This window comes from Rhinolophus ferrumequinum, chromosome 15, assembly GCF_004115265.2.
Source record: "Rhinolophus ferrumequinum isolate MPI-CBG mRhiFer1 chromosome 15, mRhiFer1_v1.p, whole genome shotgun sequence".
Lineage (NCBI taxonomy): Eukaryota > Metazoa > Chordata > Mammalia > Chiroptera > Rhinolophidae > Rhinolophus > Rhinolophus ferrumequinum.
The window spans coordinates 43,882,732-43,937,624 of NC_046298.1; the positions used below are offsets into that span (position 1 = coordinate 43,882,732).

General features: G+C 49.5%; 3 protein-coding genes across 11 annotated transcripts; 1 reads left to right on the top strand and 2 right to left on the bottom strand.

The window, feature by feature from the left end:
• Nucleotides 1-3,215: 3,215 nt before the first annotated feature.
• ODAD1 (outer dynein arm docking complex subunit 1) lies at nt 3,216-30,367 on the bottom strand. Of its 7 annotated transcripts, none has more exons than XM_033129212.1 (16): nt 29,633-30,367; nt 29,205-29,261; nt 28,771-28,863; nt 27,465-27,564; nt 27,117-27,306; nt 15,119-15,241; nt 14,658-14,771; nt 11,396-11,463; nt 8,141-8,328; nt 7,729-7,863; nt 6,929-7,011; nt 6,657-6,825; nt 4,435-4,598; nt 4,237-4,340; nt 3,875-3,953; nt 3,216-3,791 (listed from the first exon to the last, which is right to left on the bottom strand). In XM_033129212.1, the coding sequence occupies exons 3-16, from the start codon at nt 28,838-28,840 to the stop codon at nt 3,264-3,266; spliced, it is 2,115 nt and encodes a 704-aa protein (XP_032985103.1). In that variant the 5' UTR covers nt 28,841-28,863; nt 29,205-29,261; nt 29,633-30,367; the 3' UTR covers nt 3,216-3,263. The 7 variants fall into 7 exon arrangements, with proteins under 7 accessions (XP_032985103.1, XP_032985105.1, XP_032985104.1 ...); XM_033129214.1 differs by having other exon boundaries at nt 28,771-28,885; XM_033129213.1 differs by having other exon boundaries at nt 29,584-30,367.
• A 2,489-nt stretch (nt 30,368-32,856) lies between these two features.
• Nucleotides 32,857-36,456, top strand: EMP3 (epithelial membrane protein 3). Of its 2 annotated transcripts, none has more exons than XM_033128865.1 (5): nt 32,857-33,006; nt 33,891-33,983; nt 34,225-34,327; nt 35,247-35,387; nt 36,203-36,456. In XM_033128865.1, the coding sequence occupies exons 2-5, from the start codon at nt 33,906-33,908 to the stop codon at nt 36,370-36,372; spliced, it is 492 nt and encodes a 163-aa protein (XP_032984756.1). In that variant the 5' UTR covers nt 32,857-33,006; nt 33,891-33,905; the 3' UTR covers nt 36,373-36,456. The 2 variants fall into 2 exon arrangements, with proteins under 2 accessions (XP_032984756.1, XP_032984757.1); XM_033128866.1 differs by having other exon boundaries at nt 32,925-33,006; nt 33,790-33,983.
• An 850-nt stretch (nt 36,457-37,306) lies between these two features.
• Nucleotides 37,307-54,656, bottom strand: TMEM143 (transmembrane protein 143). 2 transcript variants are annotated; one of them, XM_033128863.1, is made up of 8 exons: nt 54,397-54,653; nt 53,850-54,057; nt 52,829-52,933; nt 46,123-46,317; nt 45,262-45,389; nt 44,033-44,312; nt 39,033-39,222; nt 37,307-38,385 (listed from the first exon to the last, which is right to left on the bottom strand). In XM_033128863.1, exons 1-8 carry the CDS (start codon nt 54,417-54,419, stop codon nt 38,177-38,179), a joined length of 1,338 nt encoding a protein of 445 aa, XP_032984754.1. In that variant the 5' UTR covers nt 54,420-54,653; the 3' UTR covers nt 37,307-38,176. The 2 variants fall into 2 exon arrangements, with proteins under 2 accessions (XP_032984754.1, XP_032984755.1); XM_033128864.1 differs by lacking the exon at nt 53,850-54,057 and having other exon boundaries at nt 54,397-54,656.
• Between the last annotated feature and the right edge of the window lie 237 nt (nt 54,657-54,893).

The following is a 54,893-nucleotide window of genomic DNA, read 5'->3' on the forward strand; positions in this document are numbered from 1 at the left end:
GGTGGGTGCCCACAGCTGCGTGGTGCCCAAAAGCTCTGCTAAGTTCAGCTTTTGGTGTTTGGGGAAGACCTGGGACGAGGTACCCCCCACTCCCATAGATGAGAGGGCTCTCCAGGTTGGCCCTGTCTCCCTCACCCCCACCGCCTTATTTTCCCCAAATCATTGATTTATCCTAGAATCTGGGTGCATCCGGGCCCTGCCCATCAGCCCCAGACCGTGCAAAGGGAGCTGGACCCATGTCTACCCCAGGGAACGCTAGGTTGTGGAAGAGGGCCCTGCCTGGGAGTCAGAATCCCTGGGCTCAACTCCAAGAGGGGCAGGGAAATATGGCTTTGAGGATCCCCACCCCCATGTCCTTGGTCCTCAGTTCCTACAGTTGTAAAATGAGAAATTTTAACAATTGGTTTAACAAACATATGCCAGGCCCCTTTGAAGTGCTTTACAAATATTAATGCTCACGACAACCCTTTGAAGTAGGTGCTATCTTTCCCATTTTATAGCAGAGGAAACCGAGGCACAGAGGCTTAGCAGGCTGCCCAAGCTTGCACAGCCGGCTGGGGGCTGGGCGGGATTTCACCCGGGGCTGCCCCGCACCCGTCTGGGCGGGAAGGCCTCCCTGTACTGGCAGGGTCCTGAATTTGGCATCTTGTCCTCCCCACCCGGACGCGAGCTCTGGGAGCGGGAGGCACTTAATGAGCATCGTGGAAAGAAGAAGGGATGAATGGATCTCAGGATGGCCACATCCCCTTGACCCGAGCCCTCCTGCCGCGCTCGGCTTGGGGGCTGTATTCACCGTCAGGCCTTCTATTCCCAGTGAACCGGACCCCGGCGAGGAGGGACCAGAAGGGAATCGCAGCCTCGCACTGTCTGAATGGAGGACGCAGCACCCACTCGCGGAGCGGCACGGGCGCCACCTAGCGGCGGCGTCCTGTAAGTGCCAACGCGAGACCCGAAATGTTCGTTTTGGAGAAAGTGGAATTGGCGTTGACAAGGGTGTCGCAATCCAGTCAGTGGTCTGCAAATCAGTGGACGAAGCTGGGGAGCGTCTACCAGTGGCTTCCAAACTTCTCTGATCGTGACGCACGGTACGAAGTCATTTCACATTAACAGTTTCGTAAAATACCATCCTGACGTGCATAATGCTTTTTATTCCACTCTATTCCTGTCTTTAAATGCTGGTTAGATCCTCATAAATTGATTTCCTGACCTCTGAGTCTCCACTGAGAAAGTAGGATAGTGTTTCCCACTGTCCTAGATTATCCCTTTTTTTTTTTTCAGCTGACAAAGAGTGTGATGGAGAAAGGGTTGGCACCCAGACCACACCCCGCAGTGATATTTCTCTACAACGTTGTGCCGCCCCCAGGGATTCACTGCCAGTTCTGATTTCAAGAGGAACTGGGCTCAGAATAGTGAAAACACTTGACCAAGGCCACACAGCTTGTATGCAGCAGTGCGTTTCTGCCTCGCTCCTAGAGAAATCAGTAAATGCTCCAAATTTCACTGCTATTGAGTATAATTTAATTCAGTGTTTTCTCCATTTTCGCCAGTAAGATTGAACTCCACGGATCAATTGGTTTTTTTATCCTGCATGTGTAAATGAATGACACTCCACAGTTCAGGTTTAAAAATGCAAGTCTTCATATGGAACAAAATGAATCTGAGATGGCAAAATTTACACCACAGAAATGGGTACACTACAACTCAGGATTTTTTTCTTTTCCTGAAGAGCCACTTGCTCTGCCATTTACCAGCAGAGCACTGGGTGGGCCTCATCAGATGATAGGGTCAGGTGAGGGGAGAGCAAGACTGGATTATCCAAACAGGTGAAAAAACACTATTAATTTTCACGTTCATTGTCATACTCATAATCACAGACACTTTTGAGCATTTACTACGTACCAGATACTGTTCTAAGGCTTTGCATGTACCAATTCATTTTATTCTCACACGAAAACAACCTCTCTGAGGTATGAACTATTGTCAGCCCATTTTAGGGGAAGGAGACCCAGAGTACGACCTTCCTGGATCAGGAAGGTAGATGATGGATTATCTGTCTGGATTTGGTTGCATTACATTTTGACAGGGCACCTAGCATGACTCAAAGACAAGAAAGAATTATCCATGGCATTTGAATCCCTCTCGCTCCCAAAACCACTCCACAGCAGGAAAGGGACAGAGTCCGCTTCATTTCTGTGACCCTGTGGCAGGCATTAGAGCCAAGCACAAATATTCCTTTTCTTCTCTCACAGACATACAGAAAGATTGCACTTCCCACCCCCCTCTGAAGTTCGACATGGTCATATGACCTATTTAGGTCAATGAATATGAGCGGACGTGATGTATTGTATCCAGGTAGGAGCTTTAAGAGTCATGCAACTTTGCCGTTTTCTCTTTCCCAGTGCCAGAGATTGGCAACACTCCCATAGATGCTCTTCCATCTGCCTGGGACACAAGGATAAGGGGGGCAGAGCCCTTAGCTGACCCACAATAGACCAATAACACTGGCGAGTAAGAAACCTTTGTTGCATTAGGCCACCGAAATCCTGGAGTTGTTTGTTACTGCAGCATAACCCAGCCTATCCTGACTGATACAGTGCCCAAGTTGTCAGCAGAGCCTGAAATGTGGAGGTCTCAATAAAGTGAATGAACAGGGCTATAAATTTTCCCCTGGTCCAGAGGTAGAGGAAACAGCCATATCTCTAGATTGCTTTCTCATATACACTTGTAACCAGGCTGCGGTAAAAAAGTCAGGCTCTGACCTTTATTTCCTATGGTCACAGGTCATGCTGACCCTGACCTCTCTGCCCCACTGATCAGTACTGGGGGCTTTGGGGGAGGGCAAAGAATGAGGAGCTACAGAGACAGGGACATGAGATGCAGGGAGAGCTTGGAAGATGGAGACGAGGAGCGAGAATTAGAAACGGGAGCGGAAACAGGAGGTGGGGGAAGAACCAGAGAGGTCAGAGCAGAGATGGGAGACAGATGTGGAGACAAGAGATACACTGAATGGGAAACCAAGATAATGGGAGACTGGGAGGCAGAATGGGGAGGCAGGGTGGGAACCAGAGAAAGAAACCAGGAGACAGAGGAGATGATGAAGAGCTGAGGCAAACAAATACAGGGACAATGATGGAGAGGTAAGAATGTGGGGCAGAGGTCCAGAACTGGGAGAGAAAGATAGAGGGTCACAGGGAAAATCGGATGCAGCTAGGCCCTCCAAGGAGCCAGAGACAGGGTGGGCACTGAGGCCCCTAGTTGAAGTTCTAGGAGTCTTTGCTAGTGGTGGAGCCCGGAACAGTGTTGGAGGCTGGGCCAGCACTCGAGGCTTGGCCTCTGCTGGACCACGGGCCTCTGCTCGATTCTGACTCGGTGCCTCTGCTGTGCACACCTCCTAGGCTTCCAAGGCCTCCACTGGACCCCAAGTACCCAGTGGACCCCAGGTAGCTACTAGAGCTGAGGGATCTGAAGGTCACACGGCCCCCAGCTGAGCTCTGGCTGGCACTGATGGAGCCCTGGGTCCTATGACCTGCACTGGAGGTGGGGTCACCAAAGGCGATGTGGCCAACACTGGAGATGGGGGCATGACCTCCGCCAGACATCAGGATGCCACTAGTCCTGTAGCTCAGGATAGACGCGGGAATATTACTAGGGCTCCTGGCGATCACCAGAGGTGTGCCTGAGCCGGTCTTCTGGGTACTGGAGATGGTTATGTTTGAGCTGCTGTCGACCTTCCTCACGACCTCGACCAGCTCCTTCAGATGCTGCTCCCGAGCTTGCTCCCGAGCTTCTAGCTGCAGGGGAAGGCGGCTTAGGGCCCTAGAGGAGGGCTAACATCCTTGCCCAGCCCCCACAGGCTCCCTTTCCCAATTCTCACCGACTTCATCACTTGGCTCAGCAGCTCCTCCTTACTCAGCGGATAGTCCTCCTTGGCCTCAAAGCCGAGGGGGTCCTCCCTAAAGTGGGGGAAAGACAAGGGGGCTATATTCTTGGCCCACGAAAGGCTGATGGCTCTTCATTGCTGTCCCCAGAGACCCTTAGCCATGCTCTGGCCAGCCGTGAAGACCCTTTCCCCTCTGATCTACTCAGGGTCCATTGTCCTAGAGAGACCCTACTCCTCTGGTTCCCCCACTTCATCTCCTACTCCCCCTGAGACACACCTGCCCTCAGGTCTCCAAGAAAGCCCAACACCTCCGTCCCATTTGTCCCCTCCCTCCTCCCTCTTGCCCTGTGCCTCACAGATTGTCAGGGAGCTGAGGTGGGGCCATCTTCTTAGGAAGATCCTCGGGGCTCTGGCCCAGCACCAGGAGGGCAGCATTGGCCAAGCTGGAGGAGGTGTAGCTCTGGAAGGGGATAAGCCAGGGGTCAGCTCAGGCCCATCCCCGTGGCCTGGCCGCCAAGGCTCGGGCTCCTTCCCTCTACTCCCCGCATCCCCACCTGGACGGCTAGGAAGGCCTGCACGGTTAGGAGCTCCACCAGCCGCTTCTCAATGAGGCCCAGAAAGAGGCTGATGTCTCTGTCCCGCATACAGGTCTTGACTCCCAGGAGGTCATTGATGATGGTGCTGTCACACTGGGCCTTGGTGAAGAGCTTCTGGATATCTGGGTGGCGGGGAGCGGGGGGCCACAAGCTGTCATGGATCCAGTGACCTCTGGGTGCCAGCCATCTCCTTCCCTCAAGTCCCCACTGCCCCATTTTATGGAGACAGCAAGCAAGGCTCCAAGATGGAGAGGGACTTGTGCCAGCGCAGACAGCCAGGCAGTGGGCAGGCATTGCTGTACACCTGGCACGGGCTCGGAACCGCGGAAAGCAAACGGTGAGGGCATCGAAGGAAAACCCTAAAGGCACCTCCCCCCAAAGACTCCTTCACACAGCTCAGTAAGAAGCACCTGACTTCCAGCCGAGTCCACAGCTCAGCATCTCAGAGAAACACGGGAGCTCCATGGGAGAGGGCGGACATTCATGGAAGCAACGAGGCTGCTTTGTTGTTGTTGTTGTTGTTGTGTTTTGTTTTGAATATCGGACCCCAGGTACACACGACTAGATTAATCACTGTCTTTGGTTGAGCCACAGGTCATGGTCATAAGCCACTGTCACACCTGGCTGGCTTGTATGTATTTAGTTAACTGGTTATTTTGAAGGAAATGAGGCACCCATGATCTTGCTGAAAACCTGCACCCAACAGCACGGCATTCCCACCGGCCATCCTACGCCTCCTCCACCCGCTCTCCAGACTCCTGTATACACAACTTCCTCCCGGTGTCTCTCCCTGAACATCCCCCAGACCGCTCACTCTCATCCCCCAAACCCACTCCTCCCAGGTTCCCCATCTCCTCCTCAAGGAGGGGGCCTCACCCTCACCAGGCCACATGTGGGTGCCCCTCGTTCCTCCTAGTCCCACGCCCATGCTCCAGCCTTCCTCTCCATCCTCCTCCCCCTAATGTCCCTGTCCACCACCATGCCCTGCTCACAACCCTCCCGAGGCTCCCCAGCATCTCCGGGAAGAGGCCCGACCCAGTGCCTCCGCCGGCATCTGGCATCTGGCCGTCTTCACCTCCCACCCTTAGCCTTGCATCTCGCCCCTGCACAAGAAACCCCCAGTCCATGAATGTCCCTCCAGGCCTTGGCCCCACCCCCAGGAACATCCCCCCTCCCAGTTTTTCACTTCAATAGTCATCCTTCAAAAGCAGCATCAAGCATCACTGCTTCCAGAAAGCCTTCCCTGTTACTCCAGCAGAGCCAGTGGCTGGTGTGCCACCTGTGCAGTGGTACAGGGCCCGGTGCTCAGGAGGGCCCTGCATTTGGTTTGATGCTCTGCTGTTGCCACTTTGAAATTCTGACATTTTTTTTTTCTTAACAAGGGGCCCCACGTATTTATCCTGCACTGGGCCCTATGAATTCTGGTCACACACTCCACAATGAGTTAGGGCCCCTCCTGCATCGTGGGGCCCTGGGGTTGCAAGTCCCCAGTGTCCATATCAGTCTCCTCCCAGCCCTCGTCCCACCACGTCCTGATCACGTAGCACAGCGGCCACAAATGACAGAGGGAAGGTGAATCTGCCAATATTTGAGCTCCTACTGTGCTCCCCGAGGTGGCTCTCCTGCTTCCTCCCCACCCCTTTCTCTCCACAGCCACCTTCCTTTCTCTCTTCACCTTTAGCTTTCCATTCGTCATCCCATTTAATTCTCATGACCACCCTACCAAGTATGCACTGCCATCCCGTGTCCAGGAAAGAACACGCCAAGGTTCACAAATGGTGGAGCTGGGATTCAAACCCAGGGCAGCCTGACTCTTGAGTTCTGCACTGGAAGGATGATGGATGCAGGATGGATGGGTGATGGATATGGGACGGTTGGATTAATGGATGGTAGATGGATAACAGATGATGGATGATGGACGATGGATGGATGGATGGGTGAATAGATCATGGATATGGGATGGTTGGATTAAAGGATGGATGGATGGATATGGGAAAGTTGGATTAATGGATGGTGGGTGGATGATGGATGGATGGATGGGTGGGTGGATGATGGTTATGGGAAGGACTGATAAGCAAGTACACAAAGTCATCAGTGAAATGCCTCCAAGTGGCTGGCCTGGGTCTGGGCCCTCTGCGTGCTCATTGCATCCTCCCAGATGAAGTGGGTCTGGTGCTCACCGGCCTTGAGCTTCTCCAGCTGCCCTTGTAATTCCTGGGAGAGGGTCTGGAGGTTGTCGGCCTCTGTGCGCACCTCATCCATGCGTTGCTGCAACACCTCCCGCTGCTGCTTTTGCAGCGACCGCCGGGTAGCCTCGCTGCTGCGCGTGCTCTCTATGGCCTCCTGCATCTGCCGGGCAGGGGCGGAAGGCTGGGCCCAGCTCCCGCAGAGGAGATGGGTGCGGAGGGAGGAGCGCGGGCAGGGCTGGGAGGATGGGGCAGGTCTCACTCACCTCTTTGATCTCCTCCTGCAGATGCTCCAGCTCCGAGTTCTGCTCATTGATGAAGTTAAACTCGGCGAAGTTGCGCTCCTCCACTGGGGAAGAGCAGGGAAAGGCGGGGTCCAGGGAAATGCAGACAGAAAAACAGAGGCTGAGAGGCACACAGACGGACAGAGAAAGAGGTGTTTCAAAAGACAACACAGAGACAAAGGCAGAGAGACACGGACAGAGCGATATAGGCAGAGAAAGGGGCACAGAGAAACACAGAGCGAGTCAAAGTGAAAGATAGTGATGAAGTCACAAAGAGACCCAGAAATACCGAGAGAGACCGAAAAGCAGAGAAGTGAGGGAGAGAAAACGGTGGAGGTGGGCAAAGACGAAACCAGAGACAGAAGGCAATGCGGACGCGGAGAGAGACACAGAGCGGAGGGAAGATTTGAAGAGGGACCCTTGACCAGAAATCGAGACGGGGTAAGAGCAAAGGGGGAAAGGGAGATGGGAAAGGCAGGAGACAGATGCGTCCAGCGAAATGGGACAGGAACAAAAAGAGGCAGATGCAGACATTCTGAGGACCAAGAGATGCAGAGTGTGGAGGGAGACCAACAGAAGGAAGGGGGCAGGAGGCGGAGACAGGGGTGGGAGCGGGATGGGGGATGGCGCGAGAGGGGGCCGAGGGGGGCGGGCAGTAAGAGGTGTGTGGAGCGAGCCCGAGTCCCTGTTCCTCCCGCGCAGGCGGACAGCGACGGAGCACAGTGCGCACTGATTCGGGTGCTGGGGGCCGCGCCGGTTTTCTCCCCCGCGCAGGCACTCACTCTCCAGGTACTTGTCCACCAGCAGGTCCGGGTCGCTCTCCCCGGTCAGCTGGGACAGTTTATTCAGGGTGTCCTCGTAGAGCAGCACCAGCTTCTCCTGGGAGGTCTTCCGGAGGCCCTCGACCACCTCCCGGGCTGGGGGGAGAGGGTGCGGTGAGCGCGGCGTCCAGGGCGGCCACTGACACAGTGGGGCCCCGGGAATGAGGGGCGGTGCCGGGATGAGCCAAGGCTGCTGCGCCCGCCAACCACGAGGGTCGGCTGCACTAGGGCGGCGCTGGCTTCTAGACCCCGCGCTCTCCAGCGCCCCCTGCAGGCCGGCCCCGGCCCCGGTGCTGTGAGACCCGGAGCCAGGCGCTGCGCCTCCTCTGGTGCCCAGGCCTGTAGGATGCGAAGGTGGCGACCCGGGCCTCACCCCGTTTCTCGCGCTTCTGCACGATGGCCGGATCCGGCTGCCGATCATCATTCTTGAGCTTGAGGAAGCGGTGCAGGTTCTCCAGGTGCGCTATCTGCCGCTGCAGAGTCTGCACCTCCGTGTCGTTCTGGGCCACCTCCTTGTCCGCTCTCTCCCGCAGCATTACCATCTTGGCCTTCGCCTCCTCCCTGGTCAGGGAGACTGGAGGTTGGGTTGGGGTCTGCCTGAGGTCTCAGGGCTGGCTGGGGTCAGTCTGGGGTTGGGGTGTGCAGGGGGCAGTCAGCCTGGGGTCCCAGGGATGGGGCCGAATCAGGCTGCAGTTACCCTGAGGTCACAAAAGGCAGAAAACTTCCTGTGTTTCTAGAGGTGGGTGAGGATGGGGCTGCGGGGCAGAGTCCGGCCGGAGGGCGCTGGGCCATATAAGGGGCTGCGGGCCTTGCCCACAGAGGAGTCACTGCTGCAGTGCACGCTGATAATAGAAACAATCACGTGGAATATGCATTGCTAAGGCAGCCACTTAAACCCCAGCTGGGCGGCTGCAGGGAAGTGGGGCCTGTGCCCCTCTCCCGCCTCAGTTCTCAGGGCCGCTATCAATTGCTAAACCCATTGCTAAACTAAGCTTAAGGCAGAGCCCTGAACAGCCTGGAGCCATAAACATCTGGAACAATAGCTGCTGCATGGATTATACGGACTTGATCTCCTTGTGGTTTTCGCCCCCCCCCCCTGTTTGCATATTGGAACCAACCCAGCCATCTTTCTTGTGCATGAAAGAATTACACTTTGTGGATTTTGCCTTATAAACCTGCCTTTCTTTGTTCTCTGTGAAGCCCAGTTCCCATTGCTGCCTGTATCTGTGTCTCCAGATTGCAATCCTTTTGCTCAAATAAAAGAACGTCTTCTTTGGTTAACAGTGCACAGGACAGCCAGCCAGGAGGCTGGGGCATTGTTATATGGCCCATGGAACAGGAGGCAAGACGACGACGAACGCAGTTACAGATTGTACTCAGACTCTGAGGGGGAGACCCAGGTGCTAAGGTAACTGTGCTGGAGTTTGGGGGTCGTGTGGTTAGAAAGATAAGAGGCTTGAACCACAGGGCCTCGTTGGAGAGGTAGGTGACATCACCAGCTCTTGAGCACACACCCTGTTAGGACATTGGAGACACCCAAGAAGCCTCATTCACAACCCATTCCCGGCCTGCTTATCTGAAAATGTAGCGTCTAAGCTTTTAATCGTAGTGCAGCCAACTGTAAATTCGCCCTGCCCTAAGCCTCCTTCAAAGGCCACAGGATCCAAAGTCAGAGCGTCATTAGGCCGGGGCAACAGCAGGCCAGGCTCCTCGGGTGCCTGCCTATAGACCATTCTAGTTCCCACTTCCACACCTTTGCCAGCCTTGGTTGTCTCCACCAGTTTCCTGCGCTATTCAAAGTCCTTGAAGGCTTGCTCAGGTCAACCCCCCTGGGTGGGAAGCCTCCCCTGACACCAGTGACCAGCCCCAGCCCCACTGACCCCACTAGGCTCTGATGACAGCCCATCAGGGATTAGGACTCACAGTTCTTTCTGTGCTTTGGGCTCCATGCCAGCGTAGGGGCAGGGAAGATGGAACCCGACTTCCTGAGAGCTGCTCCCTGCAGGGGGTGCTCACATCAGTGTCCCCATGACATAGGTATCATTATTATTGTCATGTCACAGTGGAGGTTCCAAGAGGGGATGTGCCTTGCCCCAGGTCATCCAACAAGGAAGCGTAGGAGACACTGGCTGATCTGACAGGAAGTGTCAGTGATGACACCTGCCCCCGCCTTCTATCTGAAACCACCCTGTCCTTGACCCAGCCAGGCTGCTCATTGTCATCAAGTGGAGGAGTGCTGGTGGAGGCCAGATCTGGATGATGCAAGACAGGCCAGCAGGCCATCACTGTGGGACTGGGGGAGAAGATGGGCCTGGCCAATCAGATTCTCTCCCTCAGGACCTGAACTGGGAAATGCTTAGCATGGGACAGCAGGAAGCTGACACTAGAAGCATGCATAGTGAGAAGCTACAAAAGGTCATGCTATGAAGAAGCCAAAGCTTTGTGTGAGCAGAAGCCACGAGGTACAGTCAGGGCTCCGAAGGGGTCATGGCGGACCACAGGTAAGTAATGACAGAATTGGCCATAAAAAGGAAGTACTGACACACATTGCAAGGTGAATGAGCCTCTAAAGCATTACACTAAGTGAAAGAAGCCAGACACAAAATGTTACATATTGTGCGATTGCATTTACATGAAATGTCTGGAGTAGGTGAATCCAGAGACAGGGAGTGAGCTAGTAGTTTCCAGGGGATTGGGGAAGAGGGAAGAGAGAGAGACTGCTTACTGGGGAAAGGTTCCTTTAGGGATGAGGAAAGTGTTTTCGATCTAGACAGAAGTGATGACTGTACCGCATTACAAATGTACTAGATGCCGCTGAGTTGTGTGCTTTCAAGCGGTGAGTTTTGTTTTGTGCATCCTGACAAATCACCAAAACCATAAGGTGGATTTGGGCTAGGACTCATGTCGTGAGGGATCATGAGCCATGAGTAAGCAGAAGCCAGGAGATGGAAACAAGAGACTGAATAGAATAGGGAACCATTTGGAGCAAGACAACAGGGCTGACGCGCAGAAAGAAGCAGGAATGGCGTAAGAGGGAGCATGGAGCCCATGAGCCCCCAGAGACAGAGACAGAAGAGGGAGCATGGAGCCCATGAGCCCCCAGAGACAGAGACAGAAGAGGGAGCATGGAGCCCATGAGCCCCCAGAGACAGAGACAGAAGAGGGAGCATGGAGCCCATGAGCCCCCAGAGACAGAGACAGAAGCCAATAAGCAAAGCAGCATGGATTCTTGATTCCACACGTCTCTTTATCTGAGGATGGCCTGAGAGACTCTGTCCCTGTCAACCAACACTGATAAATAACAATCTCATTACTCTCATTCACTGATGCTCCCCCGGTCCCAGACCCCGGTCACATGCACCATCTTACTTAATTCTTTCTCCATCCCTATGTGCTAAGTGCCAGGAACAGACTGGGGCCCAAGAGGTTGATTCATACACCCAAGGAGCAGGACCTTGCCCAAGGAGCTGGAAAAGCGGTGCAGGAGAGAAAGGGGCACCTATTGGAAAAAAAAGTAGTTTCTGATGATCAATTTCTTGAGTTTGGAACCCTTCCTCTACTGCCTTAGGAAAAGATGTGTACTGAGTGATCCGGGCCCCCATCCCAGGACGACTCTGCCAGGCCCTACCTGACGGCGTAAGCTGAGGTGGAAGAGACTATGAGGGCTCTGATGGTGTCCCGCAGGAGCTGGATCTTCTGCAGAGAGAACAAAGCAGACGCCACTTCTTACCACCTCATGGCTACGGGGCTTTCCTTCAGGCTCTGCGTTCCCGAGAAGTGGGGCTCATGTATAACATGGACTTTCCTAATTAGCAGCAGCTGGTAAAAGGAATTTTCAAAAGGTAGGAAGTAAACAGAAGCCAAACCCAGCTGAGAGGGCTTATCCTGGAGAAATCCTCAAGCCAGAATATTCCTAAGAGCACCGACCCAACTTTCTGGTCGGGCTCAGAAATTTGTGTGAATTTCATTATTGTGACCACATTCATCTGTTTCTAGTTCCACGGAAATGTCTTTGCAGTTTATGGGTAAAAAGGGTACTTTCAGGAGAAAGAAGGGAGGAAATTATATACATATATAATGTGTGTGTATATATATATACACTAATGTATATACAATATACATATATACACACACATATATACACATGCATACACATATATAATGTGTGTTGATACACATACATACACACATATATGTATATGTACATATCCACAATACATACATATACATATGCATTATGTAGGCATACACACATATATACATGCACACACACATTTACTTTTGCAAAAACAAAGCCAGATGGATAGCCAGAAACTACAGGGGCTGGGTGGGAACAAAGTGGAAGAGATGGTGAGGAAATGGTTTTTCTCTGGGATACCTGTTGGAATAGTTTTGATCTGGGAACACTGTTAATGGTTTACATATTCATAAAGAAAACTAAACCAATGATAGAAGAGAGAACTAAAACTAGATACAAACAGAAGCAAATGAGCCTAATTGTATTTCAAACAAAGAACATAACCACATAGGCCAAAAAAAAAGAATTAATCCAAGTGATTTCCAAATACAATAATTTGAATAGATAAGTCCATCACCATACCCTTAAGTTTGAGGGGTGGTGTACAGATGTAGCAATTCTGAACATCTTTTGTGTGCACTGTAGGACTAAGCAAATGAGTAGGTATAAGGGAGGTAGAAAGAAGAAATGGGGAACATTCCGGAATATACAGTGATGTTGGATTGCAGTTAGAGGTGTCAACATGAACTCATGAAGTTTAAAATTTAAAATGTGTGTGTTTCCTAGCTCTCTCCAGAGAAAGGGCTTCAAAGCAAAGACACCCCCATAGCAATGAGGACTCTTAGTGTTTGTAGTGTTTGTATTTTGGCTTCTCAACACCTTCTCCCCACTAGAAACAACCAGAACTCCCTGGAGAAACAGCTAACTCAACAGAACAAATACAAGAAAACCTGGAATATCTTCCTGTGCCAGAAAGTAAGGAAGCACTCAAAAAGATGGTGGGCTTATAGGAATACACAGAAGTCAGCTTTGAGGGGTTCTCACTAGCCAAATATGGGACAATTTGAACATCATAATGAAGAATTACCACTATGGATTATGACCCATAAAATAAAGTAAGAATACACGAATGCTTACTGATAACCCATAAATCTACAGCGGAGACGGGAAGGTCTTCCTTAAGTAAACTGCCATCTGATGAATGCAGGAGAAATGATAGAGCTGGAAAATCACCATGTGGCAGCCATTACAGGAATAATTATTCAGGCAAGAATCATTCACAGATGTTGAAACAATCGAGTGACAGTGTGTCAGGAATAGGATTTACATTGTCTCCAGGAATCTCCCCAGGCCACTTATTCATTACAGATAGGAAAACTCTTCTACCAGAGAAGCCTGGTTAACCAAGTGACCAAAGTCTATGTCACTGGTTATGGGACACAGTGACATCACATGCCTCCTGCTACAGTGCACACAAAGGACACAATACCACTTCTGCGATGTTCCACCAGAAACGTAAAACCTGCCTGAAATCATGAAGAAAGACCAGATAAACCTATATTAAGGGACCTCATACAACACAATTGGCCTGGGTGCTTCCAAAATGTCAAAGTCCTGAAGACACAGAAGGGCCGAGGGACGGTTCCAGATTAGCGGAGCCAGGACAACCAAAAGCAACGTGGGGTCTTGACCTGGATCCGAAATTCAAATTAGCTATAAAGGGCATCATTGGAACAATGATGAACTCTAAATATGGACTGTTCAGAATTGTAACAATGTGAAAGCCCTTGACTTAGATAACTGCACTGTGTTTATGTTAAAAAATGGTCTTGTTCTTAGGAAATACAGGCTGAAGTTCTGAGGGACACATTGCCTGCAGTGTACTCTCAAATAGTCCAGCAAACATGATAAATGATTTTTGATTAAAATAAGAATTACATACACACAGAATAAATGTGGCAAATTATTAATCTTGGTGAAGGATACATAACCATATTTTGCCATGTATAATGCACACCCACGTTTTTGGCCCAAACTTTCAGGGGAAAAAAACTTTTGTTTCAATTTTTTAATTCAAATTTTTATTTGTTTACATTTAGGTACTTGTTTTTAGTATTATGAAGGAATTTTAGCATTTATTTTTTAACGTATTATGGTACAAGAAATTTTATGTAACAAATAATTACAAGACACAAGAACAGATACAAGGCACAAGAAATTTTTTGTACCCCTAACAAATTTACGATATTTACACATCATAGAAGGCCAAGAACTCTTTGTTGTTGCAAGTTCGTCATAAGTTCAACAAAACTGATGATCCTATTCCAGGGTATTATTTTGCATATAGATATTATTAATTTCTAGATTATACTTTTACTCATAAGCAGAAATAAAAGAATTAAAAACACTTATATAGATATGGAATTAGTACTACTCATGTATAATGCGCATCCTTATTTTTCCCTCACAAATTTGGGCCAAAAGGGGCACCTTATACAAGGCAAAATACGGTAGTTCTTTGTTCTATTCTTGCAGGGAAAGGAAGGTGGGGGCTGGAAGGGAGCACTCTTCAAAGGACTTCAAAGGTTATCGAAAAACCCACGGAATGTAAATGGTCTGGCTTGCTCAGTGGTTGCCCTGGGTGATAATAGTCAAAATGACATCTGTGCTTTCCGCAAATCTAAATGAGGTTGCTTCTTTGTTGGAGGCATCCTGGAACACTTTTACGGGTCTCCATTCCTCTGAACTCAAGTAAACCTATGGCTCTGTCAATTCTGTATTTGAGGCCCGCGTGTTGGAAAAGGCAGGGTGACTCCTGTCCTCCCCTCCACCCCGGCTGGGCCAAGGAGTCCTGGGTTTCAGGGCCACTGACCTTCTGCAGCTTGCGGTCCACGTTCAGATATCGGGTCCTCTCGACCCGCAGGAGATCCAGCTCCTCCCGCAGGGCTGCGTTCTGCAACAGCTGGATATCAAAGCGACAGGTGACCTGGGAGGTGGGAGAGAGGATGAAAGAGTCTGTCTGAAGCCTGGCCAGCCGCCCTCCTCCACACTCAGCTGAGGAGGGAGCACCTGTCAGATATGGGGCCCCTTCCCAATTTGGAAATCCTGAGAGCACCACCTGGCTACCTTTAAGGGCCCAGGCATCAGTCTCCTTTCCTTAGGGACCCTCTATCTCTCCAGGATCCTGTCTCCTGACCCCGTCAAGGAGCCCAGTGTTTCAGGCCCTCCCACATCTGGGAATCTGGTCCACTGCTTCCAGAACTTGACACCATGCTCCATCTTCCCCGAACCCCCGAGTTCAGGCCTGGAAAGAGCCAAGAGGCTGACCCTCACCCTGTCCAACTGGTCTTCCAGGATGTTGATCCTTCTCTGGATCTTGGCCTTCTGGTTCACAATGACTCCCGGGGCCCTAGCAGACTTACTATGGGCAAAGATCCGGGTCTCCCACTCCTGGATCTGGAGGAAAGAGAATGGCACCTGTTTGTTGGCTGAATGCCAGAGAAATTGAAAAACTGAGGGAGGGGATAAGTGGGAGGATGAATGACAGCTGCCACCCTGGCGGCCCCATCCATCTGCTCTACCCTTCTGCTGACAGTACCCAACCTACCATGTGTTTCTGGCTTCCAACCACAGGCCACCCTCCCCGCCACATGACACGAGTCTAGACAATCACAGTGACTGGCCTAGAGATGGACATGTGACCCAGGCTGAGCCAACCTCAATCCTTTCCTAGTATTTGGGGGGAAATGCATGAGCTGGGTGGATGGGACTCCAGGATTCCCACTGTCATAGTCCCCACCACACAGAGTATCCTGGGAGAAAGAGGCCAGTAGACAAAGTGGAGACCAGAGGCAAGAGACGATGAGACTGAACCGTGATGCCATTAGGGTCGCCAAGTCTGTTGTGCCTGAAACCAGCTTCCTACCGGTTCTCATGTCCACATTCATCTTTACTGATTTGGGGTATGCAGTCTCCCCAACTAAACTGGAAGTTCCATGAGGGCGGAGTTTTGTCTTTTGTGCCTAACAGAGTAGGCGCTCAATAAAATGTTCACACTAAATGAATAATGAATTGCTTAAGACTGTGTTTCCCAACTTGTATGCTGTTCAGGGTTGGATTGTGTCCCACAAAATTCACAGTTGACGTTGTGAAGTGCTAACTCCCAGGACCTCAGAATGTGACCTTATTTGGAGACAGGGTCTTTACAGAGGCAATCATTGGGGGGGGGGGCCTTCATCCAGTATGCGTGGTGTCTTTATAAAAAGGGGAAATTTGCACACACACAGACATGCACACGGGGGGAACGCCATATGAAGATGAAGGCAGAGATCGAGGTGATGTCTCTACAAGCCAAGGAGGGCCAAAGCTCGCTAACAAACCACCAGAGGCTGGGCGAGAGGCATGAAACTAACTCTCCCTAACAGCCCTCAGAAGGAACCAACCTTGCTGACACCTAGATCTTGGACTTCCAGCCTCCAGAACTGTGAGACAATAAATTTCTGTCATATAAGCAATCCAGTTTGTGACAGCCGTTCCCAGAAAATGAATGCATGCACCGCGACACCCCAGAGCATTGCAACAAACTCACAGGGGACACCACGGGTCTGTTTTAAATTTTTGAGGGCGACACATTGACATTGTTCAGACACCACATGAACACAAGCTCAAGTTCGTCCCTGGGTTCAACAAGAGATGGTGCTGTATTCCTTTCAATGATGTCACGTTTGTGACTGAGTTTTTAGCAGTTGCTATGATAAAAATCAAATACCCAAAAATGTTCCCACTGGGGGAAATTGGATAAAATGCACAAAGAATCTCTGTAGTATTTCTTCCAACTTCATGTGAATCTACTATTATCCCAGTAAGATTTCAAATTTTTTTTAAAAAAGGCAAGTACCGCACAGCAATCAATGTGGAATGAGAGTGGTCATGTCCAATCTGACGTCAAGATCTGAAAAGCAGGGCAGTGCCCAACAGGCACAAACAGCCCATGGTAACTGGTTTTGAAGGATGAAATACGGATTTTTTTCAATGTATGTATATTATTTTTTACATACATTGTATGTATATTATTTTTTCTAGGTTGTGAGGATGAAAACACTTACTGGGTTGTTTGGTTCAACCTACTTAAGAAATGGAACTGTTCCCTCCAAGACAGTTCTTGAGAGCCAGTTGTTACATTTTCAGGAATTCCATGAGTTAAATTTTTGGTAGCTTCACATTAACCGTTGTAATAGTTTTCTATTTCTGCATGACAAATTGCCACAAATTTAGTGGCTTAAAACAACACTCATTTATTATCTCGAAGTTTCCATGAGTGAGGAATCCACACAGCTCAGCTGGATCCTCTGCTCAGGGTGTCACAAGCTGCCATCAAGGTGTCCGCCAGGGCTGCAGTCTCAGCTGAGACTCATCAGGTGGTTGGCGACAGAATTCAGTTCTTTGCAGCTATAGTCTGAGGTCCTCAGCTTCTAGGAGCCCCTGAACGGTCCCTGCCATGTGGTCCTCTCCAAGGCCAGCAGAAGAGTGTCTCTCTTCAGTCTGCTGAGGTGCAGTCTTATATAACATAACCTAATCAAGGGAGTGACATCCCATCACCTGTGCCATATTCTATTGGCCAGAACCTAGTCACAGGTTCTGCCTGAACTGAAGAGGAGTGGATTACACAAGTGCATGGCTTACTGGGGTCACCTTCGGATATGTTCGCCACAGTCAAGATGAGAGCATTTATGTTTGAAAATCAGCAAATGCTACAAATCGGGGCACTTTTCCCCAAAAACTGGTTTCCCGGCACACCTCTGACAGAGGTTTCTCTAGGAGCTAAAATATTACCAAGAAATTATGGATTCCAGGAACATAGAAAGTTTAGGAGTTGCTCATTAAGAAATTCTCCCCAAGATTAGAAAACACTCTCCTCCAATTTTTAAATGTATTCAAATTCTGCTTTTCACATTTAGGTGTCTAATCCCACTAGAATTTATGTTTTTATATGGTGTGAGGTAGGAAATTGTTTGGTTAGCTTTGCTGAGGGACAAATGACATACAATAAAACTGCATATATTTCAAGTATATAATTTGATAAGTTTGACATAAAAGTTTCATTGTGCCCCTTTATCATTCCCCCCACTTCCTTCCTACAGCCCCCTCCCCCAGGCAGTCACCCAGGAGTATTCTTTTTTTTTATTATTATTAGTTTCAGGTATACAAAGCAACATAATAGACATTTAAACCCCTCATAAAGTGATAACCCACCCCTCAAGCTGCTACCCCTCTGACATTTTATATAGCTGCTACAATACCATCGACTACCTTCCCTATGTTGTACTCCATATTCCATGATTATATATACCGATATATTTAGTTATAGTTGACATTCAGTATTATTCTACTTCAGCTTCATGTGTACAGCGCATTGGACACAGTCTATGATGTGATCCCCCTGATAAGTCCAGTGCCCATCTGGCACCTTACATGATCTTTACAACATTGTTGACTATATTCCCCATGCTGTATTAACTAGCAATTTACATTTCTTAATACCTTCACCTTTTTCACCCTGCCTCCCACCCCATTCCCATCTATCACCCTGACAGATCTAACACCTGTCTGGCACCATACATAGTTATTACAATATTATTGACTATATTCCTTATGCTATACCCTACATCCCCATGACTACTGTGTAACAACCCATTTGTACTTCTTAATCCCTTCCCCTTTTCACTCATCCTTTACCCCCCTCTCATCTTAAAGTCCCTCTAAGATTCCTTGTAATACTGGTTTGGTGGTGATGAACTCCTTCAGCTTTTTCTTGTCTGGGAAGCTCCTTATCTGTCCTTCAATTCTAAATGACAGCCTTGCTGGGTAGAACAATCTTGGCTGTATGTCACTGCTTTTCATCACTTGTAATATTTCCTGCCACTCCCTTCTTGCCTGCAAAGTTTCTATTGCAAAATCAGCTGACAGTCGTATGGGGGCTCCCTTGTAGGTAACTAACTGCTTTTCTCTTGCTGCTAAGATTCTTTGTATTTAACCTTTGGCATTTTAATTATGATGTGTCTTGGTGTGGGCCTCTTTGGATCCATCTTTGTTTGGGACTCTCTGTGCTTCCTGGGCTTGAATGTCCATTTCCTTCACCAGGTTAGGGAAGTTTTCTGTCATTATTTCTTCAAATAGGTTTTCAATTCCTTGCTTTCTCTCTTCTCCTTCTGGTACCCCTATAATGTGAATGTTGGTGTGCTTGATATGTCCCAGAGGTCCCTTAAACCCTCCTCAATTTTTTGGATTCTTTTTTCTTTTGCTGTTCTAGTTGGGTGTTTTCTACTACCTTATCTTCTGCATCGCTGGTTGGATCCTCTGCTTCATCTAATCTACTGTTGATTCCCTGTAATATATGCTTCGTTTCCATTATTGTATCCTTTATTTCTGACTTGTTCTTTTGTGTGGTTTTCATCTCAATTTTTTGCTTCCTATCTCTCTGTTGAAGTTCTCCCTGAGATCATTGAGCATTCTTATAACCAGTGTTTGGAACTCTGCATCTGACAGATTGTTTATTTCCTTTTCACTTAGTTCTTTCTCTGGAGCTTTGTTCTGTTCTTTTATTTGGGACATGTTTCCTTGTCTCCCCATTTTGGCTGCCTCCTTGTGTTTATTGCTATGTACTAGGTAGAGCTGCAATGTCTGCCGGTCTTAATAGAATGGCCTTATGTAGTAGGTGTGCTGAGGGGTTCAGTGGTGCAATCTTTCTGGTCACCTGAGCCATACGCTCCAGGTATGTCCCTTGTGTGGGTTGTGTGTGCCCTCCTCTTGTAGTTGAGCCTTGGTTGATAATTGCACATCAATGTGAGGGACTGACCCTTGGTCTCACTGGTTTTGAGGACTGGCCTTGACCACAGTGGAAGAGTTGTTGTGTAGGGGCTAACACTATGGAGCAGGATCTGCCTCAGCAGGACTCCAGTGCCTGCCCAATCCACTCCTTGGGTGTGTCGTACTTGGAGGCGGCTGAGTGATACTCCAGCTCTTTTTGAAGCTGGCCACTGGGAGTGCCAGCCCCAGGACCACCTTGGAGAGCATCCGCTGTAGGTCAAGTTCAGCCACAGCCCATGCCCCACCCGGGGCCACCCAGCAGAAGCCAGAAAGAAATCCACAGATGGCTGCCACCGGTGCTGTGCTTGGAAGCGCCTTCAGAGGCCAAGCCACGAACCAAGGCCAGGCTGGATCTCTCACCCTCCTGAGGGATGGGGAGGGACCCCCACAGCCAAAATAGCCCTCCAGATCTTTAATGGTCACATGCGGGTGTGGGACCAGCCCGTTCTGTGTCTCTGATCTTCCTACCAGTCTGGAGGTGGCTTCTTCTGCACATCCTTAGTTGAAAGTCTTCAGTTCAGCTTGATTTTAGGCGATTCTCAATAATGGTTGTTTTGTAGATTCACTGTAATTTTGATGTAGTTGTGAGAGAAGGTAAACACAATGTTTACCTACTGCGCCATCTTGGTTGTTCCCTCCACCCATGTGTTTTCTATCACTACAGATTACTTTGCATTTTCTAGTTTTATATTAGATGGAATCACATAATGTATATTCCTTTTTTGAGGGGAAGGTTCTGGCTTCTTTCACGCAGAACAATTAATTTGAGATTCATCCATGTTGTTGGGTGTATCAATAGCCCATTCCTTTTCATTGGTGAGTAGTATTCCATTGAATGGATGTACCACAATTTGTTTATCCATTCACAGGTTGGTGGACATTTGGGTTGTTTCCATTTTGAATTTTACTTGTACAAATAAAATTTTTATGATCATTCACGTACAATTAATTGTATGAACATGTGCTTTCTTTTCTCTTGGGTAAACACCTAGGAGTGGAGTGTCTGAATCATATCAGTTGTACATTTAGATTTTAGTGATTGTACCATTTACATTCCCACCAGCAGGGTACAGGAGTTCCAGTTGCTCCACATCCTCACCAACACTTGATATGGTCAGTCTTTTTTTATTTTAGCCATTCTAATAGGTGTATAGAAGTAGCTCATGATTTTATTTTGCATTCCTCCAATGACTAATACTGTTGAGCATTTTTCAGGTGTTTATCACTGTCTTATATATTTGGTGAAGTGTCTGTTCCAGTCTTTTGCCCACTTTTCTCATTGGGTCATTTGTTTTCTTATTGAGTTTGAGAGTTCTTAATATATTCCGGACATAAGTTCTTTATCAGATATATGCTTTGCAAATATTTTCTCCCAATGTGGGGCTTGCCTTTTCATTCTCTGAACAATATCTTTTGAAGAGTTTTACATTTTTAGGCAGTGTAATATATCAGTATGTCCTTTTATGGATCATGCTTTTGGTGTTTTATCTAAGAAATCGTTGCCCAAGCTCACAAAGATTTCCTCTTATGTTTCTTTCTAGAAGTTTTATAGTTTTAGATTTTACATTTAGGTCTATGATAGTTAACAATTAACATTTTTTCCTTTTAAAAAAAAAGTTATTGTACATAGAAAAATACATAGATTGTGTATGTACATATTTTTGAGAGAACATGCTTGAAACACCACCCCGGTCAAGAACTAGAGTACTGACCACATTGTAGATGTTCCCTTTTCATCACTACCATCTTTTTTTCCATAGAGAACCATTATCCTGCCTGTGTTAGTTCCTATTGTATCTGTAACAAAGCACCACAAATTTACTGCTATAAAACAAACAAATTATTCTCTTACAGTTCTGGAGGTCAGAAGTCTGAAATCAGTTTCACTGGGTTTAAAAATAAGCTGTCAGCTGGTCTGCATTCCTTCTGGAGATTCTAGAGGAGAATTCATTCCTTGCCTCTTCCAGCTTCTAGGGGCTGGATTCCTTGGCTTGTGGCTACTCCAACCTCTGCTTCTGATGTTACACCTCCTCTCTCCATCATCACATCATCTTCTCTGATTCTGACACTTTCTCTCTCTCTCTCTCTCTCTCTCTCTCTCTCTCTCTCTCTCTCTCTCTCTCTCTCTCTTTCTCTCTCTCTCTTTCTCTCTCTCTCTTCCCCCCCGCCTTGTGATTACATTGGGTCCACCCAGATAATCTCAACATCCTTCATCACATCTGCAGAGTCTCTTTTGCCATGTAAAGGAACATAATCACAGGTTCTGGAGATTGGGGGAGGCTCATTATTCTGTTTAGTATGCTTTCTTAAGTGACATTCATTTCTTTACTTTTCTTTATTGTTTTATAACCTGTGTATATACTCCCTGAACAAGTTTGGTTTGGCCTGATTTTGAATTTTATGTAAGTGAAATAATGCCACCTGTATATTTTATGTCTTGCTTCCTTCAAATGTAAGATTCTTCCTTATTGATCTGTGTAGTTGTGAGCCATTCACTTTTCGTTGTTGTATACTATTCCATTATACAGATACACCACAGGATATTTATTCATTCAATATAGATGGACGTTTTCGTTGTTTTCAGTTTGGAGCTAGTTAATATGAGTAACACATTTCTCAACATTCTTTCCCATGAATCCTAGTTCCAGGGTCCATATCCAGAAGTGTAACTGCTGGGTGGGAGAAAGAGCTAACAACAGATCTAAACTTGTTTTCTGTTGGAAGATGACTTTGGTTTACTTTCTTCCAACACTGTTCCTGTGGTAACATACTGGGTTAAGGTAAATATGGAACGCCAGCTGTGTTCCCAGGCAACAATATTTATGATAAAAAATGACCCCTGAAAGGATTGTGAGTGGGTTCATAGACCCCAAGGGCCTACAGGACCAAGTCTGAATAGAAACCTGGTCTCTCTGGGGTGGAGGAGCTTACAAGCTACCCTCATGAGCTGCGACAAGAGGTGGCTTCTCTTGTGTATGAAGTTTCACAATGCCAGGGTGGGCGGCACCCATCCATGCATGTCGTATCACCCAACTAGAGATGATGAGAAGCAGACCCTGGACCCTCCAGAAAGATGCATTTGATGCTGTCATGCCAAGATGCTGTCCTTTTCTGTCCTCTAACCTTCTACAAAGTGAACCTGGTGCCAAGTTATAGCTTACAGGATCCCATGAGTGTGAATGTCAGATGGAACCCAAGACTGCTTCTGGTGACCATGCTGAGTGGATGTGATGCTGTATCATTCTGTAAGGTGTGTCCATTTCAAATGTAATAGATAATAAGGAAAAAACTTTTCAGAATACATACAACAATTTATACCCCCACCAATAGTTCATAAGAGTTCCCACTGCTCCTCCTGTCCCCAACGCTTGGTATTTTTGGACACCAACTTTTGAAAATTGGGTTAGTGTGTAATAGTATCTCATTGTGATTTTCATTTGCCCATTTGCCTGTCTCTGATTACTAATGAGTGATGAGTAATTCCTACATTTATTTGGACATCTGAATTTCTTATTTTATTCATTGTCAGCTCAAATCCTTTGATTATTTTTTAAGTTGGGTTGGCTCTTTAATGATTTGTAGCAGTTCCTTATATGTTCTTGATACTAGTCCTTTGTCAGCTATATGGGTTGCAAATAACCTTCTATTCTGTAACTTACTTTGTACACTCTTTCTGGTTCTTTTGACAGACGCATTATTAACTTTAAAATCAAGGGATATATCAATCTTTTCTTTTAGAAGCAGAGATTTCTGTAACTTATTTAAGAAATCCTTCTTAATTTAGAACTTTAGTCCATCTGGAATTAGTTTCAGGGGTACAATAAGAGGTAAGGGTCTGGTTTCACCTCACATGATCAATACCTGATTTTCACAGCACCATTACTAGAACCCTCCTTTTTCCATTTCTTGAAGCTATATATCAAGTGTCCGCATACGCGTAAGTCTCTTTCAGGGCTCTCTGTTCTGTCCTGTTGATCCATTTGATTAGCCCTACATCAATTACAACAATTGTATAATAAATCTTGATAATTGGTAGAGCAAATCCTGCCACATTGTTCTTTTAAGCCAATCTTAGTCATCTTGTGCATTGCACTTCCATATGATGCTTAGAATATGCTGGTCAATTCCATCCGTTTAAAAAAAGAGCTTTTAGTATTTTGATTGGGATTACACTGAAGCTATAATCAATTTGGAGGGCAGGACATTTACAACACTAACTCTTCCAACCCATGAATATAGTATATTTCTAAATTTATTAAGTTTTTCTTTAATATCCTTCAATAAAATTTATAATGTACTCCATAGAGATCTTGCACACTTTTGTTAGATTTCTTTCTAGGTATTTCTTTTGGGTATTATAAATGTGTCTTGTCTTCTTTTATTTTCTAATAGTTATCGCAAATACGGGGAAATATCATTAACTTTGCATGTTAATTTTGTATCCAGCCATACTGTTAAAATACTTTTTTAACTATAAGTTAGCATCAGATTCTTTTGGACCTTCTATGTATTCAAATATACCATCTACAGATAATGACAATTTCATTTCTCCCTCTCCAATCTTTTTTTAATTATTTTTCAATATTATTTTATATTAGTTTCGGGTGCAGAACATAATGGTTAGACATCTATATTATTTATGAAGTAATTCCCCAGATAAGTCTAGTACCCACCTGGCACCATACATAGTTAACACAATATTATTGACTACATTCCCTATGCTGTACTTTATATTCCCATGACTATTTTGTAACTACTAATTGTGCTTCTTACTCCCTTCACATTTTTCACCCTCCAATCTTTAAATTCTTTTCTTTTCCTTGCCATAGGGCATTGGGTAGGATCTCCAGCACAATGTTAAATAGAAGTGGTGCTAGCTGACATCCTTATACTGTTACTGATCTCAAAGAGATTTTTTTTCATATTTTGCTATCAATTGTGATGTTTGCTGTAGATGTTTCATAGTTGCCCTTTATCAAATTTCCTTTTATTCCTGGCTTTCTCAGAGTTTTTTTAACATGGAATGTATGCTGGATTTTATCAAGTACTTTTTTGTATCTACATAGACTGGTGCTATGAACTGGGACAAGTCCAAGGACTGTCTGTCATCAGTCTTTGATGTGATTGGTTCAAAAAATGAGAGTAAGCATTTAGAAACAGTTTTTTGGGGGGTTGCTAATTGAATTCACAGGTCAAGCCACACAAGACACAAGCCTTCTGAGAAAACACCACGTCTAACTCTCACATTTTCCTTTGCCAGAAAATGTCTATTCTGCTCTCTCATTTGTGAATGGTATTTTCACTGGGTATGGAATTCTAAGTTGACAGTTTTCTCTCTTTGAACAATGAAGTTATAATCTCATTCACTATCTTGTGACTTCCAATGTTTCTTTTGAGAAATCCGCTATTAGTTTAACGATGGCTCCTTTGAAAGTAATATCTTTTTTTTATTTTCTGGATGCATTTATATTCTGAAATTTCCCTATAAATTTCCTTATAAATTTCTGTGTAAGTGTGGATTTTTCATTCATCCTGTTTTGGATTCTAAGGCATCCCTGAATCTGTGGATTTGTTCTTTCATTAGTTTTGGAATATTCTCAGATACTATCTTGTCACACATTACCTCTGTCTCATTCTGTTCTTCTGAAACTCCTATTAGACATATATTTAATCTCACTATATCTACAATGACTCTTAACCACCCTTCCATATTTCCCACCTTTTTGTCTCTCTGTGCTGGATTCTGGACGATTTCTTCTAAACAAATTATTTCTTCAGCTTTCATTTGGCTTATTATCTGTCTCTCCAGTAGAATGTAAACTACATGAGAGCAGGGTCCTTATCTGTGTTGTTCACTTCTGTGTCCTCAACACTTAGGACAGTGCCTGGCACTTAGTAGGCACTCAGTACATTTTTGTTGAGTGAATGTCACCAGATAACTACATCCCTTCTTGACTTCATGGGGAACTTTACAGAGCTCTCTTCCAGGGACCCTATTCTCCACCTGACCTATAATTCTCCATTTGTTAGGGCAAAGGAATCCTTGGGGTCAAGATAATAAAATCATCCTGTTTGGGCCAGACTCTGGTGAGTTTCCATGAAAGACCAAGGAAAACCAATTCAAGCAGCCGGCATTCACTAAGCCACTGTACTACCATGAAACAGCCAAAAGTTTGGCGTATGTGAATCAGAATTCAGCTTCCAAAAAGCAGCTCAGGGTCATACTGAGAGCTCAACAAAGTGATTGATTAGAAGTCAAATGTAAAATAAAACAGACTATAGATCATGTGATAGACAAAATAATGTCCCCCTCCCCAAAAAATGTCCACTTCCTAATCCCTGGAACCTGTGAATATGTGATGTAAAAGGCAAAAAGGACTTTGCAGACGTGATCAAGTTAAGGATATTGAGAGATGGGTTGGTGATCCGGGATTATCTGAGTGGGTCCAATGTAATCATAAGGACAGGCGAGTCAGAATCAGAGAAGGGGAGGAGATGACAAAAGCAGAGATCACAGTGATGCTGCATAAGAAACACTCAAGTGTTCATGGGTGTCTTAAAAGGTAAAGAAAGGAGCCATGAGCTAAGGAATGCAGACAGCCTTTAGAAGCTGGAAAAGACCAAGAAACAGATTCTCCCCTGAAGCATCCAGAAGCTTCACCTTGCTGATACCCTGATTTTACCCAAGTGAAACCCATTTTGGACTTCTGTCCTCCAGCACTGTAAGATAATTAATGTGTATTATCTTAAGCCATCAAGTTGGTGATAATTTGTTACAGCAACAATTGGAAACTGATACAAGTAACTTTCAAATTCCTGTTTGTGATCCCATAGTGTGCAAGAAATCACTTGCTCTAGAAAAGCAACTTTTTAAAATGAAGAATAGAAGAGAAAATAACAGAAAGAATTACACATAGAAAGAAAGTATGATTTGGTGAAGGTTTTGTTTCAGATAAACATATATGTGCACATGTGTTTATATCCATCTGCATCTATATGTGTATGAACTGCGTCACCAGTCGTGGTCATAAAAATTTGAAAGAACACTGGCATAGAAAAGTTACATTGTTTCCACGGTCACATAGCAAGATCTTGAGGCAGGGAGGATTAGACACCTGTCTAGACTCTGCTCCATTACCAACATCCTCCTTTTGCAGATTAAGGAACTAGGGCCCAGAGAGGTGAAGACGTGCCCGTGGTCACACAGCTCTGATGTGGCTGGACCAGGATTCTAACACAGGTTTCACCGACTCCAGAAAGTGAACCTTTCCCCTTAACTGCACCAGCCCCCCTTTTGAATGTGTGGGATTGTGCTCAGCACTAAACACCCACATTCTGGAGCCTGGGCACCCCAATGCCAGGCGATGCTTTCAATAACCCCATTTTTCATATGAGGAAGCTAAGTCTCAAAGCAATTACGACACTTGCCCCTAAGCAAGATCCAGAGTCTGGTCTCAGAACCCACCTGCCTGTCCAGGGTCCTGGCCTGCTCCTGCAGCTCCTTGACCTCGGCCTGCACCTGGGCCTGGCACTTCAGCAAGCGGCCCATGTTCTTCAGCCTCTCATTGTCCTGCAGCCGCTTGACCTGGCTCTGGGCGACGCTGATCTGCACCTGAAGTTTGTCCCGCACCTCCTCTAGGCGGTGGATCTCCTCACTGCCCAGGCAGGGAGGAGGAGGGGAGGCCAGCAAGGGGCAAAGGTCAGCATCACTAAAGGCCAGATACACTGGGCCTGCCCCAGCTTCAGACCCGAGTCTGACCCCCAACCCTTCAACAGCCCCCTTCCAGTTCTGAGACCCAGGCACTCGGCTCACAGTTGCTTATTGATGCGCTGGTGGACTTCCTTGCTGTAGGCCCGCCTTTCACCCTCCATCACTTTGCACTGCCGCAGCAATCTGCTCAGCTCCCAGTCCACTGAAGGACAGACCAGGCAAGGGACTCAATAGGAATCCAGGCCCAGCCCCTTCCTCCCTAGGACCTAGGTAGGAATCCTAGCTCCCTTAGGGTCTCACAAGCTGCAACTGAACTGCAGACCCAGTCCCCAACACCCCTCTAGGACTGCCTCAAACTTCCTCATCCCTTAGCAAGGTACCCCTTGCTAACCTTGAGATTTCCTCCCTAAAACCCACTCCTTCTCCGGTTTGGGCATACATCTGTTTCCCCACTAGAGGGCGCTCCTGGAGGGCCTCATGGTCCTCAAGGATCCACTGCACAGGACCTGGAACTTGGGAAAGCTGAAGACAGGGGACCAAATCAGCAGTCTTGCTCCCTCCTTCCCCCTCACCCCCAGCTGCTGAGCCATCCTCAGTCCCACCCTCCTGCTCCTCACTCTCAGGCCCTCTCCTAGGCTGAGGCTTCATCCACTCTTGCCTGGACTATCACTCCAGCCTTCTCCCCAACCTCCCAGCCTCCCCTCACAGCCCCAGGGGCTCCTTCTACACTCGGAGCGGACTCTGGCCCTTCCCGGCTCCCAGGCCTTCCCTGGCGCCCCAGCGCCCCCAGGACAGTCTCAACTCCTCAGCCTGGTGTTCAATGCCCTGTAGGACCTGACTATCCACTTCTCCAAGTCTCCACCAGCTCCCCACCTCCCACAGCCCAATGGTTCTCAACCTGGAGCTATTCTATCCCCCATGAGCATCTGGCATTGTCTGGAGGCATTTTTGGTTGTCACAATGTGGGGCAGGTAGCGGAGGTGCAGAGGGTGCTACTGGCCTGTAGTAGGTAGAGGCCAGGGATGCTGTTAGATATCCTACAAGGCACAGAACAGTCCCCATAACAAAGGATTACCTGACCCCCACGTGTCAACAGTGCGGAGATTGACAAACCCTGCTCTAGCCACGTGCTGTTCTCTCTGTTGAAACACTCTCCCCTTTCTTTACCCCTTGGTGATTCCAGGGAGGAGTTCTGGGCCCCACTCAAGCTTGTCCTGCAGTAAGTCTTGGCCCACCCATATGCCTCCCTCCACGTCCATTCCCACACTTGTGCTCCCCACTAGAAGGCTCTCCTAGAAGACCACCTTGTTCCCATGGCTCTGAAGCACAGGACCTGGAATTGGGAACCCTGACAAAAAGAATGAGATAAAGAAAAAGAATGAGTGAAATAAAAGATCGTATGAATTACCCATTCCCTCGAGGTAGGCCTCGCTGCCATTCTCGGAGCGGTTGTTCCCTGCAGAGAATCCTGAAGGCATCTTTCCCAAAGAGGGTGGGACTCCTGCAGCGGTAACACAGGACCCCTTCAGACAGCAAGCAGGAGAGGGCGGGGAGGAGGTGGGCAATGCACAGAGGGATTAGGAATTGGAAGACGACCCCAAAATCAGCTCTGGCCTCTCTCTGAGTCTCAATTCCCCCAATGGGTTGGAGGGGGGACACTTCTCTGGCCTCTCCCCACACTCCTTCCAACCTCCCACCTCTCACATTCTCTGTCTTGCATCTTGGCTCTGATTCTGGCGCGGGGGGACAGGTCCCTTAGGCTCTCGGTATCTCTGAAGGGGGCGGTTTGGGGAAGGGATCACAGAGGAAGGACCGCTGTAGGGAACGAGGCCCCTTCCCTACCTGCTGGAGTGCTTGCCCTGTCCTTGGCGCTCCTAGCTCACTGTTGTGGTCTGGTTACTGGGGAGATAAGGGGAGGGATCGAGGCCGCGAAGAGAGGCTGTGGGAGGGGAGGCTGGGGAGGAGTGGCGGAGGCGGCGGCGAGAATACCTGCTCGGATCCCCGCCCCCACCCCCACCCCCACCACCAGCCCCCCCCCCCGGCTTTAAACAGAACTGTTGGGGAGCCCTGTGAGGGGTGGGGCTGTGGCCCTATAAGGGGCGGGACTAGAAGGGCCCGCTATAATCCGGCCTTCGAGGTTTGCGAGGGAAGGGCTCGGAGATCTGTAAAGGGCGGAGCCGGAAGGGTCTGTGAGGTTTGGGGCTGGGGAAATCACCGGTACCTGTGAAGGGCGGGGCTGCGGGGACTCTCGAGGGGAGGAGCACGGATACCTGAGGAGGGCGGGGTTTCTTGGGCCAAGGAGGGGCGTGGCTGGAAGAGCGCGTGAGGAGTCCGCTGGGAGGGCGCTGGAAGGACCGTGGTTCCCAAGACTTGTGGGGGCGGGGCTAACCAGGAGGCACTCTAGCTGGAAAGGCCTGCGGGCGGTCGGGAGGGGCTGCAAGGGGAACACGGGCCTGCGAGGATCGGGCTGTGTTTCCGGGAATTGGAGGCAAGGTTGAGAGCAAAACATCTGGAAGACCGAGGTCCTTCGGGAAGGGCCGGAGAGAAGCGTATCTTAGGACCACGTTATTTTGAGGCTTCATTAGCAGGAAGGCGGTGCCGGCGCCGGGACTTGTGAGGGGGAGTAATGCTCACCACCGCCTCAGGTCCTCCCAGCACCTCACTACGCATGCGCGGCCAACGGCCTCTTAAGGCACGAAAAATCCCTTCGCTGCCCACGGAGTCCGCAGACTGAGAGGCGGAAGTGGGCGGGGCACCCGGCTCCTCGCACCGCCCCCGCCTTCCGGTCACGCCCCTGTCTGACCACACCTCCTCGCCCCTTTAGTGGTCGGCTGCTGCCCACTTGGGCCTCCCCGGAGTCGGCGGGCAGTAGGCGCTCCTCCCTGCAGGCTGGGTGTGCCCAACGCCTGTGGTTTCCTGTGGGAGGAAACCGCCCGCGAGGCGCTCCGCTAAGCTCGTAGCGTTGGAGGCCCAAGAAGGGGAGATCCCACCTCTGCTCTCGGGGCCTCTGATGCTCCGCCATCACAGGGCCCTAAATGGGAGACCCCCCTGAACATCCCCAGGGTACGAATACCAGGGCGCTAATACCACTCAGGGAACTTGATTCAGAGTCCTGCTCTCCTATTCTCCACCTACCCCGCTCAAATTTCCATCTCCCTAACCTAGACTCCTCCGCGGATCAGTTAGGGGAGGGGGGCTGGCCTCCCTTTGCCTGCACTCCCTGAAAAGCAGTGACCCTCTAGTCCCTAGTTTTTCCTTCTGTGACCCAGACTTTCTATCTTCCTTGGGGTTCTGAGTCTAGACCCCCAGCTTCTGTCCTGCTCAAAGACTTAAGTTTGTGACTACCCACATACTCCCCAAAACAGGGACTCTCATTTTGTACTCCCAACTTTTTAGTCTTGGGACCCAATGGACCGAAGAATTTGCCCCTTCCCCAAATCCTAGAGACCTTAATCTAGGGTCCCCCAGTACAGAACCCACCCAGGGCCCCAATGCCTAGTATAACTAGCACATACAGCAGTGCTTACGCTGTACGAGGCACTACTCAACTTCCCTGATGCGTTCACTATTATTATCCCTATTTTACAGATAGAGAAAATGAACCATAGAGAGATTATTAGTAACTTGCCCCAAATCAGAGTAAAGCAGCTTGGATTTGAATCCAGCCAGTGTGTCTCTAGCTTTTGTGCTATAGGTACCCCAGCTTTCTGGTCTTCGTAAGTACCCACCCAGTCACTAAACTGCCTATTCCTCACCCCCTCTGGGAATCCACATAACCAACCATTCTCCCGCCCCCAGCTCTGGGACCATCAGATACCCAGACTTGCCATGGTCCAGTTCCCTTCCTTTGCAGGGACCCAGAATTTTAGTCTGCCAGCTCTCAGATTCCATATCAGGACCCCAGACACCTGGTCCCCTGTCCCTCACTATTCACCAGCATTCAGCTCTTCCAAGAAACCCAGGTACATACTAGTCATCACCCCCCACCCTAATTCAATAACCCCCAAATTGACAATAATAATAGTTAACATTAGATCCCTGGTACTGTACTTCTGTTTAAAACCTTCCAATGGCTTCCCACTGCACTTAGAATAAATTAGTCCAAACTCCTCCCCTAGTCTTCAAGGGCCCTCTTTGATTTCCCTTCCTTCCACTCCTTCTAACTCCCTGTATTCCAGCCACACTGGCCCTTCTGTCTGCTCTCCAAACAACCTGAGTTTGTTCTCAAGAGCCTTTGCACGAGGTTCCTCTTCCCTGTCTTCAGGTCTCAGCTCAGATATCACTCCTCTGAGAGGCCTAGTCTGACTACTCCGTTTAAAGTAGGTTCCACACACACACACTCACTATCTCTGTCACTCTGTTTTGTTTCTTTCAAGGCCCTTATCGCTATCTGAAATTTGTCTTCTTCATTGATATGTTTTCTCTTTATTCTGTCTCCCTCTACTAGGTAGGTAAGCTCCACAGTAACAGTAGGGTCACATTCTGTTTTCTTTATTATTAACTCCTATTTAATAGATGTTCAATAAATGTCTGATGAAGAAAGAACTGAATGTGTTAAGTGTGTTAATGTACTGGTATTACCTTATTCATTTAGAATAAGTATCAGACTTATTATTATCAGTATTAGTATATTGTCATTATTCGTATTATTATACCCACCTCACAAATTAGGAAACTGAGGCTCAGTAAGTTGACAGAATTGGTCAAGGTTCCCAGGGCAGGAAATACTGGCGCTGGGATTCTTAACTTCCACCTCCTGCCCCCTTTAGAGTTCACACTTCCCCATTTCCCATCCACTGACACCCACCATGGTACCAATTTCACCAGTCTTCAGCCTACTCCACATGGCAGGAATCTGGCCTCCTCCCTCAGACTCTCATCCCTGAGTATCCAGTCCTAAACCCCATCAAGGAATGCAGACATCAGACCCCAGGTCCCAGGACAAGACCCAGAGCAGAGGCCTGAGACTTGGACCCTCCCACCCCGATGCTTGCCCCACCCCAGGGTACTGCTCTGCTCTGTTCCCTCCAAGGACTTCTCATCTCAACCCTGGGAGGAAAACGCAGAAACGATACGTGTCTGGGGGCAGTGGGCGGGGGCTCAAAGAATGAAGAACCCAAGTGCCTGGGCCCTCCCTCTAGCTGCAGACCTCAGCTGGGTGCGGTGAGGGTGGGTATAAAAGGGTCAGTATATATTCAGAGGAACAGAGGAAGAAAAACCAGGAAAGTGAGAAGAGTGAAAGACAGGGGAATAGGACAGGAGAGAGAGACAAGAGGTAGAAGAAAGAGAGAGGAAGGAAGGGAGAGAGGGAGGGAGGGAGAGAAAAGGGTGGAAGGGGAAGAGGGGGAGAGGGGAAGGGAGAGAGAGAGGGAGAAGGAAAGGGAGAGGGAGAAGGAGAGGGAGAAAGAGAGGGAGAGGGAGAGGGAGAGGGAGAAAGAGAGGGAGAGGGAGAAAGAGAAAGAGAGAAAGGGTTCCAGGATTGGAAGGGAGAAGGACTGAGAGGGCCAGAGAGGAGAGTGCGGGAGGGAGGAAGGCAGCGAGGGAGGCGGGGGCCTCGAGAGGGTGGAAGGAGGGAGGAGAAGGGCGGGGCACGGAGGCCCAAGCGAGGAACAGACTCCAACTCTGACTTTTTCCGCTGCTCTCGGTAAGTTTCCAGTCCGTTATCCGAACTGGGATTTCTTTATTTACTTGGGAGTGCAGCTGTTTGGGAAGGACACCCCTATGGAAATCCTTGTAATTTCAGAAGTGATCTCTTAGCACTTGGGTGGGGATTCAGGAAGGGGTGGGGCCCGGCAAAGTTTGGGGGTTCCCAACAGAGCCCTCCACCTGAAAATATCCTGTAGTTTTCCCCCACAGCTGTCCACTCTCCCTTGAGAACCCGGAGATCAGGGCTTTGCATGAGAACACCCGAAGTCTGGGGAACCTCCAGGCCCCTTCCCCTTCTGTTCACTGAAGGGTAGTAGGAGGCTGGCTCCTTCTCAGGCCTCTCTCCTCCCAACAGGCATCTCATCCATTTTTGCCACAAGGTGCCCAGCAGGCACAAGTCTGGCAGCAGGGTGGGGTGGGGATCTCGTGGGCAGCCAGGGGCTGGGGTTTCCCTGGTACTTGGAGTCAAGAGTGGGATGAGTCACCAATGACTCACCCCATCTTCCTCACCCCCCCTCACCCTAGGAGAGGGGTGGGGTGAGTCAAGGATGCCTGTCTCTGGGGACAGCCCTTAGCTTCTGATGAATCTGGAGGGGTGTCCACTTGAATTTTCAGAGCCTGATCCATATGCACCCAGGGATAGGACTCTGAGGAGATGCTAGTCCTCTGAGACATTGCTAGTCCTACTCATTCCTGGACCCAAGAGTCCATCCCTGACCCTCTCCAGCCCCTGGGGAATTCAGGAGTCCGGGCCCTCAGCCCCCTCCTCCCTCCAACCCAGGAGTCTGGACTCAGCCCCCATTCTCCAAGAGGATTCGGGCATCTCACCTGCCCCTGTGCCAACCTCTTGAAACGACCATATCCTGATGTCCCCTACCCCAGGCTTCCACTGCAGCCATGTCACTCCTCCTGCTGGTGGTCTCTGCCCTTCACATCCTCATTCTCATCCTGCTTTTCGTGGCCACTTTGGACAAGGTAAGCCCATGGAGCAGCAGCAACAGGGCCTCCGCTCTCCTGCAGACTCCCCACACGCCCCTCCTCTAAAGTCACTCCAGCCCGACCCCTTTCCCCTGCCATCTACCCCTCTCAGCTCTGCCTCTGATGCCCTGACCTCCTCCCCCTTTCCTGCTAAACCCTTTTCCTCACCCTTCCCACAGACTCCCTGACCACTCCCACTTTCCTCTCATATCCCTACCCGTTTCTCTGTCCATGCCAGTCCTGGTGGACCCTCCCAGGGAAGGAGTCCCTGAATCTCTGGTATGACTGCATGTGGACCAATGACAACAAAACGTGGACCTGCATTAATGTCAGCGAGAATGGTGAGGGGCATTGGGGACTGGTCTGCAAAGGGGAGGGGTAACCCCAAGTCTCCTCCTGGGACCAAGGATTGGGACTCTGCCAAGGTTTGAGTTGGCAGATCTGGGTCTCAATGCTGAGTGAGTAGGACTGATGTATGACCCACCTATCTTGGTGGTGGGCAGCAATATGCTCCTATTCTAAAGAGTATGAGCTAAAAGCCCTCCTCCCTTATGGTCCAGAAAGAGTGGAGGCCACATTCTATAGGCTTAAGGAATGAGGAGAAAGCTCCCAAGATTCTGAGAAGATAGGATTATGTGTCCAAAGTTCTAAGGAGATAGAACTGGTGTTCCGAATGAAAGACTGCGACCAAGTTGTCCAAGTTCCAAGGGGGTGGGGCTGGAATCACATTGAATTTCTAAAGAGATGGGGTTGAATCCTTTCAAGGTTCTAAAGGAGGGGTGAGGGTGACAGATGCATCTGAGTTCTAGAGGGGAGGAGTTGCGTCCATCGAAATGTCTGAGTGGGAGAAGGTGAAACATGAAATGCTTTTCCCCTAAGAGTGAAACAACAATTTCTGTTCTCACCACTTCTATTCCGTGTTGTACTGGAGGTAGCCAATGCAACAAGGCAAGAAAAATAAATAAATGGCATAAGGATGGAAAAGGAAGAAGTGTAAAAAAAAAAAAAAAGTCTCTATTCCCAGTGGGTTTATGTAGAAAATCCTAAAAAATCTACAAAGACACTTCTAGAACTGATAAGGGAATTTAGCAGTTACAGGTATCAAGGTCAATAAACGTGATACTAAGTATCCAAACTTGTATGGCTCTAAATGGCGGTGTGTGCAGGGGTGGGGGTGGGGGGTGCAAATGATGAATAAGCAGGTGGAGCTGGAAATCTGAACCTGCTGTGAGTTCCACCTCTATCTCCTCCTTGTTGTAGGCTGGCTGAAGGCAGTGCAAGTCCTCATGGTGCTTTCCCTTATCCTCTGCTGTCTGTCCTTCATCCTGTTCATGTTTCAACTCTACACCATGCGGCGAGGAGGACTCTTCTATGCCACTGGCCTCTGCCAACTTTGCACCAGTGAGCACTGTTCCCTGGGAATTGAAGGGAAGGGGGGGGTGCCTGTCAGGATGCCGGGGCCCCTGAGAATGGATGTCTGGTAAAAAAAAAAAAAGAAATCTCAGCAGCCTCCCATCTCCTTGGCACCTGTCTCCCTCCCAGGGACTTACGGGAGTTGTGGTTTTCAGTGACTCAAAAATGGTTTGTATGGTATATCTCTGAGTCATGGGGGAGCTGGCACTTGGGGCTTCAAGGAGCCAGGGCTGAGAAATGTGGTGTGGGCAAATAAATCCCAGGAATGGGAGGTGGGTATAGGTAGCCAATAACCCAGGTGAGAACTCTAAATCATAGTAGTAGTGGTCTTATAATGGCAGCCAACTGCTGTTTCTGGTGGACCTACTGCACTTCTGGGAGTTTTATGTATTTTTCAATTTTTTGACTTCAGGTGCAAAGGGCTAAGTTGATCATAGCCCTCAGTTTGGGGAACATTATCTTCCCAGGTTCCTGCAAAGCCCCCCTCTTGTTTTATTAACATTAGTTCACTCTTTGTGTTCGTGGCTTGTAGAAAGACACTCAAAAATGTTCCTTATGTGGGCGGATGGATGAGTAGATATTATCGTCCCATTTTTGTGGATGAGTAAAGGGGACCTGAAGATTAAATTGCCCAAAGCCAGTCTGCAGTAACCAGGTTGCACCGCGCTGTAAGCGAACCAAGACTCCCAGCAGGCAGCGCTGCTACCCACTCGCTCTCCGGCGGCTTATTGGCCCCATGGGTTGCTGGGGAATGCAGTGTTCTTGAGGCTACAACGTGACACGGGGTTCCTGTCTCCCCACAGGCCTGACGGTTTTTACCGGGGCGCTGATCTACGCCATTCACGTGGAGGACATCCTGGAGAAGCGTGCGGCCAAGGGCACCTTCGGTTACTGCTTCGCTCTAGCCTGGGTGGCCTTCCCCCTCGCCCTGGCCAGTGGTGTCATCTACATTCACCTGCGGAAGCGGGAGTGAGCGCTGCGCCTCGCTGTGCCGCTCCAGCCCGCTCCCGGACTCTCTGCCTCACCCCGCCTTCGGAAAATAAAACTGTTTAACTGCCAGCTCTGCCTTTGCCTCCTTCCTTTCTTCCTCCAGGGACCCAGACTGCTCACACCTGATCTCTCCTGAACCCGGGGCAGCCCCCAGCAGCAGCAGCTTCGCCCTCAGAATGTCCAGCTCCCTGCCCCCAGTCCCTGCTAAACCCGAAACGGGTCCCAAGCCGCCTTTCCCTTACACAGACCCGAGGCCCTAGGCCCTTCCACCGATTATCAGGATTCCCCCAGAGTGGAGACTTTCAGGCACTTCTGGAAAAGAACCGGGAGTCCTGGTTTCCAGTCCTCTCTCTCCTTGTGCGAGGGTCATCAACCAAGCAGGGTGTGCGTGTGTTGTTCTAGATTGTTGGTCTCTTTTTTTTTCATTCTGTCCCTCCCTCTGGGAAGACACCTTTCCATTTCCCTCTCAGAACCCAGTCTCCTTCCCTCATTACAGTCCAACCCCTCCTTTCCCCTCCTCCCCAAATGCTGCCTCTAGCTAGTATGACACCTTACTAAGAATCAGATGCCACCCCACTCCTCCAGGCTTACCCTGCCCCACATTAGGACACATGGGGAAGGGGAAACTGAATTTTACACTCACTCATCCTCTCGCTGTGTGCCTTTGTGCAGTGAACACAACTGCACATGGCCTCCCATATTCAAAAGACTCAGTATTTTGGGGGACCAGGGCCTCTCCTCAACAATCAAGTCCTTTCTAAGATCCTCTGCTGTGATCCACAGCCAGTCTCTCTCTAGGATTACAGCTTCTTCTGACTGGGACCTACCCCAATGCATTCCCCCAAGATCGAGTCTCTTCTTTCCAGAATTCTGTTGCTTTTTCTCTCCAACCCCTGCAAACTATCCCACTCATCCGGATTTATTAACCGTGATTTATTCCTTTGGGAGAGGGGAGTGCGGAATTGATAGCCCAATAAATATTGCACAGGCCACTGCTGGAGGGAAGATCCAGACCGAGGTAGTTTCTGTAGAAAGGGTAAGGGACCTGGGCAGGGAAGGCACCGGAGGTTATTGGGACCTAAGTGGAAGTGCATCTTGGGATGAGAATGGTCTCTGGTTCCTCCTGGCCCACAACTTCCTTCCTGGCAAAAGGCTCCCAACCCCTTCAGCCCGAACAAGCTGATCAGTAGTTCACCAGATGGCCTGACTTACATGCAGCTGTAATTGATAGTTTCCCTTAGAAATTCTGATTAGTTGCTTCTATGCAGCGACAACTGGCTACCTAAAGCTGAGAATGCGCAGAAATTCATTGGCAGTTTGCCAGAGAGCAGGGCTAACCGGCTCTCATTGGCTGCAGGCTGGAGCTCTGCCTTGGTGAACATGACGGGCAGTTTGCCCGGAGCAGGCTAAAAAGACAATGATATATAGCCTCAGGAGAGCACAATTTAACAACTGTGCCAGGTGGTTGGTAGCGCTGAACAGCTGTGATTGGCTGACACTCCCTCCTCAGCCAAACCACGTTTGGATGTTCAGCGGGGGGTGGGACTCAGAAATGAAAATAAAGCAAAACCAAAAAGCTTTGACTGGCTAGCTGTTCAAAAGGGGTGGGGCTAGCAAGTGTAGGCTGTCTTGATAGGCGGCTTTGTGAATACACTATAATGTGACTGCCCGTCATTGGAAATTGAGGAGCTGCAAAGCGTAGCCGTGATTGACAGCTTGTCATGGAGAAGGCGGAGTTTAGTTCCTACCCAGGTGGCTGGGTGGGGCTGGGGGTTGAGAGGTTTCTGTCAGGGGTTTTCACTCCTGGGTGCGGCCTGGGGCAAAGTAACTGTAGCCAACGACTCTAGTTTGGGGAACCCGGGGGGCGGGTACATCCCGTTGCTGGAAGTCAGGGCTTGCAGGTGACCCAGAGCCCGAGCTCCGTTGAAGGCCACGTCACAGCCTGACTGGGCCAGGAGCCAGTTCTCCACCTCCGACTGGAGCCACTGAGAGGTCTCTGCAGGGGGAGAGGCAGGTGTTGTGAGGTCAGAGGGACTAGGAAGGACTGGGAGGGGCCAGGGCAAGGAATATGAGGGGCCTGGGTTTGGGAGAAGCCTAGGGGTATAATAAGGCTAGGAGGGGAATGGGAAAAAGACTGGGAGGCTCGGCTCTGGGGTTCTCATCTGAAGACAAGCCAGAGATGGGTGAAGGCTCCCGTTGGTAAGGGACTATCTGGGGCTTACACAGGGAAGGGACAAGGGTCTCTTGTAGGGCAAGTGGGCTCATATTGGAAGGAGCAGGCAGGGAGTGGGGCATGAAGAGGGGCATGCCACAACAGGAGTCTGTCTGATCCAAGACCCCTACCGAGGCTGAGGTCAGGAAAGGGAGACCACCGCAGGAAAAAACCACTTCTATCAAGATCGTAAACTGGGTTCAGGGGTCCCTGCAGCTGAGAGCCGGGGTCACCTCGGAAATCGGTCAGGTTCACAGTAGGAGCAGGGAGTAGGGGGCAGGCAGCACGGGGATGCTATCTTACTGGGGCAGGGCCATTTGGGACTAAGAGGAGTCTCAACCCTGTAGTAACAGTGTAGAGTGGGTTCTGGGTGGGGCCACGTCAGAATCAGGCCAAGATGGGATGGGTGGGGTCCCAGGGCCAGGTCCTACCTTCCGGCCCGCTGTCCCCGCCCAAGGGCCTACGGGCCAGGAAGCTGTGCGCCAGCAGCGCTTCCTTCGTATGCTCGTCATGCGCACGCAGCGCCAGGGCGCTGAGCAGCTCCGAGTTGTTGGACGTGCTGCGGTAGTAGAGCATGTGCGCCAGCTCCAGTGCCTGCACGCTGCGCCGCTGTCCGAACATCTGCAGGCGGAAGAGCTGCAGCTTGGCGACCAGGAGGGGTAGGGTCGTGCTCGGACCCCATACACACACGTTTCCCTGGTCACTCACACCAGTGCGGCCCTCCCCACGGAATCCGGGGCCCTCCCCAGACCTCTGGTTCTGATCTCCAGGCCCGGGGCCCAGCTGTTTGTATTTTTAACCCACACGCTCTCGCCCCAGTGACTCCAAGGCCACCAACAGTACTTTGCAACTGCTGTGCTGGTTTGCTCATCTGAGCCACACATTAATGTATTTTGTTCAAGGATTTCCAGACGATACGAGGTTTAGCCTTATTACTTCTTGTTACAATGACTTTTTGAAAAAGTCTTTATCTTTTAGATACGTATTTGCGAGTGATATGTCTAAGATTTGCTTTAAAATAATCCAGCGGTGAGAGAGCCAGGTGTTTAGGTGGAACCTAATTGACTATTGCTAACGGTAGACGCTGAATGCAAGGCCACATGGGAGCTCATCATACTAGTCTATTTCTGCATTTGTTTGAACTTTTCAATAATAAAAATGGTTTAAAATATTAAATTGTAAAGAAAAGTGTTAAACAACAAATATTCCAAAAGCAGCTTTGAGGATAGACGGAGGGGAAGGGTGGGTCTGGGACCCAGCTGTCTGCTCGCTGCCGCATTCCCCACCCTTGGCCTTCTCCTGGCCTGGACCTCTCTCCCCATACTCGGTGTCCCTAAGGAGGGAAATTAGAGCCCACCAGTGTCCCCTAGGGCTCATACTAAATCCTCTGCCCGGATTCCTCCTTACATTCACAAAATGGGCTCAAAAGGAGCGTCGAGGCCTGGGAACCAGTTCCAACTCTGCCCCCTACCGGCCATGAATAGGTTTCTAAGACCTAGTCCTTGGGTAGGGCCGTCTGAAAGGAGGTAGATGACAGGAAGTGTTCAGGAAGTCAATATACGGTTAATGAAACCCTTGGCACAGAGCCTGGCATGACAAGCATTTAAATATCAGCTACTACTGAACATTCGTCCACACTCCGGCCTTTTAAATACAAGTATCTTCGGCCCTTAGAGTGTTGGTGAACTGCCTCTGAAGTCAGTACACACCTGAAAAACACTGAAATGACCTGCACGGTACCAATGACATGGCTGTGTGTGGACTGTGCTCTCTTCTTACATGCTCAGCACAGCAGGTTTATGTCCCTACGTTGGAACGAATCGCCATTTCTATGCTGAAGGCAAGATTCAGAAATTGCATGCGTTAGGAACCATCTGGTATGAAAATACATTTGAGTTTTCTGGCTCTTTCTGCCAAGCTGATAGCAATGAGTTCTCATAGGTTAAAGGAGCAGGTCATGCCACTCCCACACACACAGATGAGATCAGACCTCCCTGGAGTGGGCTCACTGCCTGTCACCTGCATGTTCCCTTCAGCACTCACCACAGCCCACACTGAGTGCAGGGTCTCCCCTCACCTAATCCCCCCGCCCCCGCCCACTCCTCCCTCCTCCCCTGGGGTTCATATCTGGGGCAACCCCATCATTTACCCAGTCACAGGTCACACCTCTGGCACCATCCTCGCCCCCTCCTTACCAGCCTGTCAGTCCTCAGCCCCATCCTCCTGCCCTGTCTCTGCCCTGTGCCTCCTCTCTAACCTACCTAGTTCATCACTCGAGCCTCATCCCCGGCTCAGTCTCCCTGCTCCAGTCTGTCCTCTCACAGCCCCCGAGCTGACACTGCTCCGCCCCTGCTCAGAATCCTCTCATGGCTCCCCAGTGCCCTCAGAGTGGCTGAGCTCCTTGGCCTGGCACAGAGGCCCTGCATGGCCTGGTCCCTAAGGATTCCTCCCACTCACATCCCACTCCTCCCCTCTGAATGCAGCCATGTTGAATGAACCAATTAACCCTGAACATTACCCTGTGCACACCCCACTCTCAGGCCTCTGCGCCTTGGAACGAGCCCAGCCATCTCTGGTCCATTCTAGAAAAACACTACCTCATAGTCAAGGTTCAGGATGGACATCACTTCCCACCGATGAGCAGCTGTGTCCTCGGATTCCAAAAGTGCTCACTGTGACCTTCAATAGGCATGTGGAGGTCTTTCCGTGTGCCCCACACCACTCCCTCCAGGACAGCACCACCCTGATGTGTCTCAGGGGTGCCAGCTCATCAACCTTCTCAGGCTGCCCGCCACCCGGCCTACTCAGTGCTGGGCTAGGGGCCCACAGTGAACCAGGGTATGGCGGGGGCCCACAGGCACACCATCCCAGCCTGAGACATCCAGGAAGGCTTTCTGGAGCAGAGCCTCTGAGCTGAGGGTAAGGGGTGAGCGGGGTTGGTCAGCCCAATAAGGGGGGAAAGACATTTCAGTAGGAGGAACAGCATATGCAAAGGGAGGGAAGGGAAGGGCCGCAGAGGGAGGAGGCATTACCAGTATATTTTGGTGGAGCTGAAGCATAGAATTGTGTTTGCTGAGGCTGGAGAAGCAAGGGCTCTGATGCCAGGTTGTGAGCAGGAGAGGAGCAGGGCCAGTCTGGGACCATAAGGGCTGGGCTGGGAGGTTGGGAAGCGGGTCTGAGCTGGGGCTGGGACACAGCAGAGGAGATGGCAGAGAGACTCAGAAGGACGGGCTGGGGACTGACGGATCAGATTGGGGGGCAGGGCGAGGGGCAACTTCCAAGGTTCTAGCCAGTGACTAGGGGACAGCCATGAATAGATGGAGAACCAGGAGGAGGAGTGGGTGTAGGGGAGACACTACATTCCGCCTGGCCGGCTTGGCGGCTCCAGGCTGAGCACTGAACACAGTCTAGGAGATGGAGGAGAGTTGCTCGTGGAAACCGCAGAAGTGGATGACGTCTTTGAGAACCAAGAAAGAGGGGTGTGCATCCTACAGCAAGACCAGCTTCCCAGCTGTCTGATCTGAGCACATGTCCCAACACAGGAACTCGGGAGGAGAAAGGGGTTTGGGGAATATGGATGCTTAGCTCAGTGTGGATGCTGTGTGTGTAGAAACGGCATGGGTGTGTCCAGAGAGCAGGTGGGGGCGGGGGCTTGGGGTCTGGGAGAGGTATCTGAGAGGAGATCTAGGAGTCAGTGATGCACAGGAGGGAACAAGTATGCACAGGGAGGGGCAGGTGGACTGAGGCTGGGGGGAGGGCACCTTTAAGGCTGGGCGGCTCAGCCTGGGGCATGGGAAAATGTCGAATGGATGCACTAAATGAACTAGTGAACTGGGTTTTCAACTGGGCCCTTCAGAGCCAGAGGGTCGTGCACTCCCTCCATGCTTACAACCCTTCCACAGCTCCTACTGTCCTGAGGAGAAAGCCCAGGGCCCCTACCTTGGCGTGCAAGGCCCTTGCCAGCCACCCTCTGGGGCCTCACTTCTCCACCCCGCATCCCGGATCCCAGCCCTGTGATCCCAGCCCCCTCGCCCAAACCCTTCTCCAACAGGCTCTATCCTCCCCTTCCTCAGCTTTCATCAATCCTGCATGACCCCTGGTTCTGGGCAGGAATTGCTCCCCGTACTCTTCCCCAGCCCTTTTTCCTCTCAGCCAGCACAGTCTGGCTGTTATCTGCGGAATTTATTGCCAGCCTTCCTAAGAGCCCGTTGGGATGGCTGAAAACAGCTTGAAAACCAATGAACCAGTGAGTGAATGATTGGGTACAACAGACGCCTCACGCCAGCCCACACCCCGGGGCCAGTGCCAACCCTGGGGATGATTACAAGGCAGCCCCTCCAGGCCAACTCAGCCTTGAAACAGGGCACACGGCTGGGTCAGCAAGGCACAAGGTGGGTGTCAGCCCTCACCTGTCCCCTCGGCCACGAATCCTTGGATGGTGAACAATCTGCACAACTGTAGAAGCGGCCCCACACGCACATGTCGCAGAATCAGGAAAGCAGCTTGTTAAAAACAGCTTCCTGGGCCCCAGTCCCAGAGTTTCCAATTCAGTCCATTTGGGTGGGAGCCCAGGAGGCTGCATTTATAGAACCGTTCCCCTGATAATAATGACACCTGGCCAGGATGGGGAAGCCCAGACTCAGGGCACAACAGCCCAGGTAGTAATGATAATAATAATGGCAATAGCTAATCCTCACATAGTACCATCCAGACTATGTGTCAGGCTCTGTTCTCAGCATCATATTGTGTTAATTCATTTAAAGTCCACAACAACCCTATGAATCAGGTCATATTGTCATCTCCACTTTCCAGATGCGCGAGCTGAGGCACCAAGAAGTTAAACGGCTTGTTCAAGGTTGCACAGTTAGAAGACAGTAGAGCTGGATTCTAACGCAGGCGATGGTTCTAAAACACACATCCCTCACCGGGTCTCTAAGTGCCTCTCAAAGCAGGAGCTCAGTGAGTGGCTGTGAACACTCAAGTAGCACTTACCACTTGCCAGGCACAGTGCAGTGCTCTCTGTGGATTCACTCATTTAATTCTCACAACAATAGTGAGGCAGGTCTCATTATTATCCCCATTTTCCAGATGACGACAATGAAGCACAGAGAGATTAAGAAACCCACCCCCCCACACACACACACAAAACCCCACCCAAGATTGTATTGAGTAAATAAGGTAAAGACGGAAGACAACGAGGGAGGGATGGACGGAGGGAGGGAAACCAGAAGGGAAGGTAGGATGAAGAAAGCAAGAAAACAGAAGAAGGGAGGAAGGGAGTCACGAAAGGTAGGAAGGACAAAGGAAAGGAATAAAACACAGCATGAAGCAGGAATAACGCATGCAATAAAGAAAAAAATAGGGTAGCCTGACCTTCTGGCTGAACACCAAGAAGCAGGGACCCAGGAGGCATGGTGTGTGGCCCACGTACCTTGGAGGCCCGCAGGCCCATGAAGGCAGCAAAGAGCAGCAGCAGCAGGGAGGTGGCCATCTTGAGGTCTGAGAGCACCACCATGCCCACGTTGACGAAGAACGCCACGCCTGAGACCACAAGGGTGACATTGAGCACGGCGCGCTGCAGGGTGGGCGTGCGCACCTTCAGCTCAGGCAGCAGCTGCTCCAGGCCTTCCAACGGTATGTCCTTGAAGCTCTTCAGCACCAGGTGCCCCCGTTTCGTTCGGGCCGCTAGCACGACCCGCTTAAAGTATCTCCTGACGGATAGAGACAGAGAGGCCAGGGTGGTCAGGACTGCCCCAGGGAGCCCCCTCTAATCCCAGGACACTCTCTTTTGGCTCTGCAGTCACACAGTCATGTTAAAAGCTACTTAACAATGGTGGGAGGAAAATCAGAAATAGGCTAAGTGCCCAACAATATGGGATCAGTTATATAATGCAATCCCCTACTGTTGGACACAGGTTGCTTCTGATTTGATATACTTGATAAAAGAGAGCGGAATAAAATTCTTTTGTTTAGTTAATTTTCAAATTCAAATTCTACATATATTTTAGAGTGTCTGCTAGGTGCCAGGGAGTGCTATGAAGCTCTGGAGAGGTAACAAAATGAGGCAGTCACTGCCACTGTGAAGCTTATAGTGCAGTGTGAGAGAGAGATAATTAGCCGCACACTCTGCAAGTATAAATATCTCCTTGGAATGGATTCCTGGAAGTGGAATTACTGGTTTAAGGAATATGAGGGGTTCTTTGTCTTTGATTTTTGTTTTGTTTTGTTTTTGGACTCGTGACTACATTTGATAAATTAATTTCCAGAAAGATTGGTAATTGACAGGCCCACTGGCCGACAATGATAAGATCTGGCTCTCCTCACCCTGCTCTGAATTTGAATATCCTCTGTTAAAAATATAATATTCATCAGAATCCCAGCGGCGCCACTTTTTTAGAATGTGGCCTTCCCTCTCTGAGCCTCAGTTTTCCTTATTTGGGAAATGGGGAGAAGTGTCCCTACGCTTTCTCTTCCCCTGGGAATTACAGTTCTTACTTTCCCTTGGGAAGAAAAGGTAGTATTTGGATAATTCACCTCTCCCCCTTTCTTGACTTCCCATCCGGGCCCCAGATACCGAAAGCCAGACACTGACCTGTCAGTCCCCTCTCGACTCTAACCTTGCTCCCTCTCGCTGCACCTGGAGAACAAAGGCCACCTCACCTCTCTGCAGGGGGAGACTTGAAGAAGCCACGCTTGGAGCCCACGGTGGACTTACGGGGCATCAGCCCAACTCGCTGGCCCAGGGCCCAGAACTGTATGTAGATATACTGATCCAAATTTATTGTCACCTGCCAAGGGGGACAAAGGATGCAGAGGCAGCTGAGCATGGGCTGGGGTGTGGGTGCAGAATACTAAAATCAGGTGTCTTTCCTCCCAGCGATTTGGCCCCCTCTCCCAGGCTTATCATCACCCAGTGTCTGGGCAGGGCAACCACGTATGGTTGTTCATGTTGTATACTGCACAAGGGCACACCATCTAAGATGGCCCATTCATTCACAGGATAGGCATCTGGACTACCGTATTTCCTAGAATCGATGATGCCACTGATTTTAAGACACTCCATTATTTTATGAAGCAACTAAAAGAGAAAACATATTGCCAATTAAACTATGTCACACCACCATTCACAAGTCATATCCTAATTTCAGAGACAATAAAAAATGACGTTAGGAAAAAAGTACATCTTAAAATCACAAAAATGTGGAACTTTGGAAGATTTTAGTAATTTTATTATAATTTTGTTCACTTTAAGGATAAGCATTTTGTATTATTTATTATTACAATTATCTGGCAGATGACAATAAAGTCTCTAGTCCTAAGAAGATCCATATAGTATACTTTTCCAACAGATGGCAGTGAGGTGACCTGAGAAAGAGGTGCTTTTTTCTGATTTACCAAAGGCACCACATGGGCTACTGCCTGGTGTTCAGGACTATAACTCCCAGCATCCTCTGCCTCCCAAAGGTCCACCCCCACCCCAAGGCCTCCTGGGAGTGTTGGTTTTCCTTTGGAAGACAGTACCTGCACCTCATCCTGAGGGTGGTGGACCACCAGAGCGTAGGCCAGGGTGTCCTCAGAAAGTGGGGAGAAGTTGGCCTGGGCCAGCAGGGGCTCCAGAGCTCGAAGCACCTCCTGCTCATTGGACAGACGCTGAGGGTCTGTTAGCGAAGGCTGGTCAAGGGTCTCCCTGTCAGGGTTGATGGGGTCATACAAAGCCTGAGGACAGAATCAGAGAGGAGACTCAGCCTAGGTCACAGCATGCGGGATCGTGGGTACACTTCAGGATGTTCCTGGCCCCATCCTTTAAATGATAGGTACCCCAAGGCTTAATTCTGGGCCCTCTTCCCTTTTCTTTCTTCAAATTTGCTCTAAATTGCCTCACCATTCCCATGCCTTGCAGATAACTACCCATCCATATCTCCAGCCCAGACCTCTCCTCCAAGTCCCAAACCTAATATCCAGTTCCGGTCTATAAGCTTCCATTCTCCCTTCTCTCCCAGTAATAGGACACAGGCTGCCCTGAGAGACTACACATTTCCCAGCCTCCCTCGAGGCAAGGTATGGCCAGGAGACTAAGGTTTCATCCACAGAATGTAAATAGAAGTGATGGGTACACCTTCCCCCTCACTTCTTGCCCCACTGGACCTTTCACTCTTTCCTTGTTCTGCCAGCTTAGAACACTGTTCTACCCACAACCCAGTCTTGACCACACAGAGATGAAGACAATGCCCTAAGGGAGGCAACAAGATGAAAGGAACCTGGGTCCCAGTATAATCTCATGTGGAACAGGGCCAACTATGTACCCTGGCCCACTTACCACAGGTATATTAAGGAAAAGAGAAATTATTCCCCACCTCCTTTAAATCATCATGTTGTGGGGTCTACTTGTTACAGCAGCTAAGCCTCTATACTAACTAATACAAACTCTCTACTTGACTTTTTGGATATCACCGTCACCTCAGATCCAACATGTCAAGCTCACAGATCACAGCTCCACATCTCCAACCTTCCAAGAAAACCACCATTCTGGATTTCCTGTCTCAAACCGATTCTCCTCAACCATCCCTGGCCTCTCCCTTGACTGCCAGACTCATATCTGATGATCTCTTTGACATCTCCAATTGGATGTCTAATGGTACCTCGTATCTAACATGGTCCAAGGAAGATGCTTCATTTCTCCCCCTTCCCAGTCTTCTCCTTTCAGGAAATGGCACCACCATCCATTTCAGAGGCTCTGATCAGAAACCTTAGAGGCATCCTGATTCCTTTCTTATCACCCCCATATCCAGTTCTCTAGCAAGTTCACCGGCTACATCTCTGAATTGCTCTTGACTCCATCTTCCCCTCCATCTCCACTGCCACCTTCTCATCTAAGCCACCTTGGCCTTTCCTCTAAACAATTGCACTGGGGTTTTGTTCTGCCTGCTTCCACTCTCACCACCTCCAAACCAATCTTCACACAGCTGTCACAGAGAGCTTATATAGATTATAAACAGATCCCACATCCTATCCCTCCAATGGCTTCCTACTGCAATAAATTCCAGAATCTTCCCACAACCTTCAAAGTCCCTAAAGAACTAGCCTCTGTCTTGTCCACCTTACTTTATGTACCCACTCACCCAAAAAATTGTTGAGTGAATGAAAGAATGAGCTTCCAGTTGCCTGGCCTATTTTGCTCATGGAGAGATTGTTTCAAGATGACGGATGACTGTCCCAGAGCAAAGAACAAACCTCAGAGGGAAATCACCCCATAAACTCGCCCTATGTGTCTCTCTCAGGAGAGGCAGCCTTAAGGAACAACGTGGTCAGGCCAGGTGTGGCTTTGAATTAGTGGAAGGAAAGAGGGGAGGGTACTCTAAGTGGGAGGAATGGCCTGGGCAAGGGTTTGGAAGTGGGAAGGCCCAGGGACTCAGCAGTCACTGAGCAAAAAGACAGGTGCCACAGGGGAGAGTCAAATCCGGTTAATCCTCTTCTGAACTAACTCCCAGGGCTGGGGACTGCTGGCCAAGGACAGCACCTGAGGCCAAAATGAAGGCCTGTGCCCGAGTCCTTCAGCCCTCGCTGACAGAGCAGGTCCCACAGGCCACAAGAGACTCATGGAGTGACCTTGAGAAATTCCACTTTCACGTACGAGCTGCACTTTGAGAGTGAGGGAATCTCAGAGATGGAGGAGAGAGAAATCTGCATTCATCAAACGTCCACTGAGAGCCAGATTCTTTTCTGGGAACTTCACATCCATTCAGGGCTTCAAGCCAGAAACCTGGATGTTGCAAATGACCCGAGCTGCTCCCTCCCCTAGCAAAACAAATCCTGCAGATTCCATCTCCAAAACAGATCACCACTTCGGCCAGCTCTCTCCTCCCCATCCGTACCACCATTGCCTCCTCATGCCTGGATGAGTCCAACAGCCTTCTCAACGGTCTCCCCAAATCCCTTCCCACCCCTCTCCCATCAATCTGTTCTCTACACAGCTGCCAGGGAGATCTCATCAAACAGTAACAATAATAGTAATAAATGAGAAAGGCACACATTTATGTAGCACTTACTATGTGTCAGGCATTGTTTGAAGCAGGTTACATACACGGTCTCACAATGTGAGAATGGTACTGTTGCTATCCTCATTTATAGATGTGGAAACTGAAGCACAGAGAGGTTAAGTAACTGTCCATGGTCACACGGCCAGGAAGTGGTATATCAGGAATTACACATCCAGCCATGTCGCTCTCCTGCTAAAGCCCTTCCAGGGCTCCTAAAGTACAGGAAGTACTGTGCTCCACACTGGGGCCTGCAAGCCCTCCCAGGGCCTGACACCACAATCCCTCTTGGTTACTCTACACTAGCCACACTGGCTTTCATTCCTCCAGGCACAGGGACTTTGTACATGTTGTTAGGAGACTCTCCCTGGTCCTCTCTCTGCCTCCTCCCCTTTCCACTACTTAAGTCCTACTCCTCCATTGTATTCCAGCTCCCTTATTGCTCTCTAAAAGCCTTCCTCCATTCCCTAGGCTGAGCAGCGCTACCCTGTGTGGTTGGGCAGGGTGTGCATTATACAAAGGCGCCAGATCTAAGAGGTACCACTGTAGATGCTGTAGACCTGTATATTTACAGGACACCCTTTCCGATGGAAATAAAGGGTATAAAGCAGCATTATCCAGTAGAACTTCCTGCAATGATGGAAACATTTAGACTTGCACCAATAGGTTGCCACTGGTCGCAGGTGGCTACTGAGCACTTGAAACATGGTGAATGTGACTGGGGAATGGAATTAGAACTTTTTATTTCATTTCAACTCTTGAACATTTAAACAGCCACACATGGATAGGGTCTACCCTGATTAGACAGTGCCAGGATAGGCCTTCCCTGACCACCCTACCTAAAATTGCAAAACACCTCTGCTTTCTTTTTCTCTGTCATTAGGATTACTAGATTTAGGCTAAAATAAAATAAAACTAAAGTAGAATAGAATAAAATAAAATAAAATACAAGACACCAAGTTAAATTTGACTTGCAGATAAACAAAAAATAATTTTTCAGTTTAAGTATGTCCCATGCAGTATTTGAGAATGATATTACATGGGCCATTACTATACTTAGTCGTAGCTTAAGTGAAATTCAAATTTAACTGGATGTAGAGGGTTGAATAGTGTTCCCGAAAAACTTCGTGTCCCCTCAGAACCTCAGAATCTCACTTGGAAATAGGGTCTTTGCAGGTGTAATTAAGGTAAGGATCGAAATCATCCTGGATAAGGGTGAGCCCTCAATCCAACGGGGGTGTCCGTATAAAAGACTGAAAAGGACACACAGAGGCACAGAGAAGGCGGCTGAAGATGGAGATGGAGATGGGAGGGACGTGTCCACAAGCCAGGGAACACCAAGGATTGCCAGCAGCCACCATTGCCAGGAGAGAGGCCTGAGATAGTCCCCTTCTCAGAGCATCCAGAAGAAACCACCTGCCCACACCTTGATTTCGGATTTCTGGTCTTCTGAACTCTGAGAGAATAAATTTCTGCTGTTTTAAGCCACCCAGTCCATGGTAATTTGTTATGGCAGCAGCACAAATGAATAAACCAGGCATCCTGTATTTACCTGGCAAAGCTATCCTTAGCAGTTAGCATTTCTTAATGTATTTTCCTTCTTTACCTTGTTGAGAGTCTGTCTCCCTCTAGAACGTGACCCCATGAGGCAGACACACACATCTGTCAGACTCACTGCTGTGTTGCAGGACCTGGAACCATTTGGGTGACACAGTAGGTGCTCAGTAAACATCTACTGAGCAAATTCATGAATAAGGGAAAGGAGGAGCAGAGAAAGGTCACTTGCCAAGGTCACCTCCATGGTTAGTGTACAACAAAGCCGCTAGTGAATCAGGGCTATTCTAATTCTTTTCTTGCCCCAGGCCACTTCCTCAAGGGACTTAGGTCATCAGCAATTGGTACCCAGTATGTCACATCAGCCTCTGGTGCTTCCACTCAGCACCTTAGTTTAAAATCTCCTGCCTCAGTGGAAATATGCATCTTCCCCGATTATTCTTTCTACATTTCTATATATTTAAATGTTTATATAATAAACATTTTTTAAATAACTTTAAAAAAAACCCTGCCCCCAAAGAGCATGGGTGTCCCAGGGAAGATTTTGGAGGCAGGTGGACAGGGGCGCCAATCCTGGCTCTGCCACCTGAGAACTGTGCAATTTTGGTCACATCTGGGGCCCCCTCAGAACCTCGGTTTCTGCCTCTGCAGATGGGCTCATGGCAGCTGCATCTCGGTGCTTCAGGAAGGAGTCAATGAGCCCAGCACAGAGTGGCCTCTCAGCAACAAGGAGGGAGGAGCCACTGTCAGTTGCTACTATTCAAAGCAAGGAGCCCTGTAGGAGGGCGTGGCAGTGTGCGGTGAAGGGTTAACTCAGCAGACCTGGACTGTCTCAACCCTGAGCATTTCAAACAAAGGACGAGCGCCTGCCCAGTTCCTGGGAGAGAACCTCTAAGCCTTTGGAATGTCCTACCTGATAAAGAGTGTCTTGGCTTTCCTGGGGTCTTGGGACACATAGAATAGCCTATGCTAACAAGGTGATTGATGGTGGGGGCCTTGGGCCATAAGTCTGACCTCCGGAGGGGCTGGAGACTAAGTAACTACAGCAACCATGCAGGTGGTCGGCCAGGCCTAAGTGTCCAACCTCCAATAAAAACCCTGGACAAAGCTTGGGTGAGCTTCCCTGGTTGGCAATACTCCGTGTTGTCACATATCGCTGGTGGGAGAATTAAGTGCTATTCATGTGACAATACTGGGAGAGAACAACTGGCAGCTCTCGCCTGGCCTCTCCTGGACCCTGCCCCATTGCCTTTTTTCTTTGCCGACTTTGATCCCTATCCTTTCACTGTAATAAACTACTACTGTAAGCATAACAGCTTTTCTGAGCTCTGGCAGTCCCTCTAGAAAAATCAATGAATCTGAAGGTGGTCTTGGGACCCCCAACACAAGCAGGACCCTGAGAGGAGAATGCTGAGAATTTGGCTTCTGATACCACTCTCTCCTGGGGTTTCACTTCTCTCTCTGGCGGCTCCTTGCCCGTCCCCCTCCCAGGTTCCAGTTTCCCTTCCTGATCTCAAGGCCAGCACACCCCAGGGTTCAGCTAATTCCCCTCATGGTCCCATTTGGCACCATTTAGATCCTCCCAGGATTGCTTCTCAGCCCAGACTCCTCCCTTGACCTCCAGACCCCATATTCAAGTCTATCTCTTTACCTGGCTGTCTGATGGGCAGCTCAAATTCCTAAGTCCAAAACTGAGGTCTGTCTTCCCCACAGATCAGCCTCCTGCCCTTGCCCCACCCTCCATATCTCAGTAAATGGCAGCTCCATCCTTCTGGAGGAGCAGGCCAGAACCGCTGGAGGCACCCCTGACTCTTCTCTTTCCCTCATGGCCCTGCCCGCACAGCTGATGGAATGCTGGTGCCTTCCATTACCAGCGTCTGACCACTTTTTACCACTTCCACTGCTATTTCTCTTGTAGGAGCTGCCATTACCTCTTGCCTGGACCAATATAATAGACTCTAATAGATCTCTGCCTCTGACAGTGTGTTCCCTACACAGCAGTTAGAAAGATCTTCTTAACAACTAAATCAGCTCCTGTCCCTCTGCTCAGAGTCTTCCTGTGGCTCCCAGCTCACTTAGAGTAAAAATAAAGTCCTCAACACAGGCCACAAGGCCAGGCACAATTTCCCCCACTCTCTCTCTGCTCTCATCTCCCACCCTCGCTCCCTTGCTCACTCCTCTCCAGCTACAGTGGTCACAACACTCCAGGCCCTCTCTCACTTCAGGGCCTTTGCACTTGCTTTCCCTCTGCTTGGAACATCCTCCCCCAGGCATACACCAGGCATGTTCCCTCTCTTCACTCACATCTTAGCTCACTTGTCACATTCTCGTCAGAGACGCCTTCTCTGACCATTCTGTCTAAAAGAAGTCCCCATCTCATCCCTGTCTATCCTGCTTCAATCTCTGACTTATTGTTCTTCATAGCACTTGCCACTCCTGGGTACCATATTTTATATTTATTGATTGTTTCCCCAACTGGAATCTTGCCTCCCAGAGGCCTTGGCTTCATCCATCCTATTCACTGCTGTATCTGCAGGACTTAGAACCGGGCCAAGCTCTATACAGGTGCTCAGAGAAGTTTTGCTGAATGAATGGATTAGCAAACAAGCACGACAAGACTGGAGGGGCCCCGTCCTCACCTGCAGCCGGGCCAGGATGTGCTGGTAGTGGAACAAAGTGCAGAAGTCCACGTGGGCCGAGAACTCCTCCAAAGCCTCCTTCTCCGCAGGACTGGAGTGGAATTCCTGTTACCTCAGGAAGCAAAACTGCTCTTTAGGCCTCCTTCCCTTTCCTCACGGGGAGGAATTCTGTCCCTGGCAGCTCATACAGACAGTCAGAGCTGTGGGGGTTTGATCTTTTTATTTTGTTTTGTAGAAGGGCTGGGCATTAATTTTATTGACAAAGAAACTGAGGTAGCCCAGTATAGTGAAAAACAGGTGGCTGAAAGAGCTAGAGGTTCAAGTTCCCACTTTGACACTTAACCAACATTCACACAATGCTTACTGTGTGCCACGCACTACTTACCAGCATGCTATCATTCTCCAGAGATACAAGGAGGCCAATGGAATTATAACCCCCATTTTTCAGAAGGGGAACCTGAGGCTCAAGGAAGTCACCTGCTGAGGGCCCCAATGTCTAGATAAAGGGAAGCTGAGATTCCAATCCAGGCCTGTCTGACTCCAGAGCATACATATTTAACTAATTATTTATGCTTGTCACTTTCTTTCTCCTGCTTCAGTGACCTCATTTGTTGATGATTCAATAATACATGGAAAACGCTTAGCCCAGTTCCATATAGGAGAGATCAAACAATATGATAATTATAGCTTTGTAGGTATATTAATAATTATTATTAGGTAGTAGTAATAGTAATGATGAGGATTATTATGCCCATTGTGCAGAGGAAAAAACATGCCCCAGAGAGTGCTTGCTCAAGCCTCCAGAACAAGCTAGAGTTGGGAATTGCAGCTACATCTGCATCTTAGAGGTCTTCCTACGTTCTAACTCACTCCGCGCCCACTTGGGACTACAACGGGAACCGGAACTACAACTCCCAGGAGGGGTCAGGGCAGCCTTCTACAGCATGTAGGGCCCTGCCGCCGCAAGGCCTACCGGGAGTCGTAGTCCCCAGGCGCTTGCACCCAGACGGACGGGCGGTACCTGTATCAGGAGACGGAGCAGCTGCTCCTTGGAGAATGGGATGAACCGCTCGCGGTACTGCTGGGCCCAGTCGCGGGGCTCCGTGGGGTTCCACATCTTGCGGTACACCCCCATCTTAGCCGCCAGCGACGACAGGGCCCGTACTTGGACCCTGGATCCCCAGACCCCCCGGGTCACGTGCAGCATGGCCAGCCCCTGTCCCGGGAGCCTAAACGAGGGAAATGACCATGGGTCAAAGGACATCTGGAGGAAAAGCGCCCTATCCCAACCTCCAGGCGCTCTCCCTACCCCTGGCGGAGCGCACAGCCCATCCGCCCGCCTCGTAGCCCTCCCACACTGCTCAGTTGATCTGGGCCCCAAGGAAGGGTCAGAGGTCTTAGTTCCTGGGGCGTTTTGAGGACCCAGACACCTTTTAGTGGTACAACTGGTTTCTGCGGGGTCTAGGCGATGAGGTGGATTTTAGGAGCATAGAAGATGCGCGGAAAGGCTACATAGAGGGTGCAGGGCCGCCCTCCCCCGGCCATGCAATCCTCCGCCCTTCCCTCACCTTAACCAACGCTCGACTGTCATTGAGCCTCCTGCGCATGTGCAGGAAGGCGTCCTGGGTCCTCAAGGATCGGCTTCAATCAACAGTAAGAGGAATGCGCACAGACGCATGCGCAAAACCTGGGTCTCCGATCACTTGTCAGTCTTCTAATGTCTCAACTGCGCACGCGCGATATGCTTGCCTTTCACCACCGTGGGCCTTGTTCGGGAGCAGCGCATGCGCAGCAGAAGTGTCTCTTTTTCCGAGTGCTTCAAAGGGAAGCGGGCAGAGCCGGCACGAGACTTCTGGGAGGACTGGGGCGGGCCCCAACTCCCGCGCGCGGCCATCCAACGGCGGGCAGCCCAACGTCCGCTACGGCCACGCCCCAGCTCGTGTCAGCTCCTGAGTAGGCGGGAAGAGAGGGGGCGGGATTTGAGCACACCCAATCAGCTGTGGAGGGACGAAAAGGCGGGAAAAAGCGGAAGCAAAAGAAGGCTCGGGGACACCAAGGACCAAGT

Bases quoted from the DNA above. Each gene is read 5' to 3' on its own strand.
- ODAD1 (XM_033129212.1), bottom strand. From the start codon at position 28,840: ATGCCTTCAGGATTCTCTGCAGGGAACAACCGCTCCGAGAATGGCAGC. The intron at 15,242-27,116 runs GTGGGTTCTGAG...TCTTTCCTCCAG, and splicing joins CCAGGACCCTGGACAGGCAG to ATCCAGGAGTGGGAGACCCG. The intron at 4,599-6,656 runs GTGAGCACCAGA...CCCGCCACCCAG, and splicing joins GCTGGAGAAGCTCAAGGCCG to ATATCCAGAAGCTCTTCACC.
- EMP3 (XM_033128865.1), top strand. From the start codon at position 33,906: ATGTCACTCCTCCTGCTGGTGGTCTCTGCCCTTCACATCCTCATTCTC. The intron at 34,328-35,246 runs GTGAGGGGCATT...TCCTTGTTGTAG, and splicing joins CATTAATGTCAGCGAGAATG to GCTGGCTGAAGGCAGTGCAA. The intron at 35,388-36,202 runs GTGAGCACTGTT...GTCTCCCCACAG, and splicing joins CCTCTGCCAACTTTGCACCA to GCCTGACGGTTTTTACCGGG.
- TMEM143 (XM_033128863.1), bottom strand. From the start codon at position 54,419: ATGACAGTCGAGCGTTGGTTAAG. The intron at 52,934-53,849 runs GTACCGCCCGTC...CTGAGGTAACAG, and splicing joins TGCTCCGTCTCCTGATACAG to GAATTCCACTCCAGTCCTGC. The intron at 45,390-46,122 runs GTACTGTCTTCC...CCCCCTTGGCAG, and splicing joins ACCCTCAGGATGAGGTGCAG to GTGACAATAAATTTGGATCA.